We start from the raw sequence: 68,856 nt of genomic DNA on the forward strand, positions 1-68,856 counted from the left end.
ATTTGATATTTTGAACTTTTGACTGTTCCATTGGATTAGGATTTGACAGTTTTAAATTTTCTTTGGAAATCGGTTTCTCGTTATTTTACATTTTGATGTAAAGTTGAGAATTTGTACACAAGATGTTTAATTTAGTATACGATTGGTCGTCTCAATTCGAGCATTTCAACTAGTTGATCGTTTTTCATATTAAGCCAGGGATTTATACGGTAGTGTTTATTTCTCCATAGGCGATAATACAAAAGTAAAGGCCACAGTAATATACCGCTGTTCGAAATTCATAAATCGATTTAGAAAAAAACAAATCCGGGTTATAACCTCAAACTGAGGGATACATATCAAATATAAGAGGAGAACTACGAAACAACAAAAACACAACACTAAAATGTAACACACACGAACGAACTTTAATATAACATTGGCCATTTTTTTGACTTGGTACATGACATTTTAAGAAAACAAATGATGGGTTGAACCTGATTTTATGGCTAGCCAAAACCTCGCACTTTCATGGCAATGTTTGATATTACACTAGAAATTACAACATAAAAAGACAGGAATACAGTACATATGAATGCATGAACATTTTCTAAATTTACCACTTTTAAGAAAAAATGAAAAACTGTATAAAAAAGTGCAGTGTGAAATATTAAAGTTCTTTATTGGTTTAATTTAAAAAAAATCTAAGCCAATTGAATCATGATCAAGATCTTCCAACATGAAAAGTTATGAACCTTTTTGAATATTTATCAAGAAAAACTTTTTGCAATAAAATTCTATGTGGTTTTAATATAAATTATATCCATGTAGCATATATAGACATTGTATTTGTTCGTACACAGATAACAAAAAAGATATGTGTACATCCCATCACAGAGCGTCTCACTTTACTTTCTTTACATGTTAAACCTAAAAACCATGAATGTACGTGAAATATGTATTTCCCAATATTAGTGTTATCCCTCAGTACCTGAGTTCCGTGGGTGAGTAGTTGGAATTGTGTGGGTTTTTTTCACATATAATGGGCAAAAATATTGTACCGATGTTCAAATCAAATCAATATGATCTTATAAAAAATTAATGCACATCAAGATTTAAAACAAAATCATAGGGCACCACGTGAATACCGTAGAAGGCGGGACTCGGTGCGTCAACTGGATAAATGTCAGCTGTTATGCAGGTATCATCCGCCTTCTGAATTCTTATTTAGTCAAAATGTCGGTAACGTAAAAAAGATAAAATGGGTAAAATTACAAATTACTATTGTAGTACCTTATACTATAATAACGCGTCAACATTTAGTTTTTGAGCGACAGACACGTCTCATTGGTCAACCAAATCGTGACTTTTAGTATTATAAGTACGTATACGACTATGAGTTGTGATTGGGACGCTGTAGAGCCATGTAAACGCTGAATGAAATGTTCATCGCCGAAGTACGATTGCTCCTGTGACAATCTGTAACAAGCCTTGGCATCACTTGATCGCTGATGTGATAAGCTGTAACACCCCTTTGCATCACGTCATCGCTCAGGTTTTCATCTGTAAGATACTTTGCGTAATTTGTCTGTAAAATTTATAAATCGTATCGTCAAACTTCTTCTGATTCCAAAAGACTGATAATTTGATATTCATTATAAGTAAAAATGACGCATATTATACGAGGATAACTCTATTTCTTATTGCAGAATTAGAGTGCAAAACTACAAAACTAGGACTGGAATATATAGGTACAGAGAACATGACTCGCTCATGCATCCAGTGTCAGAGATGGGATACTGATTTCCCACAATATCATAGAAATACTAAGTCAATGAAAGAGCATGAAAATTATTGTCGGAACCCTGACCAAGAGCCTGAAGGACCCTGGTGTTACACAATGGATCCGAGAAAACGATTTGAGTACTGTGATGTACCGTTTTGTGGTAATATATTTAAGAGATAACTGTATTGTATTTGAAGCTTTAAGAACGTCCATCGGTAGTTTTACTGTCGCAAATTCAGTTTACCTGGTGACTCGTAGCGGAGACAGGTAAACGGGTATTTGCGACAGTAACACTACCGATGGACGTCCGCAATACTTCAAATGCAATACAGTTTTCTCTATTCTAATGCAAACCAAGTTCATAATAAAATTGTATTCATCATTTAAGTGTAAAATCTGCATCATAGAAAATTCCGCGAAAAGAAGTTATTTTCTTTGGTCCCTATATACTAGGTGACGTCATACGTATGCTTCCAGCGTCAAACAAAAACACCGGGCGTTTTCTGTCGTTTTTGCCGCTGCAAAATGTACTAAAATTTGATAAAAAGAAGATTGATTTTAGGTGCAACATGAGAGTTTGTTGGCTTATTATTGTAGAAATTACATGTCAATACATTTAGCAATTAAAAATGTCGGCTTTCTTAGTTACAGACAAGGAGATTGAGAATTTTACGCTTACCGAAATCCAATCAGAACCATTGACACAAAATAATTGCTTTATAAATAGTGTTATGCAATAAGTAGCAGAAGTATTCGGCACTTACAATGTTTTGCATCAAAATAATAAGATCAGATGAAATAAGATGACATACGATCAATTTGATTTCCAACAGAAAACACATTCTTTACAAAATCAGTAATTTTCCGTGTTCTTTGATCATTAACAAATTTTGCAGTTCTTCAAATCAACTTCTGCAAACTGAAACGAGATCTATAAACGGCTTATGATTTAATACACCTGACACCGTCTACATGAGACCTATCAGTAATGCTCAGATAAAAAAAAAGGTTAACAACCGAAATAAGTTCAAAGTTGAAGAGCATTGATGATTTAAAATTTCAAAAAGTTGTTGTAAAAGGTTATCTATGTCTGGGATAAGAAGATCTTATTTATTCGAAGAATTCATACTTTTGCAGAACAATTATAAAAATGACCATAAAAATTATATTCATGTTAACAACGAAGTGCTGACTACTTTGCTATTGATACCCTCGGGGACGAAACATCCACCAGCTGTAGCATCGACCAAGTGGTGTAAATAGTTATAAAATGTACCAGTCGTATATGTTAATATGCGTGATGCACGTTTCGTCTGCAGATGACTCATCGGTGACGTTCAAATAAATTTAATTAGAAAGCCACACAAGTACAAAGTTGAAGAGCATTTATCATCCAAAATTATAAAATGTTGTGCCGAATACGAATAAGGTTACCGCTCCCTAGGATAAGACGATAAATACTTATTAAGTAACAAAATGTAAACCTCATTAAAACAGTTACTAGCTAGTAAGCAATATAATATGTAAAAAAGACCAATGTTTCATTCAAGCAAAATATCAAGAAACGACAAAAAGTAGGCTTAAAACCAAATAAGGCATAAAAATGTGTGTGTGCTGTTTCTACATATTATCTGATATTAGAGATTATTCGTATAAATAACGAGCTTTCAAATAGATACATAGTTATTGAGTAAGTGCAATTATAAAGTATATAAGAGAATATTAGGAAAGTTATGAAATATGTAAAACAAAAGTCACATCAACACATTACCTGAGTAGCCAAAACCTTTTCACCGTCATAACTTAAGTAGGCCCTATTATTTTTTTGGTAAATTGCTGCTTTTTTTTCCGTTGTTTTTCGTATTTTGTCATTGTTTAGTCTGTCTCTTATCGACTTGTTAACTTTGGTTGTACTTTTTTTGTAAATTTGAATTAAGAATAATTCATTTGAATCTAAAACTACTCTATCTTTATAAATGCAGGTCAGACATTGAAAGAAATACGGATACAAACCAAAAACAGTGGAGAAGTTGATGCCGATAGAACACAAAATGTGTATGACTATTACACCAGTCTGTCAGACTACCAACTCTTTCCTGCTCTAACCAGATCCATACAATTTAGCGTACAAGCATGTAGGAACGCCTTTATACTACTTTCTGCTGCAGTTGACTTTAATTCTCCCGACTTCTATGAAATATGTTTAGCTTGTGGATATAAAAGCACTAAAACATTTCTTCGTCGAAAGTACAATACTGGTCAAACTTTATCGCCATATACTCCTAGAGTAATAAAATGTTTAGAGCACGTGACTTTTATACTTAGATGGACAATAGACGGAAAAATCACCCTAACTAAAGATACAGATGAAAGAAAGTCAGTAATTATAGATTGGACTGATCCTACACCCTTCCCAATACAGGGAGTAGGTGTTATGACGGCAGGGGGAGCCGACGGAATATGGATTATGGAACACATTCGTAAGTAGAAATTGAATTTCTTATGAGTAAATGCAGATAAATGACACTATGCTCATTCACATCATTGTAATATTGTAGTCAAGGCTAGGTAATTGAAGACGTTATTTACATCTTGAAAGACCTTTTGGCATAATATTTCTGTTTACTTATAAGTAAGATGGGGTTTTTACCCTCACTACCAAAGAGGGGTACATGATTTATTCATATCTGTCTGTTCCATTAAAATGGTCTTCGTATCTTTCTTATTGACTACAAATCATGACATTTGGGATCAGATTCAATATAAGCAGCCTATACTGCGTGTTGCATATTCAGATTCATTACTTTATGAATTATCAAAATGAATTTCATATAGGATAATTTGAGTAATATCACACAACAAAAGAATACAATGTAGCTAGATTCTTCGATAAAAATATATATTAATTTACAGGATCAACCTCGGCGGTGTCGTCTCATATCACATGTCAGAAAACAACAACTTACGTCAATGTAAGATCTGATTTTGCGGTATTCCCAACTCAACGACCGGAAGACAGGAATGATTCACAGTCTCGGTGTAAATGCAGATGTTCAACACGTGGACAGTTTATCGGCCAATTAACAAAATCAAGCAATCACATTTATACGAATACAGAACTGAAAAATCAAATGAAAGAAGAGTTACAAGAAATTACAAAACAGCTCAAAGTTCAGAAGAATTTGACGTCTGCTTGGGTACGAGCGCGACGATCTGCAGGAGATCAAAGAATGACATCTGTCGGGATGGGTTATGTTGCCATTGGTATCATAGCAATGTCTTTTATTCTTGCGGTGGTTAGCGATTGCAGTAAACTCAAATAGATAATCAGTATCTGTCTTCAACGGATGAAGTGTTTAGTGTTCTGTGCCTCGGTAATCTATAAATATCATAACAATGTTGTTTATTTTATAGACAACACATGTGCGCCTTAGTTTCTAGAGATGTTTTTTCATATCACTCTACTGTGCTTAGAAAAGAAATGAAAAGAAAAGAAATGATCAGTCAGTAAGATCAAAAGAAAATTTCTTAGAATAGCAATATTGCTAAATATTTCTAAAGCATACATTCTTAATCAACTATATTTATTTCAACATGTTCAATATAATGAGAGTAAATGCTGGGATTTGTGTTTTTGGTGAGTGCAAGCTGAAAAAGGTTGATTTTGTTACGTTAACATATAGTAAAAATGTTAGCTTGCTCTTAATTTATCATGGCCACCCAGGCCACCAATTCAACTAAATCATACACAAATGATGTGAGAACAAGTGAGTTTAACCGACTTCCGAGTATGCAGTAAGAGTAGTAAAAAATGAAGAATCGCCATACATTCACAAGGTAAGTCATGTATTTATATCATAAGCTTTATATTTTTCAAAAATACGAGAATGTCATTCGACCTTTTATTTTGTCTTCCTTTATGTGTTATCACAACTTTGTTGTACATTGAGTAATATTTTTACTACAGGTTTTCTCTCTGTGAATAACGATACAATCTGCACGAAATTCTTCCCGACATCTTATGTTATTTGTTAATAAGACACGTGATGCATGAATACTGGTTCATTTATTAATCGGTGTGATATATAGAAGGATTCTAAAAAGGAAAATCGTGAGGGAAATTGTTTTTAATTGTACTAATAATCAAATTATCACAACAAAATTAAGAATTTATGGTTAAGCAGAACCATATATGACTTGGAATGGTTTTACACTTGGGTTTTTTAGGACCCTTTATAGCTTGTTGTTTGATGTGAGCCAAGGCTCCGTGTTGAAGGCCGTACATTGACCTATAATGGTTTACTTTATTCAACCCTGTTAAGGCGGATGCGCTCGACTCCTATCTAAGTTGACTGGGATTGTCAGTTTTCTTACCGAAGACCGGAGTGTCAACTGAAAGCCTTCAACAATAAAAGATCACTAATAGTCGTACTCATGCATCATGTGTCTTATTAACAAATAACATAAGGTGTCGGTAAGAATTTCGTGCAGATTGTATCGTTATTCACCGAGAGAAAAGTTGTAGTAAAATAATACTCAATGTACAATAAAGTTGTGATGACACATGAAGGAAAACAACATAAAGGGTCGAATGGTACCCTCGGATTGTTGAAAAAATATAAAGCTTATGATATAAATAGATGACTTATATTGTGAATGTATAGCAATTCTTGATTGTTTATTACTTCTACTGGAAGTCGGTTTAACGCACTTGTTTTCATAACATTTGTGTATGACTTAGTTTGATTGGCGGTCGTGGTAATATTGTAAAACTATACAAAATCAAACGATAAAATTGAGAATGGAAATGGGGAATGTGTCAAAGAGACAACAACCCGACCAAAATAAAAAAATACAACAGCAGAAGGTCACCAACAGGTCTTCAATGTAGCGAGAAATTCCCGCACCCGGAGGCGTCCTTCAGCTGGCCCCTAAACAAATATATACTAGTTCAGTGATAATGAACGCCATACTAATTTCCAAATGGTACACAAGAAACTAAAATTTTAAATAATACAAGACTAACAAAGGCCAGAGGCTCCTGACTTGGGACAGGCGCAAAAATGCGGCGGGGTTAAACATGTTTGTGAGATCTCAACCCTCCCCCTATACCTCTAACCAGTGTAGAAAAATAAAAGCATAAATTTTAAAAATAATGTTTTTGGTTGTAAGTTGTTTATATCATTATAAATTCAAACATATTTATGCAGGTGAAACATACACAATTAATACTCGTTTTGCTCATTCATCGTTGATAATGTAATGGCATTTGATGGGACTGTCATAAAAGTGAGATGTTTAGCTAGCTATAAAACCAGGTTCAATCCACACATTTTATTTGCAGTTTCAATTTTATTTTTACAGTATAAAACAAGAACAGAAAAGATTTAAAACATACATGTAGAAAATAAAAGATACAGTCAGTTATTCCAGATTCTTTTCCACATAAGAAAATTTATGGGTTATGAGAATTGATACCAATTTAAAAACAAAATACACCAGTTTTTTTATTTGCAGTTTCAATTTTATTTTTACAGTATAAAACAAGAACAGAAAAGATTTAAAACATACATGTAGAAAATAAAAGATTTTAAAGTCAAAAAATTTAGTTGTTTATTAATTCCCCCTATTGAGTTTCATTTAAAGACTGCATATTGGTCTTAAAATTGAGAATGGAAATAAGGAATGTAGCAAAGAGACAACAACCCGACCATAGAAAACACAACAGCAGAAGGTCACCAACAGGTCTTCAATGTAACGAGAAATTTCCGTAAATTAGTTTTCGAAAATGATTGATCCTACCTTTGTCAGTTTCGTTAATAACCGATTAGTGATACAGTCAGTTATTCCAGATTCTTTTCCACATAAGAAAAGTCCTTGGGTGAATTTATAGATGTTCTAACAATATTTATGGCGAATATCTGAACATCAGACAGTACACTGCAAAGAGTATTGAAAACAGGTTTGGTTTCTAAATACCTGGGCTGATATGCATAAAAGTAAAAAACACAAAAATACTAAACTCCGAGGAAAATTCAAAAAGGAAAATCAAAAGTTAAAAGGCAAAATCAAAAGTCCAAACACATCAAACGAATGGATAACAACTGTCATATTCCTGACTTGGTACAGGCATTTTCTAATGTAAAAAATGGTGGATTGAACCTGGTTTTATAGCTAGCTAAACATCTCACTTTTATGACAGTCCCATCAAATGCCATTACATTATCAACGATGAATGAGCAAAACGAACATACTCAAAGAGTAAAAATGTTAAAAAAAGGTACAGCAGTCAATAATGTGTTATCATCTTAATATCACTGTAAAAACAACACATGTAACGAAGAAGCACAAAAAGGCATACATCAAATTAACATACTAATTTTGTTTTTCTTATACGACTTAATTTATGTATGTAAAGTCTACCCGTGAAGGATAGAAGGTTTTCAGTACTAGTGTAAAATTTCGCGTTTGAAATTCGCACAGCGAGACATAAAAATAATTTTGTAGTTCAAAGTATGACGGCATGCATACATGCAGAGTCACGTAAAGTATATAACAAAAACAGATTTAACAGTAAAAGTAATAATAATAAATAAAATAATTGTGTGGTTCAAAGTATGACAGTATACATAATTACAGTTTCACGTCAAATGTATATCATAAAAACAGAAAAAGTAGTATTATTGAATAAAATAGTTTTGACATTCATAGTATGTCAAGATCCATACGTAAAAGTAATATTAGTAAATGAAATAATTTTGTCGTTCAAAGTATGATGCTTTACATAACCACAGAGTCACTTATATTAAGTTAAGATATCAAATCGTAGCACTAACTTATCGGATACCCGTGAACGTGTAGAAAAATATGTCTGTTCGGAATAAACCTTAACTCTGGTAGGTGTTTTGCACATCAGCTAAGACTTTTTATACTCCTTACGCCTAAGGAAAATCACTACAAAAATGTACGACTTGTATATTTATTGACTAACACAGTAAAATGCCAAGTTATATTATCGTAAAACAGGAGGAGAGAGAGTTCATGTTAAATGTCAAATTCACATCGGAAAACCGTTTCAGGAATATGAAACTACCTGGCGTTAGAACATAAAATTTATATTGTTTTTGGTTGTAAGTTGTTTATTCCATTATAAATTCAAACATATTTATGCAGGTGAAACATACACAATTAATTTGCATGTGTTATTTGTCCACCCGAGCATAAACCCACAAGTACAAAACATTTTGAACCCTTGAAATAATTTTTTTTGTACTCAAAATATGCAGTCGCAATAAATTTATAGATCTCTTGGTACTCGCACATTTGAAATCATCCCTTCGTAAATTTTACGGACGCCATCAGGAGTTGGTTGACCTACCGAATTAGACTATTTACCGGATTTTATATCACATAAGCAACACGACGGGTGCCACATGTGGAGCAGGATCTGCTTACCCTTCCGGAGAATCTGAGATCACTCTTAGTTTTTGGTTGGGTTCGTGTTATTTATTCTTTAGTTTTGTATGTTGTGTCATGTGTACTATTGTTTGTCTGTTTGTCTTTTTCATTTTTAGCCATGGCGTTGTCAGTTTGTTTTAGATTTATGAGTTTGACTTTCCCTTTGGTATCTTTCGTCCCTCTTTCACTTGGTTTGATATACTTTATCTTCATTTAAAGTCGATGGTGTTTCTATTAAAACGTTTTTTAATATTAATTATAGTTATTTGCTTAACGTCTCAAAACAAATATTATGACAATCCGATTAGAGGTATAAATTAGATGGATCGTGGATGTGTTTAAAAGAATTACGTAGGTCAATATGATATGATATGACGCGAGACACAATGGGATGACTTTGTTTGATTAACTCAGGCTACTCGAGTAACAATTTTCATGTAATAGCCCAATCACACTAGAAAGTTCAATTGAACATTAAGTCAACTTCCGTTAGATTAACTCCGAGAGTTTTATCTAAAACGTCATCAAATTAACTCGTTCACCCAGGTCGAGTTATATCTTCTTCGTGGGCAAATGTAGTCGAGTAGAGTAAAAAATCATTTTGAAGAAATAAGTGAGAACTGAAAAAAATATCTACGTATTTAGGCTACTTGCATCTTACCCTTTCGAGACATGTGAGATCATCCCAAGTTTTTGGTGGGGTTCGTGTTACTTATTCTTTAGTTTTCTATGCTGTGTCATGTGTACTATTGTTTGCCTGATTGTGTTTTTTCACTTTTAGCCACGGCGTTGTCAGTTAATTTTCAATTTATGAGTTTGACTGTCCTTCTGGTATCTATCGTCCCTCTTTTACACCGCTATTCAAACGGCAAAAATTACAAATTTATAAAACCAAAGTACAAAATAAAAGCAGATCAATTATTGATTGAAAAGTCAACATATATAAAGGGGTAGACCTTGGTCCAGGGAGATAACTCTTTAATTCAGTGATGCGTTTGTAATAGTCAAGTTTTATTAATGTATGTTAAGCATTTACCTGAAACAGATTGAAACAAATATATGTATCCTAGAAGCTTAGAACTTATTTATGAAAATGGCTGACACAAACGTACTGATGATTTTAAGAGTTATTTCCCTTAACCTAGGTCTACCACCTTAAATGGACAAAAATGGCTGTATTTACAGCTAACACAATACTCTGGGAAATGACCCGCCAGCCCCGTTGGAAATGTTTTAATGCTTGGCATCCAGTAGATATATCAAATTAAAATGCATCTTGCTTTTCAAAAAGATATAAGCTAGTTTTTGTTTTGATGGGCATTTTTTTCCTTCGTTTTAATGAACAATCGTTATTATGTGTCTTAATACAAAATAATAATGTTTTCATCTATTTGGTACGATTTGATAAAGTGGTGATTATTTTTGCCAATGCCGGCAAAGAAGAACATACTAGACTAGTATTATAATTTGCCAATTCTGATAAACAAAGCTTGTGAAAGCTGTCAAACTAGAATATATGTATCGTGGATTTCTTTTTTTTTCTTGTAAAGGAAAATTTTAATATTTACCTTTGAAAAGTATTATGATCACATTATTGGATGACGTGTCACGGTACTTACATGTATCTATCCCAAATTCATGTATTTGGTTTTGATGTTATATTTGTTATTCTCGTAGGATTGTGTCTAATGCTTAGTCCGTTTCTGTGTGTGTTACATTTTAATGCTGTGTCGTTGTTCTCCTCTTATATTTAAAGCGTTTCCTTCAGTTTTAATTTGTTACCCCGATTTTGATTTTTGTCCATGGCGTTTTGAATAGCGGTATACTACTGTTGCCTTTATTTATGAAAGGTACATTATCAACATTCACAAATCATATGATAACTCTGCAGTTAAATACTAACAATATTTGAGATTTATATTATCGTTATAATTTATTTTTTTTTTAAATTCTTTTCAATTATGTTCAATATACTAGCTATGTTATTGACGTCTAATATTTTGTCCATGTAATGCTCCATTTTGGAGCGGTCTGAAGAGTTTATTCGAAAGTTGATCAATGTTAACTGTCTATTGCGCTTGTGAAGATACGAATAAAGTAACCCGGGTTAATCAAATTGAATTCGACCTAACTTACAATTAGAGTTAACTCTTCGCACTCTTCAGATGATTTTTTTTAATAGATAATTTACATTTAAATAGTACTGTTCAAAAGTAAATCTAAAATTTTAATGTATATCTTTACAAAGACAGCGACAAAATCAAAATCACGATTTTGCCAGCGCCGAGAAAATGGACATCGCTATCTTGGTTCATGCCGTTTTGTCTGATCTAATTTGAATTATCTTAATCAGAGCTAGCAAAAAGCTTATATTTCTATATAAAGGCAACAGTAGTGTACTGCTGTTCGAAACTCATAAATCGACTGAGAAATTTTTTAGTTTTTAGCGTCACTGCTGTGTCTTATGTAGACGAAACGCGCGTCTGGCATACTGAATTTTCATCCTGGTACCTTTGATAACTATTTTAATGATACTGCCAAATATAAAATTCCCTTTTCAAAAAACACAAATCCACGATTATGTCGGTGCAAGATAAAAAGCCATTGATATATAAATATGCTATTTTGGTGTCTTCTATCAAGGTTTCTTAATCAGAGCCGGCAAAATGACATATTTTGTAGTTTTCCGGTACCCATTGTAACATGTTTAAGAGGATAGCAGCTTAATTATGAAGATAATGTTTTTCTGTTTTACTTATTACAATATAAAAAAGAATATGCGGTATGATTGCCAATGAAACAACTATCCACAAAAGACCAAAGTGACACAGATAATTGTTCTTCCATCTGTTTTTTATTTCTCTACTCGACTAAACCTGCACACAAAATAGATACTGCCAGCGCCGTGGAAATGGACATCACTATAGCTTATGCCTTTTTGTCGGATTGAATTAAAGTATCTTCATCAGAGCCTATATGTTTATTTTGCCGGTGCTATAATTTTTAATGAAACTGCTGAAAAAATATAAAAGTTTCCTTTTCAAAATACACAAATCCCCGATTATACCGGCGTAAGATAAATAGCCATTGATGTATAAATATACTACATGTAGTTTAACATCTTTTATCCTACAATTAGCCATGCATCTGTTGAACAAATAACAGGTACACAAAGACATGAGTGGTCTATTTGTACTTGTACAAGTATAGTTTGTTCTAACTACGGTTCAACGTTCCATGTTGAGCAACCATAAATGAATATTTCATGGCCAGGTCCTCTATCTTCATGGTACGCGTTTATAAACTGAGTCTATTTTGTTTTTAATTTTTATGATAACAATGTAAGTGCTTTTTATGAATTAGAAACACTCTGTAGACCTGACGTTACGCACAGTCTTGGTGCCACTTAGCGTTACACGACGTTCCTAATAAAACGACGATTTTCACGTTGTTCCACGGAAAGTTTCAAATGTTGACCTCATATTCTACTCATGTGAAATGCCGCTTAAAGTACAGAGATTTTCGAAGTTGCTTCTGTATATGGTTTTATTTTTTCAAGCCGGTGCAAATACAAATTGTCATTGAATTTGAACAAAATTTTAATTACATGTCATTGAACAATTTTTGATTTTTGCGAAGAATTATATATGCAACAATTACACAAAATAACAATTTGATGTCTTGTTAAATAATTGAAATATATATATAAAAAAGATGTGGTACGATTGCCACTGAGACAACTCTCTACAAGAGACCAAAATGACACAGAAATTAACAACTATATAGGTCACTGTACGGTCTTCAAAAGCAAAACCCATACCGCATAGTCTGCTATAAAAGGCCCCGAAATGACAACGTAAAACAATTAAGACGAGAAAACTAACTGCCTATTTTTTTTGGCTGAGGAGGATAATAAAGAAGATCTCACTTTTGTTTGCATTTCCTTTTTCAATGTATCTTGCTTTTATAAAGTGGGGATGCGGTCAATAGTAAGTTTTCTCTTTGTTATAGCTCCGGAGCATTGTCTTTTTGGAGTATCCAAGTTAAATATTTCGACATCTTATATCCTTGAAACAATGCAGATCTACATTTTAAGGCATATTAAACGAGAACTTTATTTTATAAACCATTTCATGAAATTATGTTATGCCAAATATGCAAGAAAAAGTCGTATACAGTTTAACGTTATTATAACGCGAACGTCAAATTACGGTTACGGGGACATTTCATTGGACATCTTAGATCGGTTCGGATTGTCCACCTGCAACTGAAACTAAAGTACATATCATATCATTTTAAAGGAAATTTAATGTATTTTCCATTCATATCAGTTACCAGGTGATAAAAATTTGAGATATAGTAGAATTTCGTTTGATAAAAAGCCTCTGAATTATTTTTTGTGTTATTTTGTCCATCGGGACATTTTATTGGACACGGGAAAAATTACGATGTTTTTAAAATAAGACCGCAGTTACATAATGATGTCTTCAGATAGTTTCTTCAGAACATGTATAATTTTTCTGATATTATTGAAATCCATTTTCGTATGTTATATATTATGAAATTGAAGACAGAAAGTTTTTTTACGGGTTGAGCAGCAAATTGGGACATTTTTTCTCTTTTTTATTTAAACTTTTCTGACGATCTTCCTACTCTTAAAGTGAAAAACGTCTATTACTTCATTTAGCGTCAAATGTATACAATGTAGTTGTAAAATTTTAAACCATTCTACTTACTAATGAGACCGCACTGGGATTTCAAGGACGCACATAAAACAAAATTGTAACAGCGGGACACCCTTAAAATGACGTTATAGACATCGAAATGAGCAATTTGTTTCATCAAAAAATAGACAAAACACAAATTCATCTATGTTATTGATTTCTATGGGTTATTTCCTTTCGAATGATATGCATAACATGGCTATTTATTGTATAGGATAAGAGCTTGAATTTGAATAACCCGCCATCTAACCCATATTTTCAAAGTGACACCAATATCGTGCGCAACGTCTCAGATGAAGATGTAATTATAGACTAAAATTGCCTTCCACTGCAAGTTCCATTTAACATGCATGTTATGCAACAGCAACAATTATGTAACCAGGTAATTCCATGCATATCATTGCTCTTTGATCTTATTCTATTTATGTTAATGATGTTTGCTCCTCCATTTTTGGATTTTTGGCCAGATTTTCGGAATCCTCTGGTTTTATTCATGTATTGTCATTATAAAAATTTGCCCACTAACCCCTAATTTTCTTTTTACAATTTTATAAAATAAAGTCTAAAAAGCCATATTTCAAAATTTATAAAATTCTTGGTTTTTTTCGTAATGTTTGAAACAAAAAAGGTGTCAATGTTAAATTTATGAAAAATCTAGAGAGAATAATTTTCCGCCAAATTTTCAATGGCTAATATTTCGAAAACGAGCTCACGTAACCCTCCCCCCCCCCCCCCCCCCCCCCCCCCCATTTGTTTATAAATTTTTGTTTCTTTATTTATATACTATCAATTCATAATAGTCTTTTAAAAAGCTTGTTATTTTTTAACAGAGTAGTGAACATCCTTAATGTTGTCATTACGTTTTATAATAACACCTGACCAATGAGGTCTTGGGAAATAAAAGTTCCGACTGTTTTTAAGCTTTAGTTTGCAGTGAATTCAGAGATGTCTATCTTAATTTAGGAAAAGACACATGAAAATGTCTGTTGTAAATAAAAGGATACAATTTATTTATCTTACTCGCTACAAAACAGGAAAAAAAAGCTCAGCGGACGCTTTTCGTGCTGTTTAAAGACATAAATCTCGTACAATTACATTTGATTTTATTGTTCGACAATGTACATGTATTTTTATTCTATCTGACGGCTGTTGATGTGCTTTCCACTTGTTTGAAGGTCTAACTATTAAATAATACCCCAGTTCTATTGTTATACTTCATAGTTTCTATTTCTGAAACAAGTGTAAATTGAATAGACAATGGATTTTGACCAGGAAATCACTGCGCTTCTACATCCCGCAAACAAAGTCCATTGTTTCTCGTAACAATAGAAATTTATTATTTTCTAAAGTCATATGAAACTGCAAATTCGAAAATATTATGCATATGTTCTTTATAACTATGACGCTATTTTTTATTAGAAAACTCATGTACATATACTTTTTTCTCCAGGAAATTTAATAATTTGTCCAAATATGGAAGAAGTTTACTTTTTTTAATTGCTTACTTCCAGCAATTAATTCGCCGTTTTCCGTATGAATCAGGACATTTCCCGTAAAAATCCAGTGATTGCAGTACGCAAGTGCGAATGGAAACCAAACCTAAACATCGCTCCATCATCAAGATAAGTACCGATATTATTATTAAACTGATAAAGGTAAGTACTTTGGGTTATAACATTGCCTTTATCTTTAGTATCAACGCTTGCCACCATTCGTCTCAACTCGGCCGATTCCGTACCCTCATCTAATAGAAAGAGAGTAGCGGATTCTACCGAGGATTGCCGAATGCGCGTTCCACAAAACGTCGTCCGTCTCATATCCTTCCATATTGACACCTGTATACAACAACGAGCATGATTTATTTTCTGTAATCAGAATACGCGAAACACTCAACCTTGACCTGCTGATCCATATTACCACATGTATTTAACGAGAATATGCAAAAACAACTTTGACATTTGTAAATTACTCATTTGTCGAAGTTTGGGCGAAAATAACCAAAGAAAGGTTACTAGTGAGCTCGGGGGCGCAATGCACTTCAATCTTTAATTCATAGGGGTGCCGCTGGATTTCTGTTACCCTACCCTTTTCATATAATTCAGATTACAAAAATGTATATCTTTTAATATATTGCGTACGGATTTTTTACCTTTTCCCATATTGTGTGGGTCTCATTTGATGTGTAATAGTGGAATGCCAAACGGTCAAAAGAGAGAAAATTAGTTGATTAAACACAGACGGGAAGACTAGGAAAGTTGTCAGACTCAGTTGTGGGGACTTTATTGACCTTATCATATATTTCTGAAACTTTTCCTGTCCTATTATATTCACATATTTTCAAGCTTGAAAAGGTGACCTATTCCAGCGGCACGTCCTATCTCCTTGTATATAGGAAGCGGACCCCCCCTGAGCAAGTGGGGTTTCATGTAATAAAATAATAAAAAAAAATAGTTGTATAAATCATGGTTTTATATTGTCAATAAATACACTTTCTTTTCTTTTTCCATTTAATAATCAATGTTAACAAATAAATGGTTTATAATAGGAGGTTAGTTATACACCCCGTCTCGTGATACGGCGTGTCTGGATAAGAAACCCCTCCGGTCTCCGGTCGAGTTTTTTTTATCCAGACACACCTATCTCCCTGTGTATAACTATTACTGAAATCTTCTACTCTATTAGGGTCGTCAAAATTAAATAGAACCATTATTGCTTTGACAATGATTGATAGTTTATCTCGTCTGATCCCTTGACTAAGTAAACCATGTCATATGATATTTATAACTACCTATGTCATATATTAAATATGTGTGTATGTTTATAAATAAATACATGTATGTGTCGTATATTTATTTCCGCTTTTAAGTGTTAATTTAGTTTCTTGTATATTACATAATTATCTTATAGAAATTGTGTAGAAAATTAATGACATCCTTATTGTAATGTAAGTATTATTGTGTTTTAAAAACTATGATATACAGTTAAAAACAATCATTTTAATATCATTATCATTATTATTATCTGTAGAAAATGTAAACATGTAGTTTTGGTCTTTACCAACCGTGTACTATGATTATGAGTTTGCTTTTGTATTTTATTTCCAACCTTTAAGTTAGTCTCTCGTATAATCTAATATGTCAAATTCGATCAATAGCAATATATATTTGAAGTTCATATCGTTTAATTTTTTTTTATAAATATGAAAAAAGAAGAAGAGGTATGATTGCCAATGAGACAACTCTCCACAAAACACCAAAATGACACAGAAATTAACAACTATAGGTCATCGTACGGCCTTCAACAATGAGCAAAGTCCATACCGCATAGTCAGCTATAAAAGGCCACGAAACGACAATGTAAAACAATTGAAACGAGAAAACTATAACGGCCTCATCTATGTACAAAAAATGAACGTAACACATATGTTCTAAATTTAGTATGCAACTAAACATGTTAAATGCCTCACTGCACAGAAATGTTATCAATGTACCTACGTGTGAATCCATTAATCACATCATTTGCAAATCTATGCAGCGGCGGATTGAGGGGGCAGGGGGCCTGATCTCCCTTTTGTGGAAAAAAAACCAGGTTAATTATATATAATTAATCACTGAGGCATAACTGGAGCAGGACCCCTCTTGGGCAGTCAGTGCCCCATCCCCACCCCCGTTTTATGAAAAGTTCTGGATCCATCATTGCTTTGCGTATTATGTTATGGATCGGTTATAATAGGACTATCAGTCCCCGAGGGTATCATCAGCTCAGTAGTCAGTGCTTCGTTACTGACATGATTTAACAAACTTTACTAAAATTGTCCGTTAAAATATTTTGAAATTATTATGAAACTAAGGTTTCAACTCCATCACCCAAAGTTTGCTTTAGATGAATTTGAGTATTTATTCTAGGTATTTTTGACATATAGCTCTTTCAACGATTTTCGGTACTTATCTATCTTCGGATTTCAAATGTTCGGCTTTGAGCGTTCCTTGTGAAGATAAATCCAGAAAAGCGCTTCAGACGCAAGAAATAATAAAACGTGTTATTTTCAATATTTTATAATAGAACTTTTAATTGATGTTTCAGAGAACCCAAATATATTTTTTTAGAGATTACATTCCGTCCACTTTATAATTGAAAAGATCAAATAACAGACGGTCTGAAAAAAGTAGAAGAAGACAGACAAGTTTCTTTATAAGCAATTTGTCTAATTTTACAAAAAATGAGATTCATTTAAAGAAGAAATTAGCAAGGATCTACACAAACAACCAAATATCTAATTCGTAGAAAATATTTGAGATATGCATAATAGTTATATCCAGCACTGGAGGGTTAATGCCGTTCAAAAATTAATTAACAAACAAAAAAGCAATAATTAACAACAACAAAAAATTGTACACGGTAGTGTATATTAAAAATGTAATTCACTTTTAACACGAAAAAAATGTACGTGTTATTTTATGATGTTTTGACGACTTATTTATTTATTTTTAGAAATTATCAAAATGTGGATCTGCCCTGAATGTTTTATAGAAAATAGTGCTAACAATGAATCGTGTAGTAAATGCCATACCATTAAGCAAGACACGGATCCAAAAGGTAAGAGTTACTGCGCATGCTTGAATAGATTTTGATTCAAAAGGTCATACTAGAAATAAACTCATGTGGTATGAGTGCCAATGAGACAACTCTCCTGCCGAGTCTCAATGTGTAACAAGTAATTTAAACCTTTATAGGTCTTCAACACGAAGCATTGGCTCATACCTAACAGCAAGCTATAAATGGCCCCAAAATGACTAGTGTAGAAAAATTCAAACAGGAAAAAAACCGAAAGTTTAATCTAAAATTCCCACAAAAAGCGAGAAACTAGAAACACTTATGAACCCTATCAACAAACAATAACCACTGAATATCAGGTAACTTTGGACATATACAAACAAAGGAAGCAGGGTTCAATGGCTTAACTCGATCAAAATGATGCTACATAGATCACGGAAGTGTTACAAGATTGTAGAATACAATTGTATGGATTTGACAACTTTTATTATGTTCATTTTGGTGATAACGTTTCGCTTTGAACGCACAAATATAAACAGCTTCATCTTACTTTTCAAAAGGTGTTATATCTGATGGTCCTTAAATTACGAACATAATGCAATGTACATTAACCAAACTATTTTCATTTCAGTACGGCGGGAACATAGACGTGCAGATGTATTAAAAGATAAGAAGACTATGTACACACATCCTGGTCCATTTGGATGGAAATTATGTAAATACATTATTAGCATATGCAAATTCCTAGCATTAATAGTTCCAGCTATATTAACTTAGCAATAATTACCTCAATACAAGGTCTACATTTAAAATGGGATTCAATGGCCGTTTCAGATTCTTATGCATTATAGGTGATATTTCCGGAAGAATCATTTTAATTGGTTAAACACGTTACGAAAGTGTATTTCCTTTAGTTTCTGATACGGCTAATTTGTTTGATAATGTCGATTAGATAGCAATACAAAAACAAACAAAAAAACATTACAAGAAGTCATCACGAGGCATTCTAAGATTTAAAGTTTCTAAAGAGTTCGTCGATTCAATACATCGTTCTATAGCAGCTGTAAAGCAGTGTTATTGCAAGTCAGATACTTTCAAACAGGGTCTCGAAAGTCCCGGTGAAATAGGGGAGGAGTCTTCATTTCTTTATTGTATAATTTTTTGCACACTATTCTCTATTTTGTTAACTCCTAGGCTCTCTCATTGATTCAAGTCTTGATTCAAAGTACTATACGTTGAAAATAAATTAAAACTTAATACTGTCAAATACGTTTTATTTTCACCCTTTCATTCATTAAAACTTGGTAGCAAAATTTGGTTTAGCAACTTTACTCAATTTAATTTTCTAAAAACTTTGCAGCAAAACACGGCGCAGTATCAGGCACAACTGACACAGCCAAACGTAAGTAAAAAATCTCAGATTCCATCATCATAGTTAGACAGTGAGATTCTATATATGCATTTATATTCATTATATTTTAACGTTGTGTGTTAAGTGAGCGAGGAGCTTCATATGAAAATTGAAACACGTGGCGCGATATAAAACATATAAATCATTGGCTTATAAAGTATTGTGTTTTCCTTAATGGGAACTACGAGATTTATTTACGAAAAACTGAGTTAATATTTTACTCCGATATAAGAAACGTCCAGAGAATCATAGAAGTTATACGTTAGTTATACTTGTCAGACATACGCATGCAGTGTGGTGTTTAACTTCTATATCACTACCATGTCAACTGATCAACTGACACAGAGGTTATGAGTCCAAATATTTCAAATAGCAAGTGCTTAATTTGCATGTATGTAGTATTTTCACTGCCCCCTACCTCTTCACTTAATTATGGGAATATGAATACTAGTATATGTAAAATCGATGTTGGATAAACAAAACGTGTAAGTAGCAATTTTTGGATGCATATTGAACAAAGGAAAACTGTGAGGTGTTGATCTATGTTGATTTTTACAGATATAACTTCGTGTAGAGATGATTACAAAGTCGTTGCAGCATTGGATTTAGGAACAACATATTCTGGTTTTGCATTCTCGACAAGACAGAATCCTTTGGACATACATCACGTAGAGAAAGTACCTACGTGTTTATTACTTAGTCCCAATAAAGAGTTCGTAGGGTTTGGAAACGATGCAATCAGGTTATATACTGAATTGGTCAAAACTGGACAACACACTGGTCATTACTTTTTGCAGAAATTTAAAATGGATCTTTATGAGAATGAGGTAAATTCTAAGATAAATTGATGGCGTTATTGCCATAAATATACCAATCGTTAAACTACTCGGCCGTTCTCGCTACATGTAACTAGAAGGACCATGTAGTAAAGATTTCATTCATTCTATTGCTTTTGTGACTTTATTTTGATTTGGCATATTGATATACTATTTAAACTTCAAGTCTAATGAGCTTTTCATCGAATATAAATACATACACAATAACAAATAAGTCAAGACATGCTTATACAAATTAATAATATATTTTAATATAATTTAACTTTTAAACCGTAAAAAAATCAAGAATAATAAATTCCCTTTTTTAGCATATTTCAACTGAAATGACGATACAAGATATGTCTGGAAAACCAATAGAAGCTTTGATTGTTTTTCGAGAAACTATTCTGGTTCTCAAGAAATCCTTGGTATATTTTATAAAATGTAAAGGCTTAGACGTAAAGATGGAGGACATAAGATGGGTAATGCCAGTTCCGACCTTCTGGAATGATGCTGCGAAACAGTTCTTACGAAAAAGTATCGACTTTGTAAGTATAGAAATTATATTTTTAAACCATTGAAAGATAAAATGGTCTTTTGAAGTTTTTTGTAAGAAAACATATACCATGCTAGATACAAATAATTACCAGATCTTCATTGATTAAAAGGAAATATTTTATAGATACATGTAAAATTAATGTCGGTGGCGTTTTCGTTGCAAGTGATTTTAGTCTTATGCAAAAGTAAATTTAATTAAGGCTATAACAACATGGTGTTTTATTGTCTGTAGGGAGCAAATGCAACCCTTAAAACCAAAACAAGGAAGTTTCTATGATTGAATATCATTTCGCTTTGAATGATCTCTATGACATCAGTATTTCATTTATCAATGCCATTAAATACAGCTTCTTAATCAAAATATTGAGACGTTCTTCTTGAACATTAAGATAACCTTGGGCTATATTTAAAAACAAAATTTATTGTTTACTTTTTAAGCCTGGCTTCCCCGTCTTGCATAAACATTTCAGACTGTTCCCTTTGTAGATTGGTATACCAGAAGACCAGTTTCAGATAGCTTTGGAACCGGAAGCCGCATCCATCTTTTGTCAACAACAGTTGCCCGACTTCAGCGCTTCTCTTACTGGAACAAAATACTTAATTGTTGCTCTAGGAGGTAAATTAAAATACAAATTGTTTGTTAGTCCCTTACTCACTTACTTACTTACTGTCCTTCCGTTCGTCCGTCTGTTCGTCCGTTTTTAAATTTCTTGATTGTTATGTTCTCTTTTCTGAGTCGTTCCATACTTGTACAGTCTGTTCAGTCTGTATAGGATGCTTGATTTTTCTCGTTTACGAATAATCTAAAGCTAACTTTGTTGATTTATCTGTTTATTTCACGACTGAATGAACAAAAAGATGCGTGCTCTATGTGTATGACAAGCGGATAGCAACACATCGACAGAATTTCTAATGGTGACAGGAGTTTAAAATTATGGTGTATTATTATCAGTTAATATGTAGTCACGGTGTAAATGTGTTGTAGGAAAACAAATTGGTGAACAGAATTAGGCACCGACCATTTATGTTTTGTTTTGTCATGTTTTTTTAATGAATTATTTTAAATGTATTGAAAACAAAAACTTTTTTTTTAACTTTCTAGGTGGCACTACAGATATTACAGCTCATGAAAAAATATCAAGTTCAAGATTACGAGAATTGATCTTTGCAACAGGAAACAGTTATGGTGGTGCCACGGTGGATGATAGGTTCTTACAAATGTTTACCGTCATAGTTGGACAAGACATTATTTCAGATATTAAACAAAACTATCCAATGGCTTACATTAACATTTTCCAAGGTTTCGAACTTGTAAAGCGCAATATTACTACAACAAATTCACAGAAAGTGAAAGTCAGTACTCCATTATCTGTCTTGGATTTGAAATGTAAACAAGTATTAGGTAAGGACTTCCGGTCTGCTATTAGTGCGTCAAAGTTTTCAAGTGCTATTGAACTTTATGATGATACAATGCATGTTGATGTAGGTTTAATGAAAGCGTTTTTTAATGTGACAATCAATAATATATTAGATCTTATCAAAACGAGGCTTCAAGAACCTGCAGTATCTGATGTATCTCAGATACTTCTTGTAGGTGAATTTGCAGAAAGTTCCTTGATGCAAGACAAAGTGAAATCTGAATTTCCTGATAAAAGAGTTATCGTACCTGAAGCAGCAGGGTTAACTGTTTTAAAAGGGGCCGTTTTATTTGGCCACAACCCGTCCTATGTACAATCCCGTGTAATGCGATATACATACGGTGTAGGCATCAGCGATGAATTCGATCCAGCTATTCACGATGAAGCACATCTTGTTGTCCAGAAAAACGGTTCGAAGTTAGCAAAGCACATTTTTGATGTTATTATCAGAAAGAACCAACTTGTTGATGCCGGTACATCTATTGATAGCGAATATCTAACTATAGATCCCAATCAGAAAACAATGGAATTTGAATTGTATTTTTCATCCAATGAAAAACCTGTTTATATAAATGAGACGGACTGTAAGCCCTTGGGATCCGTAATCATTCATTTTCCCGACGTCTGTCAAGAAGAGAGGGATGTGAAAGTGTCATTTGTTATAGGGAATACAGAATTAGAAGTGAAGGCAGTTGATAAAAAGTCAAGACAAACAGTTACAGCAGAATTCAATTTATTCTAACATTCAAATGATAATGAACGACCATTATATTTTCTGTGTAGATTTGTTTGGAAAGAACAGCAAATATGATTGAATATAAAAAAAAATATCCAATCCACTCCGAAAAACAAATGATCGTCCCTTTAAGTCGAAAAAAGCGAAATATCTGTTTATGTTTTAATATACAATTTTTTATCGGTCGTCCCTCTGTCTATATCACTCTGGTCAAATACGTTGACCCGGCCTTAATAACTTTGACCCGGACATATCAGCGACGTCATAATGTTTGAACCGACGTTAATAACTTTGACCCGAACTTATCAAGTCATATGTTTGTGATGGCGAAACAAAGAAAACACTTCCGAAACACGCAAATATAGCCCGATAAATCGATTATCAGATTATCTGCATATTGATATTGTAAAATATCAGCTGCTTGACATTATATGAAGGCTTTTTGATCTCGTTCGCTACGCTCACTCGACAAAAAGCTTCATATTATGTCTCGCAGCTGATATTTTACGATATCAACATGCAGATAACCTGATAATCGGTACATATTCACAGGATATATATGTAGTAGACATTTTTAACAATGTAAGAATGAGTTGTACCTGCGTATCAAGTCCTAATATTGTTATTGGCATATAAATTTTATAGTAAACTGTAAAACAAAAATCAGCAAAGTGTTTTCTTTTGCTAATCTTCTTTTTTAAAATAACATATTTCATATTCCTGACTTATGACAGGTGCAACCAAATGCAGAAGGTTTAAATGTTTTAGGTCCCAACCTTCAATCGTATCTGAAACAATAGTTTTACATCAAAACATAGAAAGACACACTATACAATATAAAGTTAAATGGATTTACTCAATCAAAAGACATAGTCAAACAAGGAGCATTAACTCACACCGAACAAACATTGTACCACAGGTTTTTATGACAAATAAAATTGAGAATGTGTCAAAGAGACAACAACCCGGCCATAGAAAAAACAACAGCAGAAGGTCACCAACAGGTCTTCAATGTAGCGAGAAATCCCAGCACCCGGAGGCGTCCTTTAGCTGGCCCCTAAACAAATATATACTAGTTCAGTGAAAATGAACGCCATCCTAATTCCCAAATTGTACACAAGAAACTAAAATTATAATTAACAATACTAACAAAGGCCAGAGGCTCCTGATTTGGAACAGGCGCAAAAATGCGACGGGGTTAAACATGTTTATGATATCTCAACCCTCCCCCTATACCTCTAGCCAATGTAGAAAAGTAAACGCATAACAATACGCATATTTAAAATTCAGTTCAAGAGAAATCCGAGTCTGATGTCAGAAGGTGTAACCAAAGCAAATAAACAAAATGATAATAATACATAAATAACAACAGACTAGTATCAGTTAACTGACATGCCAGCTCCAGATTATGATTTCATCATATGAATATCAGGCAAAATCCTTCCCGTTAGGGTTTTAGTATCATTCCATCATAACATATATGAGAAGAACATAACCCGTGTCATGCTAACGACTGGTTTTTGAATAAATATGTTTAGTTCCGATGCAAAGACCCTATAAGTGAATCAATATCAACGCCAAAATATGCAATATTTAATGACCTGACAACAGTATCGTAACTATATCCCTTCTTAATAAGTCTATTTAAAGGTTTTGTAAGTTTCTGAGATGAATACTGACATCGTTGTGCTTTATAAAGAACATTTCCATAAAAAATCAATGTGAATTACCTGAACGTATAAGAAGACTGCATGTTGAGCTATATTTACGAATGATGTCCTTATACCGATGATAACATTTAGTAAATGTTTGGACTAGTTTGTGATATCGAAAACCCTGGTGTAATAATTTTAAGTAATACATAAATTTCTCTCGTTAAAATCTAAAACATTGTTACATACACGAGCGAATCGTACGAGTTGAGATAAATAAACACCGTATATATAAGATGGTGACAAGGGAACGTCACAATCTGAAAATGGATAATTAACAATAGGAAGGGAAAAATCATCTCTTTTATCATATATTTTAGTATTAAGCTTTCCGTTACTTATATAGATATCAAGATCGAGGAAAGGGCAATGGTCATAGTAAGTATTAAGCTTTATTTAAAGTAAGTTCAACAGGATAAATTTCTTAAGTATACATACTGAAATCGTCATTATTGACAGCCAAAATATCATCCAAATATATAAAAGTATTATTAAATTTGTTTATCAGATGTTGTTTCGATGGGTCTTTGCTGATTTTTGTAATAAATTGTAACTCATAGCAATACAAAAACAGGTCCGCAATAAGTGGTGCACAGTCAGTCCCCATTGGAATTCCGATAACCTGACGATATGCGGAATCTCCAAAGCGAACAAAAATGTTATCAAGTAAAAATTTAAGGGCATATATAGTATCAAAGCATGTTCAATTGACATTTTTTTTTTTGTTTATTACTACTAAAAATGACCTAAAAGAGTTTGAAAATGTATATGCATGCACATTCTGACTTTTTAAATGCCCATTTAGTTAGGTGTGTGAATTTTTTCTTAATGAGAATTTGAGGCAATGTGGTATACAGGGTAGAAAAATCAAAACTTTGAACAGATGGCCGATCACCGGACCCTCCTCCCCCCTTGGAACCGCCAATGGAAATAATTTAGCTGAATTTTCTTAAAAGAGGGACGAAAGATACCAAAGGGACCGTCAAACTCATAAATCTAAAACAAACTGACAACACCATGGCTACAAATGAAAAAGACAAACAGAAAAACAATAGTACACATGAAACAACATAGAAAACTAAAGAATAAACAACACGAACCCCGCCAAAAACTAAGGGTGATATCAGGTGCTCCGGAAGGGTAAGCAGATCCTGCTCCACATGCGGCAACCGTCGTGTTGCTTATGTGATTTCAAATCCGGTAAATAGTCTAATTCGGCAGGTCAAATTCATGAAAGGGAAGGGGAGTGTAGTTACGACGTAAGGAACATATCCGATATCATTTGTGAAACGGTTATTCCATAACGGTCAACCAACTCGTGATGGCGTCCGTAAAATTTACGAAGGGATGATTTCAACTTCACCATTTGGAACTCTTGGTTTAATAGCTTCCTTGTGAGCAGTAACCCTCTATCAAGAAAATCATGATAGGAAATGCAAGCACGGGAATATCGTATCAATTGGGAGATATATACCCCGTATGCAGGTGCTGCTGGAATGTTGCTACTTAGAAATGGAAAGTTCACAATTGGAAAGCTGAAATCATCTCTTTTGTCGTAAAGTTTTGTCTTCAACCGACCCTCATTGTCAATTTTAAACGTATACTATACCTCAGCTCTTGCAAATACACGGAGAACACATACCGACTTAATATTAAATTATGGGAAATTAATTTTAAGAATTGAATGCTTCTTTTGTAAATTTATTGGGGTGTAAAAGTGTTGACGGAAGTACATTTTGTATGAAGCGCGGAAGCGCTTCATACTAAAAATAAGCGCACGGTCAACGCTTTTACAACCTTATAAAGGTACAAAAAGAAGCATTCAATACTTATAATTACATTTTTTAGCTATGATCATGAAAACACGAATTTTATATTTTTTCTATTTTATACACCTGTACACTTTTTTGTTGGACCACATATTATCATGAATGAAAAGTTTTATTGAGTCATGCAATTGCCTACGGAATAAAACGTGATGTGCAGTTAGCCAATCAAAATAAAGTATTATAATGAAACATACATCTAATGTAATTATAATAGAATAAAAAACATATAAGGCAGAACTTATTAGACGGGCATAAATTTTCGCATGACGAAACAAATTGAAAAAAAAATAGGAAAGCATTACATAGATTCCAGACATTATCATTTTAACGGACACAGATTTAAAGCCAAATATTTTTTACGGACATATATTAGCGATTGACGTCACGTTCGGCATAGATTTAAGAAACGGACACAGATTTGAGGTCGTACATAGATCTGAGGTTTACATATATATTGGTTCTTTTGAGAGTATGCTCAGGTACATTGTATAATATATAAAACTTTTGAAAATAAAGTAAACCTAGTTTTGCTGTAGAATATGTGGATAGATTCAAGGTCTAAAACCACTAAATAATACCCTCATTGCTTTCTACGTTAAATTCCGCAATTTCAAGCATTAATTCCTACTTTGGCAAATAAGTTCAAATAAAGTGGCAGGTATTTCATGTCAAAACTATTGCTGAAAAAAAATCAACATTTCTATAATTGCATATACGGCAATACTGGTTCCTGGAAGTTTGATATTACAAAACAAGTACTTCTAATTTGAACAAAAGGGCAAACGTGCCCTCCTATAAATATTTCATTATTTCTTCATTCTTCAAAAAAAAATTTCAACAAGGATTTTACAGTGAAGTCCCTTTTATATTTCATTTGATAACAAAACTACCCAAATATTTCACCCATTGACAAAGATACATCTATGCATAGGAACTATTTTGTTTCAAATGTGTACTACTTTCTTGAATGTTCTTACCGACCGGGTCTGAATTAGTGTGGTTTTTTTTCACCTCAAGTAAAATTAGGAATTTCTAAAAATAGAAATGTTTTATGAGACCAAAATAAGTCTCTGTATAAGAGGTCCCAATGAAGCTGGTATGTTGCTTTCACGAAAAAATATAAGCGAAAAATATACGAAACCTTTTTACAAATTGCATGCTGCAGGTTTTCATTTCATATGGAAATTTATATTAACGACATCTAAGTACATGTGTGAGTTCAGACAGCTTCAAAAAGCGGGTTGGAAATAATGTAATGCATCTAGAAAACAAAATATGAAGACATGTTGAAATAAAAAAAAATCCAGCCAGGTTATAAAGCACAATTAGTGCGATTGATTTGTGCAATATACATTAGACATCCAGTTTGTAGAATCTGGAATTTGCGAACGTATATTGAACAAAGATGTCCACTCCCAAGTACTAAATGAAACAGTCGAGCTTTAAAATGTATATTCAAATAGTAGCTGTATTTCATGATACACTTTTCTATTCACAACTATCAAACATTGCTTTGAACTAACTTGTGTGTTAATCTACAAACAATTAAATACTTTTATGAAAGCGTTCTTACACATTTATTATCTTATATTTTCAATTTAAAAGCAAACAAAATTTAGAAAAAAGATTTTGGTAACAAGTAAACCGTCTTCGGTTCACGTGTTGCTTTCCTTTTTTAAGAATGCAACTGGTTAAATAAACGAATGATTTTTCCAAAAAAAATCACCTAAAACAAAAATTGAAGTAACATTATATACTTGGCATTGTTTAATAAGGTGCGTGCAATACACACACAGCTTGTTAATTGATAGTTTGCGTGACATTATTCTAATGTTTCTCCTTTTATAGCTTATTTTAAAATGCTTGCTGTTGGCTGTTTACGATAGTTGAATGTAATTTGCTAAAATGTTATACTGTTCTGTTGTTATAATATTCGGATGTACTATGTTGTCATCTGCTTGTCAAATTTCTATTTCTGGTTATAAAGGGGATCTCGACAGTGATCAAAGACTAGAACAGAAAATCCTGAAAATCGAGTACACCCTGAAAACGACACTTAAAAGACATGGAGAGATGCTCAAACAAATTATGAAAAAGCAATGTAAAGGTATGAAATAGGAAATGAAATGTTAATCGCATGCCATTTTTCCTCATTTCAGGCGCGGATCCAGAAGGGGGGGTCCAGGGTTGGAACCCCCCTTTTTTTAGACGATCAATGAATTTGAATGGGGACATGTAATTGGACCCCCCCCCCCACCCCTTTATCCTGGGTTAGGAACCCCCTTTTAAAATGGCTGGATCCGCCTCTGCATTTATTATTTTCAAAATGTGTCTGGGATCTAACATAAATGAGGCTTTCGTACCTGAACATTTACCGGGGGCTTCATTCACGTGTTCCTTGATTAAACAATTTATGTAGAAAGTTAGATATTCATTTTACATAATTTTATAATATTGCCGTCTTCTGTGATCTTTTGTTTTTGTTATTTGCCTTTAATTACTGACGTATATTCCATATCCCATTTCAACTAAATAGAATTAATATGTAATCAATTATAGTGTGAGTTTGATTAAGAATAAAAATATTCATTTATAAAACAGTTTAAAAACGACTTTCTAATCTTTTATAAGATGCGATTCCAGCAAATATACGTTTGGAGGATGTGTCTTACAAGAAGCTGACAGGTCAGAGTTCATCGCAACCAGGACAAAAACCATCAGGTAGTGCTGTTGACGGCGATCTATCTACAATCTTTCATACAAAGGATGACAAGACGCCATATTGGTGGGTAGACCTTGGAGGTTCCTTCTCAGTTCAGCATGTTGAAATTTGGAATAGAGCACATGGCTATGGTAAGTATACACATTCTTTTCATTGGCAAAAATGTACATAATCAGAAATTTAAATACTGAACTTGTTGGTACAATTATCAGAATTGGGTTTCTGATTGTTATCTGAGTTGTCGGATGCTGGGTTGTATGTACTGACGTTTGCCTGTTATGGTTGGACTTAACCAACAGCACACCTTACGGACTATTGAGTATGGGTAAGGGCCTGAAAACAGTTATAACAAACACAGTGAAGTTGGTTTTAGATGTTATATCTTCTAAAGCGCATTCGATAATCCATATATATTTTACACAATATAATAGTATATAATACAAATAATAGAAACATATAATTCATATCAATGATCAAATAATATCTATAGTATACCAATTTTATGTAAATGCATGAGCATATGCATTTAAACTGACGAACACGTATGCTTATAATATTTCTTATAAATAAAAGCTTATTCAGCATTCAAATATATGAGCAAGATGCGGACTTAATATTAAATATATGAGCATAATGCGAGACCGACTATTTGAACCTAACAGAGCATAAAGCACGTGCCGAACAGCATAAAATAATGAGTATATAATATTTTGACTAGGGGGATGTACATATATATGTAAGAACATATTGAGATCTGGTATCTTTCGAAATATAAACACGGTAGAGCATATATATGGCGCTTATAAAAGCTTAAACTATAAACCTATCAACCCAAAAATAATCAATTCCGACAATGAGCATTGGTTGAGAAATATTCGAAATCGAGACTAAACTTAGCATTACGAAACTAATCGCGAATATGCAAATAATATAAATATGAAACAATATAATATGAATTGGGGAAAACTAGCTATTAAAATCTACGAGCTTGCTTTGTATCAAAAATTCATGACTCTTAATAAAATAGGACTAAACGACAAGAATAGTTTACGATAAATAATTTCTCATTAAATTAACCTACACATGTGAAAATTACGCATAGCGCGTTTATTAAAATAATCAATATCTTAGCCTTGCGGAACTGACCTTAAATTGTTTTAAGTATGAACAAGCGATAAGTCAAAATTATCATTTCCAACATGCGAGCGTAAAACTTAATCCTATAACGCGTTTAAAAATACCCTTGAGTACAGAAAGTTTGTGAAGAATAAACCAACCTTTTTTTGAACATATATACATCTATTTACACTGATCGAGAAATCAACTTTACTAAAATAAAAATGGAAATGAAACTTAACGAAGTTTCATAATGCAATTAAATAAAATAATAGATAAAAATACTTGACTCACCTGAAAACAGTTATAACAAACACAGTGAAGTTGGTTTTAGATGTTATATCTTCTAAAGCGCATTCGATAATGCCACTTTTGGGACCGAAATTCACTTGTTCGATTTTGCGTTACTGTTTCAGGTTCGTCCAATCAGATTCGTTAAACAATCAAGCTATCTTAGTTACCCTGATATTTTGGGGTAAAAAGGGGCGTGGAAAGGTCTTTGCTGGACAGGACAAAGAACCTTAATTGACCAGGTTACCTAGACATAGGTTGTTTACACAACAACTTGTTTGTGTTTACCGGACAATAGAATTACTAAAACACATGTCTGATTGTGTCCACTAAGCTTGTCGCTAAAACATCTTAAATTGATAAAAATAAAGCCTAACAAAGAGAAAATCTAAAGTAACAAATGCCAAAATAAATATCTGTTAGATTTGAAATTCTTATCTTAAATATATCGAGAATATAAAAATGATTTCCTTCAACAATAATGAACGATTATAAAACAAGAATACTTTTAATTAATACTGCAGCTTCGAAATGGACTTTAAATAAATAAAATATCTTAAACTTTTGCCTTTTTGCTGAAAACTAAATTTTCACCAAAATATAAAATGAGGTTAAAAATGACTCCATGACACAATAATGTATATATGTTTATATGGAATACGGTCACTTTAATATGTTAGCCCACATGTATCACTTTTTTCAAAATTTGGAATGAAATGTACACACTTTCAACACATTTATCCTACAAGTAAACCCATATCTTGTCTATAAACATTTTTTACCAGCTTTGATAAGTGTTGTATGACTATAAACTTTCACTTCTTCTTACTATAAACAACAAAATTATTAAATTTATTTTGTAAACATATTTTCTTTCTCCGTTTAAACTGTACACTTAACAACGAAACTATTTTCATTTACCAATGTATAGAGTATAGTAAATGGTGGATTTGCAATATAGGTTATTGTAAAACAGTTTTTGGTGTTTTTTTTTTTAAATTGTTTAACATCTCACAGTGGTATACTACTGTTGCCTTAATTTATTTACCCCTCTATGGTGTGATGTTACACTTTTGTTTCAGATTAGGATGAAGGTTGGGAACGTTTAAACCCGCTCCAATTGTTTCCACCTGTCCTAAGTCAAGAATGTGATGTTCAGTAGTTGTTGTTTGTTGATGTGGTTCATAATTGTTTCGCGTTTCCCAATTTTGTTTATATAGATTAGGCCTACAGTACCTGGCAGAAAGTATTCGTCACCTGCATTTTTTTTGTATATCCTACATTGAAATATCAAAACGGCTGCAAATAAAAATATTCCATGAAAATAGACGACTTTTTTCTATTTATCTGTTATCAGTTTTAAAAGTTTCTTAGCAAAAACGGCTTAAGATATGAACAAAATCTTTATTATATATTTCATGAATCTTTCATTTTAGGTCGTCGACTCCACGATCTGGATATAACGGTTGGTCCAACTCTAAGTGAAATGAAGCTATGCACTTATTACAAAGGCCCTGCTAGTGATGGAGAGCACCTCATTTTGACCTGCAGTAAACCAATAAAAGGGAGATATGTGAAGCTTGCCTTAAGAGGCCCCGAATATCTGCACCTAAGAGAAGTTAAAGTGTTTGCGTATGTCAAGGCTTGTTGACGAAACTTATTAAAGATGCCATAATTATAAACTTTTTAGTTGATTTGCCAATATTTGCCATAAAATTGTTAATTCAGCAACTTTTTTTTACTTCGAATTTAAAACATTATAAATCTTTTGTTATTTCAGGAATGCAACTTGGTCATGAAAGTTGACTGCCGCAGATTTGCATTTTAAGTCTAGATGTCGTAATGATCTCATTTTGTTTTTATGCCCCATTTATATGCATTACATTTTCTGGTCTATGCGTCCGTCCGTTCGTTCGTTCGTCCCGCTTCAGGTTAAAGTATTTGGTCAAGGTCAGGTTAAAGTTTTTGGTCGAGGTAGTTTTTGATGAAGTTGAAGTCCAATCAACTTGAAACTTAGGTGACATGTTCCCTATGATATGATCTTTCTGATTTTAATGCCAAATTAGAGATTTCCGCCTATTTTCACGGTCCACTTAACATCGATAATGATAATGCGATTGGGGAATCCGTGTACTGCGGACACATTCTTGTTAATTTTGAATTTTTATTAGTTTAATCAGATTTATCAATTTTTAAGCAATATGCAATTGTAATTATAAAAATCTTTTCTTTCATACATTAATAAGGCGATCTAAATATGCCTCTATATACATTTTTATATTAAAAACAATGTTTAAATCTGCAAAATATGATTTCAAAAATCTAATAGACCTTTTGCAATGGCATACGAACTTTCAGGGATTTATTTGGAATTCTAGAACAAAAATTTACCTACTTTACATTGGGATAACTTCAATGATATGTTCCTAACCGCCTCGGTAGCGCCGTGGTAGTGTGTTGCTATGTAGCTTCAATTGCGGGAGGGCGCGGATTGAAACACCCTGATAGAAATTGGTACCAACTGCTTCTCCGCTAAGCACGTGGTATTAAGAAGATGTGGTAAGATTGCCAATAAATGAGACAAGTCTCCACCAGAAACTAAATGACAAAGAAGTTTTAAAACAACTATGGGTCACTTGGACAATGAACAAACCTCATTCCGGATACTCGGGATAGTCGGCTATACAACGTCACGAAAAGACAAATGCAAAACAATTCGAACTGGTAAACTAACCGCCTGATTATTGTACAAATCGATGAACGAAAAACTAATATCTATTTACAACAATCGGCAACAACCACTGAATAAGAGGCTACTGACTTGGGACAGGCACATACAGATTGTGGCGGGTATAAATATGTTTGCGGCCCCCTAATCTGGAATAATGATGAAACATTACAATATCAGAACACATTATACAAATCAGTTGAAAAGGGTGGAACTAATCAGATCGATAGAAAGCAGAAAACCAAGTTTAAAATACACATACCGGACGTGGCAGAATATTTATAAATCACTTAAATTCAAAAGACACAACGTACAGACCTTAAAGTACTCGTAGTTACTGGTAGCAAGTCTAAAAGCAAATAAAAACAACAGAAAAAATGTGTATAAGACTAAAATATCAATCAGTACACATCCAACATCCAATGGATTTAGTGTAAAGATGTCATTAACAGTTAGAGAAAAACAAAGACAGGATGTTACATGATATGAAAACAAGTATGTAGGTAGGGGCAAGTGGTGTAAGTAGTCGTTCTACTGTAATCACTAGCTAGTAAACACTGATATTGTGAGTTCGAACCCCGCTCGTGCTTGTGCACTCTACTCTAATCTTAATTGACTAGGATTATCAGTTTTCCTATCGAATATCTGTTGTTTACACCGGGCACTTCGGCTTCCTCCACCAATTAAAAACTGGTCGCCCGAAATAGTCCACAAATGGCGCTTAAAAGGGGAGAGATTCGTTTGCGCACAAAATGCGTCCTTTTGCGCCACAATTTTTTCTCTCAAATGCTACGTTTGCGCCACCTGTTTTAAAATTACATGGTATCATTTGCCCAAAAAAATAAACATACGATTGCGTCAATAAGAAGAAAAATTACTCCCACCTCCTTTATTCAGACTTGGAACCGGCAGTTCACACGGCAAATTTTTCCTTTTCTGAAACATACTTTCTTCTTACTGCTATATTGCATGGGTATTTCCCAATTTAATGCGTTTAGTAGCTTGTAACTTCACTTTATTGTCCAGTTTATAATAATTCTTCTGGAATGTTTCTGCTCCATTACTGGTACGTGTTCTACTCTATTCTACCATATAGTGACCGCCTTCATCAAATTGAAGATTATGTTACAGGAGGAAACTTACAACAAGACATAGATTGAAAAATTTACATTTTTTGGTGTACAGGGCCATGGACACTGTCTAATGCATTTCAATTCATTTCTCTACAGATGCTTCATGGTGAAATATCTCATAACATAATTATGATACTTTTTAAGCCAAAAATAAGAACAGGTAATTGGCGCAAATTAGTTCCGAATATTTGCGCAATTGAAACATTTGGAAAACAAAATTTAGCGCAAATGATACCCCTGAAAAACAGTAATTGTCGCAAAAAAACTACTGCCCTTAAAAGTGGCGCTTAAATACCAGTAATCAATCAATCAAGTATGTAGTTGACAAGAATACAATTTGTGTAAAATTTATTATTCTTAATATCACATAATTAGTACAAATAACAACATTAAATGTTTAAAAAACAAATTTAAAAAATCAATATTTATATTACATATTTAGTAACAAAATTAAAATATCTAAAATAAAAACATCTGCTAAAACATTATAGATAAATAATATTAAAAGAATTACAAGTAAATCATCCAGTAACAAATATAATATTAGCACTTACACTGTTACGTTTAAGATTTTTATTCATATGTCACAAAAGACCTTGACCCTATTGTGAAGTCAAGGTCATAAACACCCCTACCCCCACTCCCTCTTCTTATTACATGTAGCAGAATATTCAAAAAAGTCTATACAATTGAAATGTTTTTTTTCTGATTTAAGTTCGGCAGTTGAAACCAGATTTTTTCTAATATCTACATGTATAAAAAAAAAAATGAGACAATTTTGTATAGTTCTCTGCAAGAGACTGATTGACAAAGCATTTACCAACAATTGGTCGCCCTACCGCCTTCATCAATTAATAAAACCAACTCTACACGCATGCAATTCATTCAAAAATATATCCCGAAAAAAGAAGAAATTTTGGTAGAAAATTGATTTTATATAAAATCGGTATGTATCTACAGCGGAAAGAGCTTTTACATTTTTAAATCACAAAATATGGATGTCAAAAAAACTTTGAGCAGAAGGAATGTTTATTTGAAACTTAATTCATGCATGAGTTAACGTATTTCTTAATTTACAGTGAAAAACACCTAAAACTGCATTAAACTACGTATCTTAACAGTCTTAGGCTAGGTGTTTATATAATTAACATTGGTTAAAAATTGGGAAAGTATTAAGTAAACTGCCAATAAGGAGAAACAACTTTCTAAAATACAACCTACTCAACTACTACATGTATTACTGACAGAGAACAAAAATCAATAATATTAATTAATCATAAAAACAATAATAAAAAATAAAAAGAAGATACAAGTGCAAAAATCAAAATTCATAAATCGATTTAAAAACAATACTTTGCCTCAAAGTTTTAAAGACAAAGAGAAGAAAATATTAACAAAAACATTACATTCTACATACAGGAACAACCATTAAACTTAAAAAAAAGGGGGTAGCGTTTTTCGACGCTTTATCAATCGAATTGAACTTTTTTTAAAAGTGAACATTAGGTTTTGTAAAAATCTGGATTCAAAATATTTTTGTTTTGTCATCTGCTTGACCACAATAAACCCAGCCCCCTTTTTTAAAAAATTAGATTTTATTGTAAACTGAGCACGTTATCGTTCGCTGGGTGCATGTATCTGTCTCAATGATGTAAAGGCCAAATCTCCCATTATTCAAAGAGAGAAGGAAAGGATTTTTGCTTAGACATCACGAATATATATATGCAAATTTAATTATCCCTTTTTCTAACCTCAACATATAAATAAATATATTCCTGTCTGTATCCTTACACATATAGTACTTTATAACGGCCTTACAGTAAATGTTTTCTTTAAAAAAATATATATATTCATATCTTTTGCATCTAGAATAATATAATAGGACTTTCATCGACACATTACTAATACGGATTCATGCAAACACTCATGATATACAATGAATTATTCGACTTAAATGCATTTAAATCTATTTTCAAATTGTTTGATTGTCATCTTCAATATCACTAAGCATTGAACGTCGTAACGAATGACATGTTAAAGATGTTGCCATGCGCACTTGAGCAAGCCATGGTTTTTCTTTGAACGAATTTGCAATTGTCAAAGATTTGATAGCCCTGTCTCTAGAAGTTGCACCTTTGTGTTTCGAAACTTGATCCAGTAAAGGTAGAACATAATCCTCCTCTCGTAATCCGTTCCAGTAAAAGAATGGTCGACTCATGTTTTCTGTACTTATGAGGGGGAGTGGAACTGCACCATCGGAGGCTTTTGCTTGTGAAATTAATAAAGCAGACGTCAGTCGCTTTCGCTTACGTGACTTCCGCTCTTGCGTGGTAGCACTTGATTTTTCGGTATGAGTAGGGGATCTTGGTACTTCAGAGATCATCGTTGATGTTTTTGTTTTATCGAGTTTTAAATTAGACAATGTTTTACTAATTCCTTTATTTGGAGTTTGAAAGAAGTTCTTTGGGTTTTTCATACTGAGGCTAGGCGGGTTGTTTTCTTTGACATCTGTTGTATTATCTGTGAACACATTGTCATCAGATGTTGTCTGTTGATCCTTGCGTTTTATAATTGCGGGAAGCTTCAATAAAGTTCCCTTGATTTCAGTTTCCTTATCTTCAAGTTTCGACTTTTCAGGTTGATCCAGTTTCTTAGACGTATCTTCGGTAGGCTCTATAGTCTGGTCTTTGGATAAGAGTTGTTTACTTCTAAATGCTGGCTTGGCTGGAGTTCTAATGGATCTTTCGTTTGATTCATCGATAATTGGAGCTTCAAGAACGCCCTTGAGTTTTCCTAATATTCCTGTTTTCAATGGCTTTGTAGGTTCTGAGTCGTCTTCCGAAATGCTTGTAACTGTACCCCGTCTTGCACGACTTATAACAGAACCAGGAAGACCAGTAGGTTCATTGGTTGAACTTATTGAGTCTAGTGTCCTTTGTTTGGCGCCAATAATTTTACCTAACGTAGAACCAGGCTTTTTCGGTAGAGCAGATCCCTCGTCTTCTGATTCTTCAATAGTAGATTTAATACCGGTGATAAATCGTGTCCCCATATCAGTTCTATCCAGAATATTGCCCCACTTGGTATTTTTCTGTAGTTTCATATTTTTATAGTTTGTAACTGCTGACATCTGTTTAAAGTATTGTTCAGGATCTTCCTTGTTGATTCCATAGACATCTTGAAATACAGAAAACGATTTTTTCCGAATGCTTCCGAGTTCAGATCGAGGTTTTCCGGTCATTGGGCTATCAGTAACGCCATTGACGACGGGTAGACCAAAACTGACCAGTGGTCCACTAGTAAATGATTTTTTCTTCAAAGATGATCTTGTTGTTCCATACTTTGCGAAACATCTTTCTTTTGCAATGGTAGCCCATTCTTTAACTTTACTTAACGTTTGAACAGATAATGCACCAAATTTACCAACAGAAACCTTTGACCATTGCCTTGTTAGCAGAAACGAGGCGCATGGTTTAACTTTTTGACGTAAGGCGATATTAAGTGGCGCAAGGTCGTTTCCATTTTTAGCCATGACGCAAGTAATATCGTGATTAACCATTAATCGCAAAACACCAAGCTGATTATTTTCAGTTGCTTCGTGCACCGGTGCTTTCTTTGTTTCGATATGTGGTTCCATTCTCATCCATTGCCGGAGGGGATGTTCTCCGATTTGTTCATCTGAACGGATGCCTTGCTTTATAAGAGACCTAGCTAGATCTACGTTTCCATAATGTGCCGCAATAAATAATGCCACTTTCATTTGAAATCGAGCTATGACTTCTTCCGATGATATTTGAGCCATCACTTGGGGAGTAAATCCCATAATACAAAGATTTATAAATTCATTCCATCCATCCCAGTTCTCTAATCTTATCGTATGGCCTGCTTCTACACCATAGTCGAAGAGCTGGTGGTCGTCATACAGTTCTTTCTTGTTATACACAAGACGGAACACCGATACCGGAAGTCCAGATTTCTTAGCACAGAGCGTGCGCAAATCCTCAATTTTTAGTAACGGTACAGACAAATCTTTATCAATAATTTCGATATTTTCATCGTTGTAAGTACAATAGATGAATAACACGGGTTTCACTTCTTCTTTTATGATAACCCTGATAGTAGATCCCGCGGGAATACCGAGGTCAGTAAAACACCATGATTCCTCCAAATCTGCTCCGCCATAATGGAGCACCAGGATATTACGATCCTTTTTATTCAACTCATCAATGTAAATATTAAATTTAGCCTGAAACAATTTTTTCACATTACCAACTAACGTCCCTATAGGTACATCTAGAGAGCACCGCTCTCCTTCGTATAATCCGAAAACTAACATGGTTGTCTTTCGAATTTTTGCTTTCCTTTTCATAATCTTGATTCTTGACGCACAAATTTTATACAATTTCAAGAACTCCTAGGTTGAAAAGATGGCTGCTCCCGGAAAGGTGAACTACCAATATTCAAAATGGAGTCTTTGACGATAAGTTTAAAATAAACAATGAAATCCGTGCGCAACACTTAAAATGCTGACACTGCCGTTCTTCACTGGAAATCTGCTATTCCTAAAATATAAATAAAAGAAAATGTAAGAAATGCAAAATTAATAAATGCATTTTTTTCTAGTTATAAAATAAGTATATGCAGTAATTTTTATTTTCTGTGTATTTTTTTTCTTTTCTTTTTGAACAAAGACGGAGACCATTCTATAAAATCACAATAAAATTGAGAATGGAAATGGGGAATGTGTTAAAGAGACAACAACCCGACCAAATAAAAAACAACAGCAGAAGGTCACCAACAGGTCTTCAATGTAGCGAGAAATTCCCGCACCCGGAGGCGTCCTTCAGCTGGCCTCTAAACAAATATATACTAGTTCAGTGATAATGAACGCCATACTAATTTCCAAATTGTACACAAGAAACTAATATAAAAATAATACAAGACTAACAAAGGCCAGAGGCTCATGACTTGGGACAGGAGCAAAAATGCGGCGGGGTTAAACATGTTTGTGAGATCTCAACCCTCCCCCTATACCTCCAACCAATGTAGAAAAATAAACGCATAACAATACGCACATTAAAATTCAGTTCAAGAGAAGTCCGAGTCTGATGTCAGAAGATGTAACCAAAGAAAATAAACAAAATGACAATAATACATAAATAACAACAGACTACTAGCAGTTAACTGACATGCCAGCTCCAGACTTCAATTAAACTGACTGAAAGATTATGATTTCATCATATGAACATCAGGCACAATCCTTCCCGTTAGGGGTTTAGTATCATACCATCATGACATATATGAGAAGAACATAATCCGTGTCATGCCAACAACTAATTGTTCAATGCAACCATAGTGCATGGTATCATATCATATCGTGTGATAATGAGGAACTGCTGAATTATCATCTCGTTCGAAAGGAAAATATGTAACGTATATTGTTTTCACATAAAATGAAAATCCAGTTTGAGGAAGAATTTCAAGTGTGAGTGCAACTTTAAACTTTGTCAACCATGAACTATTGTCCGCCGGACAAAATTTTATAGAGTATTTTCCGCAGATACGATTTCATTATGAAGTATTATTCTTCTATATCAAAGTTCGTTATTTTCATTTCACTGTGAGTTTCTGTACATGACAATATTTCAGTAAAAAACTGTCCTTATTTCTCTAAAAAAAATGTCTTCCCTGAGGTTAACTTTCCTACTTCATGTCATTGAAAAAATGTTCCTGGAATTTTTAAGTTTATTCTTTAAAATTATAGATACAGCCGCAATATGTTGCAACAAATAACGTAAGAATGAAAAATTTGTATAATATATAATTTATAACTGAAAATATTTTTTCAATATTACAATGTTAACACTGTTTAAATACATTGCATAAGTAAAGTACCGACACTCACCTGTAAATTTGTAATATATGTTTGTAAATATCAATCAAAATAAGACAGTGAACTGATATTATTGTCCAAAATATAAATTTCAATAGCCCCCATTTCTTGAGATGAAATTTCATCATACTCTCAGGAATCATGAAATATTCTCAACATACAAAATATAAAATTGGATAACCTCCCTTTATTTGGACAAAATTTCAATACGATCAATCTATGAAATAGTTTCCAATAAAGAGATATAAGAAGATATGGTATGAGTGCCAATTAGACAACTCTCTCATCCAAGTCGAAAGGAGTAGGTCCGGTAAGGACCGATTTTGGCCTCAAATTTCAGGTTCACCTCACGAAAGATTTTTACCACTTTTTAAACACTGAAGTGTCTATTTCATTTGAATCAATTAGTTTATTTGAAAGATTTTAACTGATTTAGTCATTAAAAACGATCCGACTAAAGCTCAAATATGAAAAATCTACCAAATATGCCGAAAAATGTCACTTTTCAGATGTTTTTTGTTAAAAATGAAAGTGGTCGCATCCGTGTTCATCCTCAACCTTTTATATATGTTATGTATTATCATAAAATACAAGTTGCATTTCAATATTAAGAATGAACACGAATGCGGCCACTTTCGTTTTACACGAAAACCGTCTTAAATTTAACTAAAATGATAGAATTGTGAAAATTTCAGTAATTTAGCATGACTTAATGGTGCTGGTACCCGATATATGTGCATTGTTATGGCAAAAACAGCCCATTTTTATGTAGCAGAAGCATTCTACTGTCAAATAAATAACTTAAACTTTACATTTTAAGAACTTTGTAAAACTGCTATAATTTGGGGCCAAAAAGGGGTATAACTGGACCTACTCCTTTGTCAAAGTAAATCATTATAGGTCAAAGTATGGTCTTCAACACGGAGCCTTGGCTCAATAAAAACCCATTCCAATGCATTTCGTTTAAAACGAAACTTTTATATTTTTCCCCTTCTCTAGACATTGTTTTATACATATAACAAAATATGATGATTTAAAAAAAATTGTCTTGGTGGACAATTTTTCATCTGGTTGGATAATATTGGATATGATACTGAATAGTAATCTATACATGTACCAACGCAGTCTTGAAATACAATGCAAGTTATTCAAAAATACGCTACTGGCATGTAGACGGGATTTCAAAGGTTTTGTTTGTATATCAGCCATAAAGTAAAACGAATTAAATACCCATATAAGATAAATTCAAGTTCATCGAATTTATCGTTTTCAAGAGATGAAAAATTTAGCACAATTTTAATCGCTTACCTTAGTGGCGAGAAAATTCCAAATTGTTTTCCTCTTTTATAAATAACTGTGTTTACACTTATGAAATATTAATTTGAATGACGTGAAATGGACACACGAGATGTAATATGCTTGAACTCGTTTGTTTGTTTATGAGCTCCTTGAGGTTACGTTGTTATATTTACATTCAGTAGTACCTGATTAACGGATTACAGAATTAGTAGGAAGTGGATTAATCATAGTATGAAGTGGATTAATAATTAATAATCTGAAAAAAGAAAGAGTAACGGGTCAATTATAGTTATGAATCACTTATTATATATCATATATAGTCTGATAACATATAACAATCATATGCTAATTACTTAACGTTCAGCGACAAATATTTCATACAAGTTCAGGACAAGTTGCAAACATGGTGTATGATACATGTTCCGGACAAGTGAAGTTGCAAGCATGGTGCAAATAGTATCAAAAAAAAGGAAAACATTTATAAAATATATATATATCTAATAACGACTATATAATTATATTGATAAATACATATATGATTTTCTGCAACGGTTGACATAATCTTATGCTAAGTCATGAGAAGGTTAATCCTTTAAAATAAATTAAATTAAATCATAGACACAAAGTAAACAAATGTCTCATTAGTGACGCTCGAATAAAAAAAGTAAAAAAGTATATAGAATTTGGACACACAATTGTGTAATGGGAAATAACAAGATAAGACATTTAAATGTTGTTGTTCAAATCTAACAAATTTCTATAGGATTTTACACAATTTATAATAACATAAGAGGCGTCCTCTTTCAAACGTTTTTGATAGTTCCTTCGTATCCATGAATATACAGAATAAACAAGCAAGACATCCCAGCCAAGAGCTAGGAAAAAGCTTAGCGCAAGACCACGACCTCAGCCAAATGAGCATGCACCAACCGTGACTTAGTCTTGCTAAATGCAATGCCATGACAACCTCAGCAAAACCAGGACCAAGACTAGCTCAATTCAGTGACATTTTTGGGGATATTTGATAGATTTTTCATACTTGAGCTTGAATCGGAGCATTTTTAATGCCCTAATTTGAATGAAATCTTTCACATAAACTAATAGAATCAAATGAAATAGACAGTACGTGTGCAAAAATCTTTTGTCAGATGAACCTGAAATTTGAGGTCAAAATCGGCCCTTACCGAACCTACTCCTTTGTTCTCGAATAGGACAGCTATAAGGGTAATATGTAAATAACTACACGTTTTTATTTTCATTTTTAAACATCATCAATATTACATAATTTTGTAGAAATAATCAAAATAATTTTCCATAGTATATGTATTAAAAATCGTGTTGTAACAGAAACGGGAAAATGAGTACATGATACAAGGTCTCTATAGAAATACTACAATGCATAAAGTCCTACTAAAACTATCCATAGAGATAATGAGATAAAGCACAATACACAGAAATGTTTGCTGTAAGCATATAACCTCCTTACATCAACAAGTCGACAAAGTATTCTAAATACTTTCTTTCAATTTGATATTTATCTGAATATCAATTATACAATATCTATATCGAAAAATGATAGTAAGCCCAAAACATAATTTGAGATGATTTTAAAGCTAATATTTAAACAAGCTCACATTTTCCCCATTAGCTTTTATAATCACCGCCCCATTAGACGTTAACTTTGATTTACATTTCAAATTGTATTATTCCCTTTTAAAAGTAATTTCAACGCGGCTTTCTAAACAGTAATATAATTCAAAATATTTGTTTTTGTTATGTAATTTTCTAAAATCGACGGAAATTAAGCATGATCATATACTGTAATTCAGATTAAATCGTCTTGAAAATTATTACAATACCGTAAATTTTAACAGGGTATTCAGTTTATATCATAGAAGAAACACGACGGATGTAACATGTGCACGAGCAGGATCTGCTTACCGTTCAGGATCACCTGATAGTTCGGTGTAGTTCGTGTTGCTCAGTCAATAATGTTGTTTGTGTACTTTTGTTTTTTTTCTCTAAAGTTAGGTCTTTTTTTTCAGCCATGGCGTTGTCAGTTATAATTTTCGAATTATGAGTTTAAATGTTCCTTTGGTATATTTCGCCTATCCATTACCAAAAACATAAAATGTGCTCACAAGAGTACAGAAATAAACCTCTAACGTATCGCCATTTGCTACACTCTTTCGGAAACTTTGAGGGAAGGGGTCACAATCACACATGCTCTTATTCGTACAACATACAAAATTGAGAATCAGTTAAAATAATTGGCAGATATAAACAGAAACTAAAATTTCCGTCACAAATAACAATGATTTGAGCTTTCAAAGTATGACCCCCGTTTATCTCAACTAAACTATAGTGTAAACTTTCTTTGAGTAGCATTTATCAATCTGAGATTAGCTTGTGTTACATGTAGTACACGTCATTGTGTAATGGGAGGCACAAATCAAGCAAATGGCAAAATTTACACAAATAAAATTTATAAAAATAATAGCGATATATTCAGAGTATTGCTTAAAATAAATGGAGTTGAACATTCTACATGTTCACTTTTACTACGAACATTTTTAAAGAATTTAATAATAACTGTTTTAAAATAGATTAATTAAACAATTAAAAGCCGTTTATAGGTCTATATCGTATACTGATCCATACCGCATTCTGTTCTAATTTTTACCCATTCGTATTGGATTAATACAATCTTGGCTTAGCCGAATGACAATAGGTGATGATTGAAAATAAAAACAAATTCGAATAACTGACGACATAGAACAATTTGTAATTATTGACGAATCAGACAATGCGGCTACCATACATCGACAATATTCAGATTAGAACTGTTGACCATGACCGACCGGTCAGATTAGGCCATCGATCCCATGCATGTGGTTTTCACAAAACAAAATAGATTTTTTTTCCTTGTCTAATATTTTGTTTCGGTCATTTTCTGTACATTCCCGGATTTATTTTATTTTTTATATTATTGAAAACAGCCAGGATTTTTTACTCCAGACATGATCCTAGCCATGTCTGGCGCAATTTGCTGATTTTTTAATTTCATTTTTAATTCCAAAACTAATTTTTGATTTGTTCTTCCAACTGTTTTGAATTCAAACACAACCATCAGTCATATGTAGACGGAAACAGCGTCTGCATGTGTAATACATGATACCCTTTTATGACTTTTCATCGGAGAGCAAGAAAAGGGAGGCTACTGATGAAAGATTCCAAAGACTCAATTTTAGATTTTCTTATTTCACTCTTCGCCAAAAGCTAAATGGTCTCGACGTGGTTGCGTGATTGCTTCTAATGCGGCAAGTCATTTGTTCAATTTTTGGCTAAGTCAAAGAGTTTCACATTGGTGTTCGCCGCTGATTTCCACAAAAACTGCGGTTTAAATTAGTTAAAGCAAAGGCGTTTGAACTCAGAGTCGGGTAGAGTGAAATATCCCTGGGGACTATTAACATGTCACCTAGCACGTAAATATTCGACTCAGCATGTTGGTCCAGTACAAGCAAGACTATAAATGTTTTTCATCCCGAATATGCATGTAATATTTGCCACTGAATGTTGAGAAGTCGTAATTACGAATCAATTAAATTTAATCTAGTACGTCAAGATGATTTTTTTTTATTGAAAAACAAAACATAGTGCTTGACAGAACTGAACAAAATGACAAACGTGTGCATATTCTAGTGACCATAACCTAGAAGTTGAAATGGGAAGATATAAAAATGTACCCAGAGATCAAAGGTTATGTAAACTTTGTAATAAAATTGATGATGAATACCATTTTTTACTATACTGCAAACTAAACTCAACTTTAAGAGATTGCTTATTTTTAAAGATTAATAATTTAAATCCTGATTTTACAAATTATCAACCACTTTTAAAGCTAAAACAACTTTTAAATCCTAAATCTGAGCTTTTGACAGAAATTGGTGACTATATAAAGCAATCATTAGAATTGCGAAAATGAGGTCCATGTCCATCAAAGGCTACATTAATTACCATTTATAACTATGTTTTTTTTTATGTTTATATTTGTAATTCTTCACTGTCTGTATTAAATGTTGTATTTGTGTTTGCTTGACCCATATGGGTGTATTTTTGCAAATAAAATTATTATTACTATAACTGGTTTTAACACCAAATCTTGGTCAAAAAGAGTATTACTATAAAATTGAGGAGATGTGGTATGATTACCAATAAGCAACTATATACCAAATGAAATGAAGTAAAAGTAAGCAAGTATAGGCTATCATATGAACTTCAAAAATGAGAAAACCCTAATATCTTACAAAGGTAACTTTAAAAGGCCCACACATACAAATATAAAATGACTGATTCAAACCAGAAAACTAACGGCCTAATTTTTAACAAAGAATTTACGAAAAACAAATATGACAGACATATATTTGTCACCGAAAAGCGTATTTATGGAATAAATTTTAAACAAACTAAAAATAGTGTACTTTAAATTAAAATTAGTCCCTTTGATACAATATTTAGAAGGAACAAACCAAAACTAATCAAACAGCAGAGTGAATTCGCCTTTATCTGAATCCAACACCAGGAAAATAACTGTTTTCGAATAAAGAATTTAGAGAATAAATAAATGTTAACAAGGTCGATCATTCCAGTGTAAATTTAAATTACAAAAAAAACAAGTGCTTATAGTGAGAAATTACTTGTCCAAGGTTTGCATTTTGTTTATAAATTAATTTCCGTTAGAAAAAAAAAATTGCAAAATGTTAAAAATGGTAAAAATCACGATTGATAAATACCAGATACAAGATATAGGGCGAATTTCCGAAAACTTATACACCTGAACATCTTTGCTAGTCAAGGGTTATACGATATAGTCCCCTTCTCTCCATGGAACGTAACTCTTGGCTAGTCAAGCGAAGATGGCACGTGTACTGAAATTTCTATAATTTGCAAATTCGCGGCTAAATGCGCTGTCGTTACGAGAAAAAAAAAGAAAGCGAAAGCTAGCACGTTAATTGTAGTGTTAAGGTTGAGAGTCATAAAATAAAACTCTAATATATCAGGAAATTAAGCAAGCAACAATCAATCAAAGTTAATCGATCTATATCATGACACATAGATCATATACTTAATATTTTAAAATAGAACACATGATTAACTAAATCTACAATCTTAGAATTTTAACATGTACAAAATATTTAACGAAGTTATTCTTAAAACACCTGCTTTCTGACTTCTCACGTCAAAAAATGCAATTAGTCTTAAATGCATTTAACTATTGTTAATTAAAGGATTTAACTTAAGTATGTCATATCATGCATTTTATATTTAAATGCTATCAGATTTAAAGGACAAATACATGGACTTAGATTGCATGCGGTATTTAAATTTTATAAGAATATCAAAATTCGATCAGTTTTACGATATGTATTTAAACATACTTATAATTGTATAGTCGTTGATTATTTGTAAGGATAAGGTCATTGATATATTCAAAACTGATTTTTGAACAAGTTAAATGTTTAAGGACAGTTATTTCTAAAAACCAGACAAGGTCCATTAAAATGGTAAAATTAAATAACGCACGGATTTTATGGTTTCATTTCTTTTAGTAACTGGGCAGGTTCAAATAAAAAAAATATGAAACAATTTGTGTCTTCGACCGTCCTGTGGTATGCTTGTTCTAACCCTAATAATTCAGTCGTTATATACTACTGCTCTACTATGACTCGCTAGTGGGAGAGACGATGGCGGGGATCGACCGAAGTATTCGCGTTGTGTTTATGATATCCTAAGCACTATTGTAATTTTTATATTCAATTGTAATTACAACAGTTCTACCCCTTGCGTATGCGTTCTTTACATGTACAATTTATACCCCAATTAAATAAAGGCATTTTGTTCTTTCCATGGGTAGGTCGACTTTCCCTTCCAATTGATAGAGACAATTGCCAGCGCTCATCAACCTTTATAATCCAACATTAATTTCCGCACACTTCTATCAATTCATTTGACGCTGATCGTAAGAGGGGACTAATTGTTCCGAGTTTATCTCAAATGAGAGATCTCAACAACAATGCTAGATTTTATACTACTATTATATGTGTGTATATCATATTAAAAAAACTGTGATAATATCACTGGTTTCCCTCCCCGGACTATGGGTAACCCTTACATGTCAAAGATAACTTTAATACCTTATACACGTAAAACATGAACTATCTATATTGAAAAGGAAAAACCGTGACGCCTAAAGACTCAATTAAATAAAAAGAATCTTTAATTTTACTATCGTCAACATTTACCTATGATTCTAAAGACGTTTGTTTTTTACATGACAGTTTTTAGCGATATGTTTTTAAAAAGAAGGCAAGATGATTTTTTTTTAAAAGAAAACGATATTTTTTATATGGCCAAAAGAATACAATAACAGAAAATATATATCAGTTCATTTATATGGAGAAAAAAACTAGCGATTGACCACGACAAATCTCAATTTTTGAATGTACTTTGAGGGTCCAAAACATTTTGGTATATCCAGCAGGATATATAATTACAAGCATATCAGAACAGCATGACTGTACGGACAAACAAAATTGGATTGGAAATGGGATATGTGGCAAAGAGACAACAACCCGACCAGGGAGCAGAAAACAGCTGAAAGCCATCAAAGTTCTATATTATTTTAATTTGTGGGTATGTATATTTTTAAATTTTCCTCAAAGACGATATCTTACACTAACATTTTTTTCTAATATAAGTACAATACAAAGTCCTTTGTTATTTGCCCCAGTTTCTTATCTCTGTGAAATATATCTGTTATGAAGATAGAAAGGTCACACGTACAGATCTTATTTGTTAAAAAATGTAATTCACCAGTTTATGTTTCTTAACAGTTGTATGCGCTTATATTAAGAATGTTTACTTTGATTTTTCGAGATAGGGAATGTCAGAACCTCAAAGAGTCATATGACGTCAGTAAACTTTAAAACACCTCTGTAATTTAATGTCAAAATGTAATGCAAATTTATAAAGAACACTGTCACACTTTTAATAGGTTTCCCTATTTAGAAATAAAGGACTACTATAATAAACAGTTCGCAGACCAACACTCGTCAAGTGTCCGTCCGTTTTGTTAAAAGCTTATAACCGCAAGCATACACTTCAAATATGTCTACAGTTGAACCAATGGAAAAGACGTACGTTAAAGTTTCTTTTTTTTAATTACGAACTGCACTAGCACATTTATACTTTAATATCATACCAGTATAAAAACATCATGAAAAGATTGCATATTATCTTCTTATGATAAAAGATCTTATAAGAATAGACAGCTACATAAATGCAATATTACCAATATAGCATTAAGACTGTTGTGGAGAGTTGTCTCATTGGCAATCATACCCATCTTCTTTTTTATATTTAGAAAATCAAAACTTGTTGAAAATAGCTTGGCCTCAGAAAAGATTGTCAACTTTAGTTTATTTATTTTTCTATTCCGTAACTGCGAATTCGCAAAAAAATGTAGAACATTTAAAGTATCCTTAAACCATTTATTAAAAAAATATACGATGTATATATATATACTCACAAAATAAGTCTTATTCAGTAGTGACCAACAACTTGAAGTGAATGTTTGGTTTAGAGATTATAAATAAAACCCCAAAAGTGACTTGACATAAAGGAGCATTAACACGGACATTAAAACTACATAATAACGCTTTAAACTTCGCAACCACCATACATGTCACGCTTTAATCGATTAAGATTGATTATAGCATTAAAAGGATAGAAATGCAAAGTTATAAGTTAACGTATCACAAGGTTAAAACGTCTAACATTTTGTCTTTTTAGAATAATGCTTACAAGTAGAGGTCGAATCTTACTAGGATCACACTGAGTTCAATTGAAAAATAAGATTTAGTGGTTTTAGATAGGATTTGATTTTCGATCATAAACGGAAGATAACAAACAGCATGGTTATTTATTATGACTAAAGGGAGATAATTATGATAAATGTTAATAAGAGAACAACCCAATGACATCAAGGAATTTTCAAATAGATATAGGAAGATGTGGTATGAGTGCCAATGAGACAACTCTCCATCCAAATAACAATTTAAAAAAAAGTAAACCAGTATAGGTCAATGTACGGCCATCAACACGGAGCCTTGGCTCGCACCGAACAACAAGCTATAAAGGGCCCCAAAATTACTAGTGTAAAACCATTCAAACGGGAAAACCAACGGTCTAATCTATATAAAATAAACGAGAAACACGTTTATATTACATAAACAAACGACTGTACATCAGATTCCTGACTTAGGACAGGTGCAAACATTTGCAGCGGGATTAGACGTTTTAATGGATCCAAACCTTCTCCCTTTTTCTAAAACAATAGCATAACATCACAACATAGAAAAACACACGATAAAATATCAATTGGCAGACTTAACTCATTCAAAAAAATGTATTTTTTCTTTACTAGATCAATATCAATATCAATCTACCGAGCACTCGATTCTAGGGTTGACGGGGGAATATATAAATGGTCATCCCTCGACTTTTTCAGATTTAACTTTCAAACACGATTTTTTTGGTAGGTTATCCAGTAGTCATGAACACTTGAATGTCATACAAGTAAAAGGTTTAGCTAGCTATAAAACCAGGTTCAATCCACCATTTTCTACATTAGAAAATGCCTGTACCAAGTCAGGAATATGACAGTTGTTATCCATTCGTTTGATGCGTTTGGACTTTTGATTTTGATCTTTGATTTTGGACTTTCCTCTTTGAATTTTCATCGGAGTTTAGTATTTTTGTGTTTTTTTACTTTTGACAAAGTGGACCGTCTACTTGCAGTGTTGGAATTTCCAACTGCACAGTCATGTCCTGGTCTAATGTAGAACCTTGAAAAATGTGTTTCACTTTCTAAAGAACTCTCATCTTCCTTTGTCAATCTACATATGCAGCCTTACATACCTAGTTTATCTATACCTTACAGAATTTGTTGTCTTATCAACATTTTTTCCTCGTCCAGAATATGTATGAAATATCTGCCACAGAACGTTAATCGAGCCGGAGTTATAGTAGAGTTTGTGTGTAGATTTCAATTATCAACTAAGTTTTCTAGTATATTATATATTGACAAAAATTGTTACTTTCGGATTTATAAAATTGGAATTTATAAAATGTCGAAATTGTGCTATCGAAAAATTAATAAAGTAAAGCTTATATAAGTTGTATTAACCTTGAGGGCTGTCTGGCGAATATTGCTGGCCTTCTATACAATTCACTTGTATTTGTATTATATCAAGTCCGAATTATCTGATTAAAAATCATACAAATATCTTGGTCATTTACATTAACGATTTATACCAGCAGTTTATCATGTCATTAAGTTCGATTTTCAGATACACCACATCTTCTTTTATTTATATGAACTCTGGCTCAGCTAAGAAAATGCACGTTTTGATGATATCCATATGAGGGTCTACGTGGGGTTAACAGGACAAAAATTTAGGAAGAAAAGAAAATAAATATGAAAAACAGACAAAAAAATAAAGAACCCAGCAAATAATGGGATGCTTAAGAGTGCATATAACGAATAGAGCATGGACACAGTAACTAAAGAATAGAGAAAAAAAGATAAAAAGAATAATGAAATGAATTATTCCAATCCAGACCCTCATATGTTGATTTCCGTTATTCGTTTTCTCAATTTCTTTCAAACTTTATCCAATGTTTTTGTTTGGTTACAAAAATGTAAGAACTTAAAATCCTATAGTGGAAGAATCGAGCTGTGATTCTTATTTATTGGGATGACATTATAAATGTACGATGTTATATACGTTAAAGGTCAACAAACAAACAGGATAAGATAAAGTTGTTTGTCTTTCTTTTCCTTTTTTCATTGAAGAGTGATTTTTAAGTGCAATCAGTTTCAAGATCCTGTGTTAACCATTTTATTATCAACTATTCACGTTTAATAGACTGGCGACATAATTCAGACTTTTCTTTTACTGTCAGTAATTTTCATAGAACTCATACAAAATAGTATTCACAAAACCATTGCACTTCGGTATTTTCAGGAAGTTATTGGAACAATTGTATGTATAATTACTTTTTAATTGCCTGGGATTAATTCTTCTTTCAATGCACAGGCACTTGTCTCAGAATTGTTTTTTCCTATATATACCTTAAAGTGTTATATAAGGTATATAGGGAAAATAAACTTCTGAGACGAGTGCCTGTGTTCCAATGTTAAAAAATACGATAATTCTACAGATTATTAGATTTTTTTTAATAGGTGAAAAACACAATAGCTTATGTATCTAACAAAGCCACTTGTATTGAGTGCTCCTTGATATTAATTCTGACGAGAACTTTTTTTCCTAAGAACAGTAGCGTTATGGCTCCTGCATGCATGGTCAAATTCGAATTGCTAAAAAATGTCCACGTGACCTGATGCGTTTTTAACGTGCCATTATGACCTAAATAGAAGGAGATGTACCCTTCTGGAGCCTGTTATCGACTGCAGCAGTGTTGGGTCGAGCAGATGTTCTAAACTGTCAATGCGTCGAGATGATGTTCTTACAATGTAACAGAGTTTTAAATCCCAACTTTTATTTTCAAATTTACTTAACTAAAAAAAATGTGAGTTAATAAAATTAAAGATATACAATATTAGCGTGCATGGTTACTTTAAATAAGTACACTTTTATTTACACTAAAGACTTAAATTTGAAAATTGACCCCCTTAACAGCTACGTCAAGACTGTTAGTATCATCATTTAGTCGTAAACAAAACCTATTAAATACTAATATTTTATCTATGAACAAATATCCTTGTCCATTAAACGGTATTTACGGAACCAATCAATTGATTTCTGGTAAGTTAATCACATCCATGTCAGTCGATAACAACAGGAAGAATTTCTCTTAAAAATCTTTGATAAAATTTATCATGAAAGATAATTTTCTAAAATGGATTTTGTGCAGTTAATTATAAATAAAGTGATATCATGCATAATGAACGGTCATTCATTGAATTTTATATGTATACAAACACCAATCTAGGGGAGGGCAAGGGCCTGGTTCCCTATTTATCGCGCTACATAAAGAGGCTCACATAATTGGCTACAGCATTGACTTTTCAAGTTCCGCTTAAAAGTTGTTTTGCTGGTGGACCCTTTTAATAATCCTGGATCCCCACCTGTGTTTTAAAAAGTTTCAGATGCACATGTGTACTGCTTCTTGTGTGCATATTCGACTTAATACATGTTATAGATTTTTTGAACTGATTTTCTTGTTAGGAGGAATAACACTGTTTATTTTCTAATCAATTTCCATTTTTTACAAATATTCGATGAGGGTATGTTATAATAATCATAATAATCACATTAAGCTTCAGAAGATTATTATAATTTATTATGATATTTTTATTATTATAATTATCATTTTCTATAATGTAGCTATTTTTCTAATCAATCAAGAAAAGATTTGTTGGTTCTTTTAAACGTCCAGTGGAAAATATCTCATGCCATTCATTAACTTTTGTGACTTCGATCACAAATGAAAAAAATAAATCTCCTAAAAAGCATATTCTGCAAAGTTTGACGATTAAGATGAGGGGCGGAGAAATGAGACCTCTACTACAAATTAGTTAAGGTAGTGTAGGATGTACAAAAATTGCCTTGTAGTACAAAAAAATGTATATAGGTAAGTTTTTCCTGCTTCGGTTCTTTCCGTGATTCCAATTGCTTCGAAAACTTTTATTGGTTATGCGTACCGGATAGTACATACAATTAATGAATTGTCTTGTGCTTTAAAATTGTTGCTTTACGTGAAATATTTAAAACACGTACACAAATGCTAGTACTTTAATGGACTTCTTGTGAAATGAACTGCACGAAACGATCTACAAAGCGAGATTGTTTGTTAAATTAACGATCGCCACGATTAATACTACAAATATTCAGAGAACAAAAAAATGATCAAAATTTGATGTGAAATTATGATAAAAAAAATATGATAAAAAAAATAAAAAATAAACTCACGGTTTCGGAAAGAAACAGTTCGGTCTTGTTAAAAGTGAAGTTAATACTCTAATGAATCTTTTCCAGTGTTAATTTAACTAATATGCACAAAGTTAAAAAGATAGACATAAAATCTTATGTGAAATCATGTTAAAAAAGATAAACGTACGATTTCGGACAGAAATTTTCCGGTCTTGTTCCAAGTGAAGTTAAAACGCTAATGACTCTTTTTCCAGTATCAATTTAACAAATATTCAAAGTACAGAAAGTAGATATGAAATCTAAGGTGAAATCATAATAAAAAAATGACTCTTTTACTTACGGTTTCGGACAGAAACCAGTGGCGGATCCAGCCATTTGAAAAAGAGGGGGTCCCAACACAGGACAAAGGGGGGTCCAACTATATGTCTCCATTCAAATGCATTGAGCGGCTAAAAAAAGAGGGTTCCAACCCCCCGGAACCCCCCCCCCTGGATCCGCCAATGGAAACAGTCCGGTCTTGCACCGAGTAAAGTTAAAACGCTAATGACTATTTTAAGTATTAATTGAACAAATATTCAAAGTACAAAAGATAGATATAAAATCTGACGTGGAATTATAAAAAAAAAAACTTACGTTTTCGGACCGAAACAGTACGGTCTTGTTCCAAGTGAAGTTAAAACGCTAATGACTCTATTTCAAGTATCAATTAAACAAATATTCAAAGTACAAACAAGTAGATATAAAATCTGATGTGAAATCATGAAAGAAAAAAAAAACTGAAGCAGTTCCAAGTAGAGTTTATACGCTATTAAATGACAAATTTTACAAACTATTCAAAGTACAGAAGAGAGATATACAATCAAAAGATTTGATGTTTTTTACTTACGTTTTTGGACAGTTACAGTCCGGTCTTGTCCTCAGTAAAGTTAAAACGCTAATGACTCTATTTCAAGATTAAATAAATGTTAATATTCATGACAACTAATTGGTAAATATTGTTATATACCGTATTTAAATAGGTTTAAATCCCAGTTTCAATGTTTAATTTTCATTCATTACAAAAATATTGTAAAATATAGTTAGAAAATGTCACCTTAAAATAAGGCATTAAATTGTCACTGATTCTGACAATCAATACGACGCAATTTTAAGTAATGGATATATTTACTGTACAGCCGGGTTACAGAACAATCAGATCTACTTACCGATCTCGGACAGACGAGATTTTGAAATTTTAATCTACTAATTGTCATCGGTTTAAATTGAAATTAATTGGATGTTGACATACATTGTTAAGTATAATAACTTGTCACATAAATTTTACATTAGCATGGTTTCAGTTTTAGCAAAAATGTTTGTATATATATGCTTTTCTCCACATGTACTTGTCTCTTAAAAAAAGTATAGCCTATTTATAAACGTTTCATATTAAAGTGTATAGGTATTATATTCTGAGAGATGTGCCTGTGTTTTCTTTCATGCACACTTTACATACTGGTAATGGAAAATCACTCTCGTTTTTGAAAACGTATTAAAACATTTTAGAAACAAAATGACAAAAAAAAACCATACATTATGTTGATATGTATTCATTTAGAGATGATTTGTTTCCTTCTAATTACAATTACTTTTAAGGTTTTAGACAGTTTTAGATAGGAACTCGTCTGTGTACTACTAAAGAAGCAACACATTTTTTGAGTGATAGGAAAGGATCTTGAATGGGTTCACAGAATAGAGAATAATAATAGAAAAAAAAATGTTAATAAAAGAATGCAACATCAAGCCCTCCTCATCCAGTCCCTTACGTGAGACATTTTTACGTTGTTTTCAGTCTAAAAAAAACTTTCATCTTAGACACTATAAAAGTGGTCTAATCATTACATGATGTATGTTCTATATTTCCTGTATTGCCATAATTTTCTAAACTCAGAAACAATGGTTTCGCCTTGTTCGCTGCGCTACGTTTGCTATTTTAATGGCGCTGTTTTCTTGTCGGAATTCGCATTGGGGATTATGCAATCAAGACAGGGTATTCCAATCTTGTCAATCCGCTTTCATCCACATAATTTACGCGATTCACTCGAGCTTTAATTTGGTTTGTATTACGATCATCCAAAAAGAGAGGCAAAAAGTATCTAACAAAGGGTCGTTCACACTTCAAAGACGAAAACGAACTGACAATGCAATGACAAATGACGAAAAAAAACACAAAAAACGAAGAACATATACAAAACACAACTGAAAAAGTTAGTCAAGCAACTCGAACCACCCATGAATTGAAGGCGAGATCGTATTGTCGGGAAGCATATTAAGCATATTTCGGTAGGTCAAATTCGAGGTAAAAAGAAGACGGGAATGCGGTAACAATAGTTGGATTATGTCCATCGTCATCTATGTGAGACAGATATTACATAACGGTCAGATTGGCGATAACGTATACAAAATGTTCAAACTGACGATTTCAACTTCACCACTCGAAAGTCTTGGTTCAAATTTGATTTACATGTTAACTACAACAATTTAATTATGATGTCTGTTATTTTAATAGAAAGAAAGATATGAATAAGTTGATTCAACCTTACAGTCATATAAAATAACAATTTGATTTTGACTTTGAATTTATAATAAGTGATTATTAGGTTACAGCGTGCTTTATATCTAAAATATTCTTCAAATCACTTGAAGCCATACAAACCATAGAAAAAAATATCAAAGGATTACACCAACTTGTAATTAAATTTCAACCTTTAAAAACTTCAAATAATTACACTTGAAAAAAATATATACAACTTTTAACGTTTCAAACCTAGAGATAAAGAATTTTAAACATGTCATCTAAACTTAAATTTGAAGACTGTAAATAATAATCTTAGGTATTCGATTTTTCATCTCAAGTATTATCAAATATTGATTGATTGATTATTAAAGCAAGGTCGTGGATATATCGGAATATAACAGGTATTCTATTGAGAATTGTTTTCAACAACCGATACACCTTAATGGGACGTTTCAAGTGTTTAAAACTCGTATTTCTTATCAAATACAATTTATATATTTAAATGCTTTTGAGATTTATAGATCTTGAATAGATCTACACGAATGAAGTACTTGATGTCAGATTATTCATGATAAATTGAAGTTCGTTTTGTACAAATATATATTTCAATCATCTGATATTTCTATGCGGGTAGCGTATATATATTTAGCTTCTGTGTACGTCTGAGTCAGTGACAACCCTACAACAGATGTATGACTATCCATCGGATCGCCATCAATGATGGTGATACATGGCTGTTTACATAATGTATATACAACTCTTATTTAGCTTCTGTGTATACATGTGCGTTATCCTGTACCATCTAATATAATAGTTCATGCATGCAATATTTGCTTCACGAGTATTAACCCTCGTCTCATCCAATTCCAGTAAAAATATGCTAATCATCTTGCTCAATAAACTATCTAGATGCGGATACAGGATCTTAAAAAGGGGGAGGCAACTAGGCAAAATTAGGAGTTATGTATACATTATAATAACCACATATGTACAGAGCTCCATACGGGTGGAACCCCCTGGCCACCCTAAATCCCCCCTGCCATCAATCTTCATGTTTTTGTCAAAAAGGTGAACACAAATTATATTTTAGTATTTAAATGTACACCTAGAAATTTCACTAATTGTCGTTTGATTTATCGTGTTGTTGTCACATGTGTTTTTATTATCCTGTAAGTTATAGTCTGCTGACTCCAAAACTTATCTATGTCCAGGGTTATTTAGAGGTTAATGTATATACATGTATCTATGGAGTCTGTACACATCTCCTAGTCAGGAAAGGCTGCTGATCTCGGAAAACCGGTTCGATTGGTGTTGTCGTTGCAACTTCCGAAGCAGGGTTGTCGGCGACTGTCTGAACTTTTCCGCCGTACTGTGTTAAACCCCCAGTTCATGAACGTCGGTCATGCTTTGAAGTTTGTTGTCGTTTTTGTTATTTTATGTGGGTGTTAATTCACTGAGGTAAACCAAAATATTTCTTTCAATCTTTCAATGAGAAAATTTTGAAAATATTCCAAACAGTAGATAGATAATTGATACAGAATCCACAAACGTTAAAGGTAAAACCGCAAAACCCCTCTGTAATCTGCTATCATCCAAGTTTGCTGTGACATGTAACGGTCAAGCAAATCCTAAATAAGACCAACAGACGTCATTGCAATCTTGCGTATTTTCAGTCCTCTACGCTTACTACGCTACGTTTTTCAATTTTCAGAAATGTATGCATTTTAACAACAATTTTTCACTTTCCTCGAATCCATTTGTCAAAACTTACATACTAAACATTTCTGCGTACTAGTAATGATATATAGTGTAGCTAAAGTTCCATTTGGAGATTTTTCTGATTTAAAGCCTGTTTCGACCTATATATGTATTACTGATTGAACGTCTTTAGACACTTACAATTTTTGTGTACTTTACCACATTTCTATTCTTCATGAGAGATAGGTTTAATTAACTTCCTATAAAAACTCTCTTCAAAACTAACAAATTGTCAATAATAGTTTTGCGTTTCCGGATCAAACAAAGCATCAAATTTCCGGTTTTAATCAATTTTGAACATTCTGGATCCGACCCAACTTAGTATTTTCAAACGCAATCAAGAAGCAAAGTACTACAGGTCCTGCAAGCAATATGCAATACATCAAATAAATCAATTTCCTTCCATTTATTTTAAAGCGATGTATTTAAATCAATGCAATGCGCTTGTCATGATACATGTAACTTCATCTGTTTCCTTGAGGTGTTATTCGAAATTGTTGAAATTAAGTAGTTCACACTAAAAAGGATTAAATTACCAAATTTAAATGACATCCAGACAACTGAGTCGAAGGCAAGCATAAGAAGAACAAGATGACAAAACCTGAAGTCGAAAACAATCCTTAGTCGAGCAGAAGACAAAAACCTTAAGTCGAAGTCAGATAAAGCTTTAAGTCAAATACAAACAAGAAAACAAAACAAAAACCATAAATGAAAGACAAATAAAAGGACAAAATAAAACCGTAAGTCAGAGAAAGCAAGACGACAAAAACCATGTCAAACAGACAAGAAGACAAAAACCATAAGCCTTAAATTAGCAAGAAGGCAACAACCATATTATAAGCTAAACCAAACAGGAAGACACAAACCATAAGCCAAAGATTAGACAGAAGATAAAAGACAAAAACCATAAGTCAAAGACAAACAAGAAGACAAAAACCAGCAGGCAAAAACTGACAAAAAGACAAACTATATGTCAAAGATCAAAAAGAAGAAAAAAACTATAACACAAAGACAAGCAGACGACAAACATACAAAACCACTACTTAACGAAAAACTACAAAAGAATCAGCATTACCATACACAGAAATCTAAAATTGAAACTTATGAAATTGTGACCACATGGTTAAACTAAGGTGCCCAGGATGGGCAGAAGTTCTTGTTATTGTATAATTAAAAGAGAATTGGAACGGGGAATGTTTCAAAGAGATAACAACCAGACATAAGAGCAAAAAACGACCCAAACACACCAATGGGTCTTCATCACATCGAGAAAGTCCCGCAACTGAAGCGGGTTTCAGCTGGTCCCTAAACAAAAATGTGTCTTAGTTCGGCGAAAATGAGCGTCAGACTAAACTTCTTAACATTTAAATGAACTGACATAAATTTTTAAAAAAACATACAAGACTACAGGCCCGGGACTCCCTACTTTATGACAGGTGCAAAATACGATGGGGTAAAACGACGTTTCGTGTTTTGTAATGTATCAACACTCCATTATACATGTAGCCAATATAGAATAAACAAACACATAGTAATATGCACGATGCAACTTAGTTTAAAAGAATTAGACTTGGTAACAAAGAAACGATATTTACTACAAAAATGTAGTATAAAACTGAAACTTTTAACAAATAAAACTCTTGAATCTAGCAATTCAGATCGGAAAGGATTACATGTAACTAAAAGCCACCGAATTTGAAATTCTTTACTTTTTTTCTTTCTTTCAAGTTTGTGTCGTATCTTCCAAAACAGTAACAAACATTTATACTGAACCATATTTACTGTGTATAACTTACTTTAAGTTTTTGACCGTCTGCGTTGCCGTAGCAACCACTTTTTTCTTTTAAAAAAATCCATTTTGAATTAAATGTCTGAATTATGAATATAAACTTCTATAAATCTTAATTCATCCCATTGCGTTTCGGCTCAGAATAACTAATTAAACCAGTTGATCAAATCGAACTCGTGTTAACAAAAAAGCCAGTTGCTATACGAACGCTTTGACATTCGACCTTTTGTACATCTCGGCATTGTTCTGTTCATTGTTTTATCGTGAAGCAGGTCACCCATTCCATTGAAGAAGAGGTTAAGAATTATCTTTTAAATAAACAGTCTACATTTAAATGGCAATTCAACTGAATTAAAATTTCCTTAGATAAAGATCTATTATTATATTGTATATTACTATAAACAAAGTCCTTTATAAATTAGACCTTATTATTTTAGCCTACAATAGACATACTGTAATTTGTATATGATACAAAAAAGTTATATGTAAGGGGACATATAGGAGAGTAAAAAGCCTCCTCAAGGGGTGTTTGATTAGGTGATAACCAGACTAAAAACTTCATGATCATTTATTTGATTACCTTGTTCAAAAAAGTATTTAATTATTCATGTGATTATATTGGCATAACAATTGTGATATTGTGAATACTTGGACATCCCTATGAGGGGCCTCGGTATAAATTTTAAAATACATATATTTTTTATATATATACCACTATATCAGAACTTCAGCATTTAGGAAAATGCTATTTAAATGAGTAAAAAGTGTCCCAGGGTACTTAAAACATCCACCGATTCCATGAATATTTAAATACACAAATTCACTAGAGAACAAAAATTTGAAAATCTAAAAACATATTTCATATAGTACTTACTTTAAAATTCATAGAAATCGTTGATTGTCAAAGATATTTTACCAATCAATAAACAATTTCAGAAAACAATTTGAAATATGATAATTCTAATTTTAGTTTTTACTAATTATTTATTGCGAAAACTAGTATTTGAAGCCCAAATCGTTATTCTAAAAAGTAAATGATTAATTTTGTATTTGCATGTAGGATTTCATTAAAATAACTTAGAAAATATAATGCCTGTTCATATTTGCGATAAATGATTAAATAACCTCAATTGTTTTTGGAAACGGAAATGTTTAATATGAAAATTGTCCAGTAAGTTAAACCATTTGTTTATTTATGCAAACAGTGCGGTGACATATTTTGTTGTACATGTATCTTTGAAGGGGATACATTTTCAAATGGTTTTTTGTTTCTTATGCTTAAATATAGGATAGGAACGGTGTTAATGTCCCAGCTGTCTCGATTTTAAAAGTCCTAAACATGGGCAAAAGTACATTCTAAGATTGTCATGCTGTATGCAATATGTTAACGTCCCAACTGGCTCCTAAAAATGTTCTAAAATTGTCATCTGTGTGCAATACGAAAAATTATTTAAAAAAAATATATTATTAAACCATTAAAATGTTGTAAAGACCAAAGTCGCAAATTGGTGTGATTTTGTTGAAATATAGATATTAAAATGAACAGGTATATACATCTTTAATATCATAAGACTAAGATACAATGCATGTTGACTGTTATTCAACCATAGAATAAGCAGACTTACAAAAGACACTGACGACTAACGAAATGTATTACCGACTTAGCAACCAACGACATGTACCACTGATTTACGAAAAACATCGTCGATCGGGACTAACAAAGGATATAACCGACTATGGTATCACCGACTAACAAAAGGAGTAACCGACAAAGCTATCACCGACTTACGAACTATATAAACGATTAATGAAATGAATAACCGACTAAGGAATCACTGACTAACGACATGTATCTCTGATTACTGAAAAGATTCATCGACTTGCAAAGGGTATCTCCGATCAACAGAAAGTATCTCCGACTAATAAAAGGTTTAACCGACTAGGTTATCATCGACTGACAAAATACTAAAACGACTAACGGACGGCTTCACTGACTCGCAAAATGTGTCAATGATTAACGGAAGGTTTTGCCGACTAGTGAAAGGTAATTCCGACTTCCGGAATGTATAATCGACTAACGAAAAGTTTATCGACTATTGAAACATATCATCGACTAATGAAAGGTGTCCCCGACTTACATAAAGTAACAACGGACAAAAGTATCACCGACTATCCAAAGGTAACCACAGCAAATGATATCACCGACAATCCAAAGGTAACTACAGCAAATAATATCACCGACTAACCAAAGTTTACCACAGCAAATGATATCACTGACTAACCAAAGGTAACCACAGCAAATGATATCACCGACTAACCAAAAGTAACCACAGCAAATGATATCACAAACTAACTAAAGGTAACCACAGCAAATAATATCACCGACTAACCAAAAGTAACCACAGCAAATGATATCACAGACTAACCAAAGGTAACTACAGCAAATTATATCACCAACTAACTAAAGGTAACGACAGCAAATGATATCACCAACTAACCAAAGGTAACCACAGCAAATAATGTCACCGACTAACCAAAGGTAACCACAGCAAATAATATCACCGACTAACCAAAGGTAACCACAGCAAATGATATCACAGACAATCCAAAGGTAACTACAGCAAATAATATCACCGACTAACCAAAGTTTACCACAGCAAATGATATCACTGACTAACCAAAGGTAACCACAGCAAATGATATCACCGACTAACCAAAAGTAACCACAGCAAATGATATCACAAACTAACTAAAGGTAACCACAGCAAATAAAATCACCGACTAACCAAAAGTAACCACAGCAAATGATATCACAGACTAACCAAAGGTAACTACAGCAAATGATATCACCAACTAACTAAAGGTAACGACAGCAAATGATATCACCAACTAACCAAAGGTAACCACAGCAAATAATGTCACCGACTAACCAAAGGTAACCACAGCAAATAATATCACCGACTAACCAAAGGTAACCACAGCAAATGATATCACAGACTAACCAAAAGTAACCACAGCAAATGATATCACCGACTAACCAAAGGTTACCACAGCAAATGATATCACCGACTAACCAAAGGTAACCACAACAAATGATATCACCGACTAACCAAAGGTAACCACAGCAAATGATATCACCGACTAACCAAAGGTAACTACAGCCAATGATATAACCGACTAACCAAAGGTAACCACAGCAAATGATATCACCGACTAACCAAAGGTAACCACAGCAAATGATATCACCGACTAACCAAAGGTAACCACAGCAAATGATATCACCGACTAACCAAAGGTAACCACAGCAAATGATATTACCGACTAACCAAAGGTAACAACAGCAAATAAATCACAGACTAACCAAAGGTAAATACAGCAAATGATATCACCGACTAACCAAAAGTAACCACAGCAAATGATATCACCGACTAACCAAAGGTAACCACAGCAAATGATATCACCAACTAACCAAAGGTATCCACAGCAAATGATATCACCGACTAACCAAAGGTAACCACAGCAAATGATATCACCGAATAACCAAAGGTAACTACAGCAAATGATATCACCGACTAACCAAAGGTAACCACAGCCAAAGGTAACCACAGCAGATGATATCACCGACTAACCAAAGGTAACCACAGCAAATGATATCACCGACTTATTAATGATAAATTTTGACAGGAGAAACGTTTTACTTGATTTATACTCTTGTGTTTAAAGTATCTGTATCTTACCTTAAAGAGTCTCGTGGTTAAGTAATTCCCAGTGAATGACAACTTTCGTATTCCATCTTAAACACGGCTTTTCAAGAGAATTGGTTTATGTTTTCTCTTCCAGCTGAGTAATATTTGATGCTGTTTATTTTCATTATGCATCTTTTTTTCCATTAAAAGATATGCGCAATGATATGCAGTCACATCATCAAAATACTAAAGATATAAGAAGATGTGGTATTAGTGCCAATGAGACAACTCTCCATCCAAGTCACAATTTGAAAAAAGTAAACCATTATAGATCAAAGTCCGGTCTTCAATACAGAGCCTAGGCTCTCACCAAATAGTTAATGGACCTATACAGACCTATATATGATATATAAGGTCCTATGTTACACTTTCTTTCTCCGGTTCAGTATGATTAACTCGTAACATACTTTATTATCTTGTCTCTACTTAAATAGTTCAATCTACATACACAGCCCTAAAAAAATTAAGTCAATAAGATATAAATCTTAAAGACTTTCGAGTACAATTTGTACAATGATATAGGTATATCTTATAATGTCACACTTCAGTTAGAGTTCAAAAATACGAAATAGTATACTGTTGAAAAGAAAAGTGGTCTTTAACTTTTTTACGCGAATATGCACATGTTTAAAATTTGTAACATCAATAGAATGTACTGGTTAAATTTAAATGGGGAAAAAACTTTCTCGTTCAAATTCACATGTGATTTTTTTCGGATTGTTGTGACACCATGTAAGGCCAAATAAAAATAAAAGTTTTTAACTAGCCTACCCTTAAGATTTTTTTGCATTTTTAAATTCAGCACTGGTAAAGTCAGAATGTTGCTACCATAGACTATATGTAAATAAAAAACATAAAATAAAATACCCCTACCTACATGTACCTACCCTAACTTTTTGTAGGATGTAACTGTAGCCAAACATACTATTTTATTTGGCCTAATGACTTGAACTATCATATAACTCGTAATCAAAACTAGTTTAAGGAGACAGAAGCTATGTAATCTTAATTTAAAAGCTTCAAAATATAAAATATGCATATACCTAACATGAAATAATACTGCATGTTAATTTGACTTTTCAAAATATATTTAAACGTCTGCCTATTTATTCCAAACAGCATTTAACGTTTGGTAAAAATGTTTGAGATCAAATGTATTTCGGACGAAACTTATTAAATGTATAAAATATTTGTTTGATGTCACGAAGTTGACTTTTAATATGTAATAACCGAAGAAAGACGAGTATGAAACACTTATTATCAGATTTAAAATGTAAAGCGGATATCATTTAAGTAATTGAAGAAGTTCGAATTGTTCGAAATACTAAGGATTTTCAGTTTACCCAAGGAATAGTTTACCTTAACTGTATTTGCATAAACCTATCAGAATTTGGTGTCTTTAATGCCTTCAAATTCCTACTCAATTTGGTCATTTTAGGGCTTCTCTCTCTCTCTCTCTCTCTCTCTCTCTCTCTCTCTCTCTCTCTCTCTCTCTCTCTATCTCTCTCTCTCTCTCAATCTATGTAGAGCTGTTCACATAGCGGAACTTATATCCCTCGCACTGGCATTTTAGTTGCTGCTGAGAAATCCAGCATGTTTTTTTTAAACTTTTATTTTCTAACATAATGTTATCTGTGTTAGGTTGACACATGCATGATAGATCAATCTCACAGAATCATACTGACTAAATTGCTGGAAAGGAGGCTTTTTTTTTTAAATTCAGAGATTAAATGTCAAGGCGAGGTCAGCATTATTCTTCTGTGTATAAAACGAAGTTTTGTCAATCTCAGTGCTACGGTTCAAAATTTGTGTACCAAACTTGAAGCAGACAATGATTTATTTTTTTATATATATATTAGACCGTTGGTCATACCCAGGTTTGTCAACGTTCGTTCTACAATACAAAATTATTATAGTATATGGGCAGGGCACAAATCAAACAAGGCCCGTCATGTAACTATATACCAAACCTTTGATTAACGGTACAATAGTTCTGAGCCGTCCACGAATTGGACAAAGATTTTCTCTAATAAGGATTAAATGTCAGTCAAGACAAGATGGAATATGACAATACCCAAGTCCATGACAAAAAATAAATACCAAGTTTGGTCAACTTTAGATCGATGAACACGAAGAGGACTGTCAGACGGACATCGATTCCTATAAACCATCCAAAGTTTATTTGCAGGGATAGTAAAAATCATATATATACCATTTTGTCACTGCTTTTAACCAAATATGAAGTTTATCTGTTCATTAGTAAAGAGAGTAATATGGAAGAAAAATATTAGAATATTAATGATATTAGAGTTATACCCTTTGATCTATAAAGTCGGAAATTCAACCATTATAATGAGAACTACTATGCAGCAATCTTGTTTTAAAGAGAGAGGGTAAGATTTGTAAATTCTGTTGATAAGTGTAAAGTTTTGAATTTTGGAAACACTAAGAAATGTCCGCCCTTTGTCAAATAGTAGATTACCTTAGCTTTTTTTGGCAAAACATTTTGGAATCGTGATCTCAACTTCGTACTATTATAGTTTGTTTCTTTTAACTTGTTTAATCGAACGGACTGATAAGTCTGCTGTAGACGAAACCGCGCCTGGTGTACAAAACTCATGATATCTAAGATGCGTTTGTTCTTTCTTGTTTTCTTAATTAATTACATGTTTGAAATGACACCTACAGACGTTTTATTTGAAAAATCGTTCATTCAAAACCTATGCGTTTAAGCTCTTGGTTCATTCAAAACCTATGCGTTTAAGCTCTTGGTTCATTCAAAACCTTTGCATTTAAGCTCTTGGTTCATTCAAAACCTATGCGTGTAAGCTCTTGGTTCATTCAAAACCTATGCGTTTGGGCTCTTGGTTCATTCAAAACCTATGCGTTTAAGCTCTTGGTTCATTCAAAACCTATGCGTTTTAGCTCTTGGTTCATTCAAAAACTTTGCGTTTAAGCTCTTGGTTTATTCAAAACCTATGCGTTTAAGCTCTTGGTTTATTCAAAACCTTTGCGTTTAAGCTCTTGGTTTATTCAAAACCTTTGCGTTTAAGCTCTTGGTTCATTCAAAACCTATGCGTTTTAGCTCTTTGCTCATTTCTATTCTTATTCAATTGACAAAATGGGTTAAAGAATACTTGTATATCAAGTGGACTGAAAGTTACCGCAAACATAGAGGTCAGAAAAAAAGAGAAAGTTGTGGACATAGTTTCAAATTACAATTTATCGGTCAATTGTGGTTTCAAAAGTGGTGATAAAACAAACAAACAGATCCAATGTGTCTAAGATTTGCTAGCTAACAAAAAAAAATAAAAAAATATTCCAAACAAAACATGATATATACACGGTACCCGTAGCACTAGTACTATTGCATTATGGTTGCATTTAATAATCTTCTTTTTTTTCAGAACTTATAAAATGAGTTCAGACTGGAATCCGCCTCCGGGTGCATGATTGTCTTGCTGGGACGAAGACCCATTGGTGCCTTCTGATGTTTTTACTCTTTGGTCGGATTGTTTTCACTTTGAAACACTCCCCATTTCCATTCTTTATTTCAGTCAATCCCAATATCAGTAAGTCTTAATTCTCAGCACAATTTTTAAGTAAAAGATAAGGAAATCGTATATGATCTATTGTCCTGTACAAAACATGTATGTCATACCACATCTTCCTATATCTACATGTATGTCATACCACATCTTCCTATATCTACATGTATGTCATACCACATCTTCCTATATCTACATGTATGTCATACCACATCTTCCTATATCTACATGTAAAATGTCACAGAACCTATCAGCTTCGATGTGATAAGGTATAATTAAATGATTTCAATTCTCCAAAAAAAGGCTGACACAAATTTGTAGTAAAATTTTTAAAATTCAATGACTTGCTGTCATTTTGTTCATGTAAAGTTGAAGTACATACCTTTTTTGAGTAACATTGGTTTCGAAAATATCAATCTGGGATTAATAAATGAGTGAATGTAATGATTCCCCATAGAAAAACTAAGTCCATTTATAAGTAAAGTTCTGAAAAAACGGAATTTTATTTTTTCAAAATTTACTTCTGGATATTATCTTATGATCATAAACAAGCTTCTGTCCAATTTTGGTAGAAATCCAGTATAGTTTAAAAAAAGTTGTGAATATTTGTAAACGCCACCGACGACGACGACACCGGAATGTAGGATCGCTTAGTCTCTCTTTTTCGACTAAAGTCGAAAGCTTGACAAAAATGATTTCAATTCTCCCAAAAACGGCTGACACAAATTTGTAGTAAAACTTTTAAAATTCAATACCTTTATACTGTCATTTTGTTCATGTAAAGTTGAAGTACATAACCTTTTTGGGGTAACATTAGTTCGAAAATATCAATCTGGGATTAATAAATGACTATAGGTCCCAGCTTCTTATGACAAATCAATGCTTATGGTTTCTAACTTTTTACTGAGTTCTATACTTACACTCAAAGGTCTAGATGGAGTCCTTCATTTCTATTTCTTTAATTTTTTAGGTCCTTTTCCTCTATTCTTTCCGATAGTTGTTCTTTTATTTTATTATATTTTATATCCCCCCATTCTTATGATTCTTTTCTGTTATATTTTTTGTGGGACTATTTTACTTTTTTTTATGTCCATCTTTCTATAAATTTTGTCCTTTAATCTCCATTCTGTAAACCCCCTCCAAATCCCTGTTCTATGGCATAGGCATGTCTTAGTAGTGAACAAAACATAGTTATTTTTCAGTGTCTTTTCACAAGTAAAAAGCCTGTAATTCAGTGTTGGTTTGCTATTGTGTGTCATAGGTTTTGGGGTTTATTGGT

The 68,856-nt window shown here is 32.8% G+C and overlaps 3 protein-coding genes across 6 annotated transcripts; 2 read left to right on the forward strand and 1 right to left on the reverse strand.

Annotated features, from left to right (window-relative positions):
* The first annotated feature begins 16,787 nt into the window (after window positions 1-16,787).
* On the forward strand, window positions 16,788-24,063 carry LOC134681323 (heat shock 70 kDa protein 12A-like). Its single transcript, XM_063540897.1, has 8 exons — window positions 16,788-16,891; window positions 18,439-18,543; window positions 19,133-19,216; window positions 19,862-19,903; window positions 20,471-20,739; window positions 21,057-21,275; window positions 21,772-21,901; window positions 22,388-24,063. The coding sequence occupies exons 2-8, from the start codon at window positions 18,450-18,452 to the stop codon at window positions 23,443-23,445; spliced, it is 1,896 nt and encodes a 631-aa protein (XP_063396967.1). The 5' UTR covers window positions 16,788-16,891; window positions 18,439-18,449; the 3' UTR covers window positions 23,446-24,063.
* Window positions 24,064-28,899: 4,836 nt separating this feature from the next.
* Window positions 28,900-32,760, forward strand: LOC134682082 (fucolectin-6-like). Its single transcript, XM_063541682.1, has 3 exons — window positions 28,900-29,087; window positions 29,612-29,833; window positions 32,546-32,760. Exons 1-3 carry the CDS (start codon window positions 28,925-28,927, stop codon window positions 32,758-32,760), a joined length of 600 nt encoding a protein of 199 aa, XP_063397752.1. The 5' UTR covers window positions 28,900-28,924.
* Window positions 32,761-36,555: 3,795 nt separating this feature from the next.
* Window positions 36,556-60,526, reverse strand: LOC134681324 (uncharacterized). Of its 4 annotated transcripts, none has more exons than XM_063540898.1 (2): window positions 60,291-60,526; window positions 36,556-39,532 (listed from the first exon to the last, which is right to left on the reverse strand). In XM_063540898.1, the coding sequence occupies exon 2, from the start codon at window positions 39,337-39,339 to the stop codon at window positions 36,943-36,945; it is 2,397 nt and encodes a 798-aa protein (XP_063396968.1). In that variant the 5' UTR covers window positions 39,340-39,532; window positions 60,291-60,526; the 3' UTR covers window positions 36,556-36,942. The 4 variants fall into 4 exon arrangements, with proteins under 4 accessions (XP_063396968.1, XP_063396971.1, XP_063396972.1 ...); XM_063540901.1 differs by lacking the exon at window positions 60,291-60,526 and adding an exon at window positions 55,066-55,183; XM_063540902.1 differs by lacking the exon at window positions 60,291-60,526 and adding an exon at window positions 49,751-49,798.
* Window positions 60,527-68,856: the final 8,330 nt, after the last annotated feature.

The sequence above is a fragment of the Mytilus trossulus genome, chromosome 8, assembly GCF_036588685.1.
Source record: "Mytilus trossulus isolate FHL-02 chromosome 8, PNRI_Mtr1.1.1.hap1, whole genome shotgun sequence".
Taxonomy (NCBI): Eukaryota; Metazoa; Mollusca; class Bivalvia; order Mytilida; family Mytilidae; genus Mytilus; species Mytilus trossulus.

Excerpts from the sequence above, each read along its gene's own strand:
- LOC134681323 (XM_063540897.1), top strand. The coding sequence starts at position 18,450 with ATGTGGATCTGCCCTGAATGTTTTATAGAAAATAGTGCTAACAATGAA. Across the intron at positions 19,904-20,470 it reads CACAACTGACACAGCCAAAC|ATATAACTTCGTGTAGAGAT; the intron begins GTAAGTAAAAAA and ends TGATTTTTACAG. Across the intron at positions 21,902-22,387 it reads CTTAATTGTTGCTCTAGGAG|GTGGCACTACAGATATTACA; the intron begins GTAAATTAAAAT and ends TTAACTTTCTAG.
- LOC134682082 (XM_063541682.1), top strand. The coding sequence starts at position 28,925 with ATGTTGTCATCTGCTTGTCAAATTTCTATTTCTGGTTATAAAGGGGAT. Across the intron at positions 29,088-29,611 it reads TATGAAAAAGCAATGTAAAG|ATGCGATTCCAGCAAATATA; the intron begins GTATGAAATAGG and ends ATCTTTTATAAG. Across the intron at positions 29,834-32,545 it reads GAATAGAGCACATGGCTATG|GTCGTCGACTCCACGATCTG; the intron begins GTAAGTATACAC and ends CTTTCATTTTAG.
- LOC134681324 (XM_063540898.1), bottom strand. The coding sequence starts at position 39,339 with ATGAAAAGGAAAGCAAAAATTCGAAAGACAACCATGTTAGTTTTCGGA.